The sequence below is a fragment of the Gorilla gorilla genome, chromosome 18 (genome assembly GCF_029281585.2).
Source record: "Gorilla gorilla gorilla isolate KB3781 chromosome 18, NHGRI_mGorGor1-v2.1_pri, whole genome shotgun sequence".
Lineage (NCBI taxonomy): Eukaryota > Metazoa > Chordata > Mammalia > Primates > Hominidae > Gorilla > Gorilla gorilla.
This window is the reverse complement of record NC_073242.2, coordinates 67,059,940-67,132,028: the sequence shown is the minus strand read 5'-3', so window position 1 is coordinate 67,132,028 and position 72,089 is coordinate 67,059,940. Positions and strand designations below refer to the sequence as shown.

Genomic DNA, 72,089 nt, shown 5'->3' with positions numbered 1-72,089 from the left:
TGGTGGTGCATGTCTGTAATCCCAGCATGAACCCAGGAGGCAGAGGTTGCAGTGAGCCAAGATCACGCCACTGCACTCCAGCCTGGGTGACAGAGCAAGTCTCCATCTCAAAACAAAAAAAACAAACAAAAAAACAAAACTATAGACCAATCTGACTTATACATGTGAATGAATATTCTAAATAAAAACCCAGCACTGTTATCAATAATTGCAACAACAAAAAAGAGTAATGCAGTATGCAAAGAGCATTGTATTTCAGGAATTCATGGGTATTTCAATATCAGTTAAGTATATTAACACAATTACATAATTGACATCAAAGAAGAGGAAAATGTGATTATATCAATAGATGCTGAGAAGGCTATTGTTAAGATTAAACATCCACTCCTAATGAAGATTCTTGAGTAAAATAGAAATTGAAAGAAAGTGTCTAAACATAGCCGTTATTTATGAAATGCCTACAAAACAAGTATTTTAAATCCTAAAGGAACATTTCAATTAAAACAAGGAACCAGTAGGAATAGCTGCTGTCATTATTTGTTATTAAAGATTATCTTGGAGGATCCATGAATGTAACAAGATTTTTAAATGAAATAATCAGTATAAATATATAGAAAACTTTTTGTGGATATGATTATATGCCTAGCAAATCATAGAGATTAGGAAAAACAGAACTTTCAAATATTTTAAAGAGGAATATTGGTAAGGTATTTGGAAATAAGATCGTAATACAAAACACATTAGCAATAAGCACCTTGAAATGCTAATGGTAAAAATATTCACAGTAACAAAAATAATAAAGGTAAAATAAATTTACCAAGAAAGAAGATCTATAAGAAAAAAACTATAAAAATGTTAACAAAAGCTATTAAATAAGAAACACATGGGGCTAGGTGCAGTGGCTCATACCCGTAATCCCAGCACTTTGGGAGGCTGAGGCAGAAGGACTGCTTGAGCCCAGGAGTTCAAGACCAGCTTCGGCAAATTGTGAAATGCTATATCTAAACAAAACAAAACAAAACAAAAAACTAGTTGGGCTTGGCACATGCTTATAGAACCAGGTACTTGGGAGGCTGAGGTGGGAGGTTGGGGCTTCAGTGAGCTGAGATACCACAACTGCACTCCTGCCTGGGTGACAAAGTGAGACCCTGTCTCAAAAAAACAAACAAAACTCTTGTAAAAACATAAATCTCCTAAAATTATATATAAATTCAATTAAATTCACATTAGAATCACAAAAGCATTCTAAAATTGGATTAAATTATCTTAAAGTTCATGTAGAAGAATAGTCAGAAAATTGTACCCAAAAAAAGACTATTGAGAGGAACTTTTCTCACCAGATATCAGCACCTACTATAGAACTATTGGAATTGATCAATTAAGAAAAACAATTGTATTAATTAAGAATAAGCAAGAGTAGTAAAAAATTGAGAATCTACATGTAGATGAAAAATTAATATATGAAAATAAACAATTCAAAGAAAACAAAATTGGACCCTCAATTTACACTGAAGGCTTTGACGTGATACATAAAATGGTTTTTAAAATGATTTAAATACGTACATAAATGGAGAGAGGAAGGGTGGGAGAGGAGCGGGAGAGAGAGAAAATAGAAGACTAAAGACAGGAACACCTATGTGGAAAAAGATAACACTTAATGACAAAATATGTTTTATGTGAATATCAGTTATACATAATAAATGTTGGGGACATTGCATTGTGGGTTACAGTAAAGCATTAAAAAGCAGAGTAAGTGAACAGAAAAAGGAAAGAAAACTACCAAATTCCATGTATGATGCCCCGTTTTGAAATTACATAAATTAAACATGTGTACACATGAGAAAATTTTAAACATTAAAATTTTGTTAACAAAATGGATTTGATAACACGAAGGCCATTGATGACCTTACCCACAGCAGCTTTGTTTAAATGGGGATTAAGGATGGAGCAAAATTTTTATTAGAACACTTTGAATAATGAATTAGAAAACTACAGTAAACTGAAATCTTACCTACCAAATAATCTCAGTAAAGGAAACAAATCTAAAAGAAATGAATAAAACAATTGTGAGCAAAAAAGGATAGAGTCACTGCATATAATGTAAATGAGACAAGGATGGCCTCTGTGTATTGGCGCCTAGGTTATTTCTTCACAGCAAGCTGAAACCCATTAGCTCAAAAACCAACTGGCACCAAACTCAAATTTTTAAACATCCAATTGTATTAAACATAGCCCAGACATGCAGATTTGTAGGCATTTAGAGCCTGCCTGATTTACATGCCCTGGGAAACTACATCCAAAATCTGCTTGCCACAGATAAACTCTAGGCTGTAAAGACCCCAAGCTGCTTCTGCTCTTTGGAACTCTGTGAACTACAGACTCCATGCCATGCTGCTGAGTGATATCACTGAGACATGAAAGCCTCCTCTCTGATACTTTCCTCCCTCAGGAGTTCCTTTGCCCTCCTCCCCTTCTGAGTGGTGGCCCCCTTGTCTCAATCCTCTGGTCCATCTCTTGCTGTGAAGGCCTTCCCCAGGATACAAACCTGACAAGAGATCATCCAGATAAAGCCCATGTGTGCTTCTGTCACATCATTTTCTATATTTTTCTAATTTTTTTCTAAACTTTTCTATTTTTTTCTTAATTTTTATAAAATTGTGGATACCTAATAATGCAGTCTCAAAATAAATAAAGCCAAAATTACAATTGGAAAGAGCAATAAAAAAGCTACACAGTGAGAGATTTTAACATTTCATTTTTAGTAATTGAATAAATAAACGTAAAATTAGTAAGGCTAATCAACAGTTAAAGAATTTCTATTCTTTTCAAGCACACTTGGAGTATTTACAAAAATTGACCAGATATTAGGCCTAAAGGTAGTATCAAATGTTTACATTGGTATCACAAATGTGTAATAGCACTATTAGAAATCAATAACAAAAACTTATCCAAAAGTAATCCATGAATTTTAGAAACTACAAACAGCTTCCAAATGATTCATGGAAGCAAGAAGAAATTATAATAAAAATTAGAACATGCTTAAAATTGAATTAAAATGAAAAGATTACCAATCATTATATATGTAAAATAACTGAAGCAGTACTTAGAGTGAAATTTACCAGAAGTAATTCACATTCATGGGAAGGACAACAGCATGCATTTAGAGACTTGTCCAAGATGTATATTAGTTCTTTGACTCTCTGTCCTAATGTAGTCCAGAGACGTGAGCTGCCTGGACATTCTGTAGCATGTTACATTTGTCCATTTTATTTACCAGTTAAAATAGACTGGGTAAGAAATAGCATGTTGGATGGCCTAGTGAGACACATGCATCCCTGAGAGAGAAAATCATCTGAAGATTTAAGGACCTGTGACATCAGTTGCAGAAGATTTTAGGGGGCCCATTGGTCCCCCTATACTAAGGAATACTGTTCTGACACATTTGCTGAGTGACACAGAAGGCTTCCACCTTTGACAAAAGCTTAGGGCAGAAAAGGCCTCTGCAGCAGGTCCAGGATACAGGGCAAGCAGCCCTACTGTTTGAGCCATACAATCTAGTAGGCTCTATGGTATTAGAAGTATATGCAGTTGGAAAAAGCACCATGTAGAGTTTATAGCAAACCCTAATAGACAATTCACACATAGTCTTGTGGGGTTCACTAGCATGGTCATGCTATCTGCAAGTAATTGTATATTGTATAAATATATAGCATAATTGTGTACTTTAATAGCTCCTAGCATGCTACTGCACCTAGGTAGAGATGGATTATCTGACAACAAATATTAAGTGACCATGTGAGTTCCCACCATGAGTTTGGTTTTGTTAGATCTACCAGATCATAAGGACAGGCTGGCCCAGCAACAAATCATAATAAAATAGAAGTAGCACATTGAATTAGTCCATTTTCACATTGCTATAAAGAACTACCCAAGACTGGGTAATTAATAAACAAAAGAGGTTTATTGACTCACAGTTCCATATGGCTGGAGAGGTCTCAGGAAATTTACACTTATGACTAAAGGCAAAGGTGAAGCAGGCACCTTCTTCAGAAGGCAGCAGGAGAGACAGAGAGCAAGAGGGGATGTGCCAAACACTTTTAAACTATCCACTCTCATGAGAACTCACTCAATATCATGAGAACAGCATGAGGGAAACTGTCCCCATGATCCAGTCACCTCCCACCAGGTCCCTCTCTCTACATGTGGGGATTATAATTTGAGATGAGATTTTGTAGGGACACAGAGCCAAACCATATCACATCAAGGATTGGGCATGAGAAAGACTAGAGGACACAAGTAAGCAGTATGATCAGGTGATCCAGGTCCCCACATTATCCAAATTGTGACAATAGATTCTCTCCCTCAGCTGGCAACTCTGCCTATGTGGGAGTTCCAATATTGCTAAAGGAGGAAAAAAGCTAAGCTTGTTCATTGGAAGATCAACTCAGGATGTGGATGTAAGTAAAAAATGATAGCAACCTACTTCAGCTATGGAAAGATAGCAGTAGATTAAATCCTCCCAAGGACGGTTCAACATATACAAATCAATAAATGTGATATGCACATTAACAGAATGAAGGACAAAAACTATATGAATATCTCCATGGATGCAGAGAAAGCATTTGACAAAATTCAACATCTTTCTGTAATAAAAACTTTCAACAAATTAGGTATCAATGTCCACATAACACAATAAAGGCATATATGATAGGCCCACAGCTGACATCATATTCAATGGTAAAAAGTTGAAAGCTTTTTCTCTAAGATCAGAAACAAGATGGATGCCCATTTTCACCACTTCTATTCAAGTTCTAGCAATTAGTCAAGAAGAAGAAATAAAGGCATTAAAGTCAGAAAGGAAGAAGTGAAATTGTCTCTGCAGACAACATGATCTTAAATGTAGAACACCCTAAAGAGTCCACCAAAAAAAAACTGTTGGAACTAGTAAATTAATTCAGCAAAGTTGCAGGATGCAAAATCAACATAAAAAAACGAGTAGCATCTGTATACACTAACAATGAACTATCTGAAAAAGAAATCAAGAAAGCAATTTCATTTATAATGGCTACACAAATACTTAGGAATTAATTTAACGAAGGAGGTGAAAGACCTGTACACTGAAAACTATAAAACGTTGGTGAAAGAAATTGAAGAAGACAAAAATAAATGGAAATATATCCCATCTTCATGGATTAGAAGAATTCATGCTGTTAAAATGTTCTTAGTACCCAAAGTGATCTACAGATTCAATGTAATCTCTATCAAAATTCCAATGATATTTTTTATGTAAACAGAAAAAAGTCCCCAAATTCATGTGAAACCACAAAAAACTCCAAATAGCAAATTGTGAGCAAAAAGAACAAAGTAGGAGGCATCACATTATCCAGTTTCAAAATATACTATGATTCTATAGTAATCAAAAATATAACATGTTACTGGCATACAAACAGACTGGTAGACCAATGGAATAGAATAGAGAGCCTCAAAATACATCCACGTTTAAGGCCAATTGATTTTCAGTAAATATGCCAAGAATACACAATGGGGAAAGGACAATCTTTTCAATAAATGGTGTTGGGAGAACTCCACATGCAGAGAAATGAAATTAGACCCTTATCTCATACCATATACAAAAAAAAAACACAAATGGACTAAAGACTTAAATATAAAACCTGAAACCATAAATCTACTAGAAGAAAACATTCAGGAAAAGCTCCATGAGACTGGTCTGGGCAATGATTTTCTGGATATGACCCCCAAAGCACAGACAACAAAAGCAAAAATAGACAAGCGGGATTATATCAAACTAAAAAGCTGTGCAAGCAAAGGGAGCAATCAATAGAGTAAAGAGATAGCCTACAAAAAGGGAGAAAATATTTGCAAGCCATACATCTGATAAAGGATTAATATCCAGAATATATAAAGTATTCATACAACTCAATAGCATGAAAACATATAACCTGATTAATGAAAGGGAGGCAAAGTACCTGAATAAACATTTTTCCAAAGAAGACATACAAACGGCCAACAGGAATATGAAAAAATAACCAACATCACCAGTCATCAGAGAAACGCAAATCAAAACCACAATGAGACATCCCTTTTAGAATGGCTACTATGAAAAAGACAAAAGATAACATGTGTTGGCAAGGATGTGGAGAAAAGGAAGCCTTTGTATACTGTTGGCAGGAATGTAAATTAGTACAGCCATTATGAAAAATAATATAGAGGTTTCTCAGAAAGTTAAAAATAAAACTACCGTATGATACAGCAATCCTAGTACTATTTATATACCCAAAGAAAATGATTCAATATGTCAAAGAAAAATCTGTACCTCATGTTCATTGCAACATTATTCACAATAGACAAGATATGAAATCAACCTAAGTATCCTTTAACAGATGAATGATTAAAGAAAATGTGGTGTATATATACATAATGAAATATTGTTCAGCCTTAAAGAAGGAAATTCTGTCTTTTGTAATAACATGGATGAAACTGGAGGACATTATTTTAAGTGAAATAAGCCAGGCACAGAGAGATAAATGCCATGTAATCTCACTTACATGTGGAATCTAAAAAAGTCAAACACCTAGAAGCAGAAAATACAATAATGGTTATTAGGGGAGGGGAAGGAGGGTAGAACTGGGGAGATGTTGGTCAAAGGATACAAAAATTAAGATAAGCAGGAAGAACAAGTTCAAGAGACCTATTGTACAACATGGTGACTACAGTTAATAACAATGTATTGCATACTTGAAGATTGCTAGGACAGTAGATTTTAAGTGTTTTCACCACAAAAGAAATGATAAGTATGTGAGGTAACACATGTATTAATTAGCTTGAGTTAGCCATTTCACAGTGTATCCATATTTCAAAACATCAGGTTGTACGCTACAAATATATACAATTTTTGTTTGTATATTTAAAATTTTTTAATATTTAAAAACTCAACTGAAAAATAAATTCTTGGCCAGGCACAGTGGCTCACACCTGTAATCTCAGCACTTTGGGAGGCCAAGGTGGTGGATCATGAGGTCAGGAGATCGAGACCATTCTGGCTAACATGGTGAAAACCCATCTCTACTAAAAAAGTACAAAAAAATTTAGCTGGGCATGGTGGCGGGCGCCTGTAGTCCCAGCTACTTGGGAGGCTGAGGCAGGAGAATGGCGTGAACCCAGGAGGCAGAGCTTATAGTGAGCTGAGATCACACCACTGTACTCCAGCCTGGTGACAGTGCAAGACTCTGTCTCAAAAAATAAAAAAATTAAAAAAAATTCAGTAGGCAGAACTTTGCACTACACACCTTGTCATTCACTTTGCATGGAAAGAGAAGAGACTCAAAGTAAGAATGTACTGACTCATGGTCAAATGGCTTGGCTACAGGTCAGGGGGATGGAAGGAGAAAATTTGGAAGACTGGAGAAAAAGACATCTGAGAAAAGGACATATGGGTGGACTTATGGGGATGTACAAAAAGTATGAAGATCTTTGTTTCACATGTTAACACCTACAAGAGGTATCTATCAACAACCAAGGAGAAAAGTGACTCAGCCAGATGATGTTAGCCAACCTCTTCCATTGGCCAGCTCAGTACTGGCACAATTGGTGAATAAATATAGTGACAAGGATGGAGGCTATGCAGAGGCCCAAAGAGCAGAAGTCTCCACTGACTAAGTCTTATCTAGCTACTGCTGCTTCTGAATGTCAAAGTTGTCATCAAGACAGAGCAACACCGAGGCCTCAAGATAGCATCATCCCTCAAGGACACCAAGTAGCCACATGGTGGCAAGCTGAATGCACTGGATTCTTTCCATCACAGGAAGGGTAATGATTCATCTTGGCTGGAACTGATACTTATTCTGAGTATGGATTTATCTTTCCTACTTACATGGCCTCAACCAGCACCACTATCCAAGGGTTGACAGAATGTTTAATCCTCCAATATGGAATCCTACACATCCTTGCATTGTACTTTATAGCACTGTATAAAGGGAATGTACTTTGTAGCACTGCAGTTGCAGTGGTGGACACATGAAAATGCATTTCAGTGATCCTAATACAAATCACGAAATCACAACAACTAGAAGCTGTCAAACTGATGGAGTGATGGAACAGCCTCCAGTAGCCCTTTGAAGCTGCAGGGATGGGATACAAGCATATATCCTAGATCAGTAACCATTATATGGTCCCATGTCGCTAATAGAAAGAGGACCATGGATTGAAGAAAGAGTAGCACTATTTACCGTCACCCCCAGGGATTCACTTGGGAAATTTCTGCTTCTTATCTCTGCAATTCAGTGCTGTTACACAACGGAAGTAGACAGGAATGTGTTTGGCAGCCAAGGGATGTTTAAGTAGTCCCTTACTAAATTTTGATTGCTCAATTTAAAAGGACAAGTCTAGTAGCCATTGCTACTACACCCCCCTCTCCTATCACCAGGTAAGTGACCTAGACCAGTGGAGGTGCTAGCTGAGGGTAAGAATGTAAACCTGATAGTACCTGTATAGTAGGAAAGGCAGATGATCAGTTTAGGGTGAAAGACCAGTTGAAGAGCCAAGGAGCTATTTTTCCCTCCATGAATGTTACTTCCACATTTCCCCAGCAAAAGAAACCAACCAAAATCCTGGAGGAGCTATTCCTAGATGGAGAGAAGTTATATGAAGTCATGGATCCAAATGACGCGAGGGATGGACAGAGTAGTGTCTTCTGTGGTGTGTAGTCCAGGCCTCCCTGCAGAATGGAGACCCTCATTCCCCAGCTTCCTTAGAGTGCTGTCTGTTGAGGGCACATGACTAAGTTCATGCCCTAGGAATTGCCCTCAGGCCAAAAGAAACTGTGTAGTAGAAGTCACATCCTTGGGGCAAGAACTTAATTTGAATTCATATTGATTGTTGTCAACAGAATTTTAAGTACTGTATGGTATGTGTGTGAAAGGAAAAGAACATTTGAAATGAGCTAATGTAGAGTGGATCTATTGGGGAACTATTGGTGAATAATGATGATGTGGTCAGTGAGGTTCACTGAAGTTCACAGGGTTATTTGAACAGAAAACAACTGGGAGAGGTGGATCTGACACTCAGATTGGGGGACTGTACAAATAATAAGGTATCTGGGCTTCAGTTTTCTCATCTAGAACATGAGGGACTAAATGACTGCCAAGTATCTTCCAGCTTCTATATTCTGTAATGCTTAGGTACTCTGCAGAATATTAAAATGAACAGCACTGGGAGATAGCCCATGGGCTTGAAAAGTGAGGAAAAACAGAAACTGCCAGAGAGAGTTTGTTAAAACCTTAAAAACCTGCACATGGCTGTTTATAACAGTTGTATTCATAACTGCCAAAACTTGGAAGCAACCAAGATATCCTTCAGTAGGTTAATGGCTACACAAACTGTGGTACATCCAGACAAGGGAATATTATACAGCACTAAAAATAAATCAGATATTAAGCTAAGAAAAGACATGGAGAAGACTTAAATATATATTGCTAAGTGAAAGAAGCCAGCATGAGAAGGCTATATATTGTATGGTTCTAAGTGTATGACTATCTGGAAAAGGCAATACTATAATGTAGAAACATCAGTGGTTTTCAGCAATTTGAGGAAAGTAAAAGAGGGATACATAGGTGGAACACAGAGGATTTTTATGGTGATGAAACTATTCTGTATGATACTGGTGGATATCTGTCATTATACAGTTGTCAAAATTCACAGAATTTTACAACACAAAGAGTGAACACTAATGTAAACTATGGACTTCAGTTATAATAATGTATCAATATGTATCAATTGTAACCAATATACCACATTAATACATGATGTTAATAATAGGGTAAATTGTGTACAGAGGTAGGGATTGGGTGGAGAGCGGGATAGGAAGGTAGTGTTACACGGGAACTCTGTGTACTTTCTGCTCATTGGTTTCTGTAAACCTAAAATTGCTCTAAAAAACAAAGTCTACTAATTTTGAGAAATTTGATGAAAAATGAATATTCATGTAGTACCAAGGTATAAACTCAGAGATCACTGGCTAATTACAGAGGAAAATATACCATTACAATATAGACATCTGGCAATCACCACCTTAATTTAGGAATGAAAATTAGCATCACTGGCAGTGGGACAACCAGACATAAACTTCATAATGTGCCACTATTGGAAGTATACGACATCACCTTTGAATGATTCTGGCCAAAAAATTTAACCTGAATGTAACCAAGTCCTTAAATTTAACTTCAAACTTCAGAAAATTGAGGGGATAGACAAACAAACTAAATGAAACCATGAACAGTCCCACAAATCCAGAATGTGAGATATTCTACGTGACAACTAGCATGGTTCCTTTAAAATGTCAATACCGGCTGGGCACGGTGGCTCGCACCTGTAATCCCAGCACTTTGGGAGGCTGAGGAGGGTGCATCATGAGGTCAGGAGATCGAGACCATCCTGGCTAACATGGTGAAACCCTGTCTCTAGTAAAAATACAAAAAATTATCCAGCCGTGGTGGCAGGCACCTGTAATCCCAGCTACTCAGGAGGGTGAGGCAAGAGTATCTCTTGAACCCAGGAGGCAGAGGTTGCAGTGAGCCAAGATCACGCCACTGCACTCCAGCCTGGTGACAAAGCACGACGCAGTCTCAAAAAAAAAAAAAAGTCTATGCCATTTAGCAAGGGATTAAGTATGGAGAAATCTACTGGATTACAAAATAAGAGACAAAAACAAAATGTAATGTCCAGTTCTCGATTGGATCCTGGCTTTTAAAAATTGCTATAATTGGGAAACAATTAAGAAAATGTGAATCATAGGGTGTAATTATGCAAACCTAGATGCTGTATATATGTATATTTTTGAGACAGAGTCTCACTGTGTCACCCAGGCTGGAGTGCTGGTGCGATCTCAGCTCACTGCAACCCCAGCCTCCCAGGTTCAAGCAATTCTCGTGCCTCAGCCTCCTGAGTAGCTGGGATTACAGGCACCTGCCACTGCACCAGGCTAATTATATTTTCAGTAGAGACGGGGTTTCACCATGTTGGCCAGGCTGGTCTCAAACTCCTGACCTCAGATGATCTGCCCACCTTGGCCTCCCAAAGCGCTGGGATTACAGGCATGAACCACTACATCCGGCCCTATATATTTTCACTTATTTATTTTTTACAAGGAAAATCAAATGTTCCAGCACCACTACTGAGCATCAGTCATTTCCTCTACTTGAGCTGCAATGCCAATATCAAGGGCCATATACTGTTTATCAAGTTTCTATACATGCTCCAGTTTAATCTTATGAGACCACCACAGTGTAGATGGTCGACTAGTTGACTGAAATGTGTTACATGGGGCATGACTGTTTATATTTGAAAATATTTGGGAGTTGAATAATTTTAAGGAATTACTGATAACTTGGTGTGAAAGGATAAGGGAATTGTGGTTATGCAAGAAAATGGCTTTAGTTTTTGAATATGCAGGCTTAAGTATACAGAGGCAAATTAGCATGATGCCTATAATTTACTTTTAATTCAAATTGAAAAATTACATAAAGAAAACTTGACAAAATATTAACAATTAATGGGATTTAGGTGGTGGTTATGTGGGTGCCCATTTTTTCTACCTTTCTGTAGGCTCCAATGTTTCATAATTAAAAGGGAAAAAATGGGGCCACAAGAGAAGGTACAATTAAACATTAATGGGTCCCTTCTCCCAAGCGGTTAGTGCTGAGAGTGTGGAGTGTGTTCTCCAGGATCAGCACATATTTATTATCTTGAAAAATCCATTCCCCCGAAAAAAATACCATGAAAAAAACTTAAAAAAAAAAAAAAGGTTTCTGTTTTAACACCGGTCACCCCTGCAAAACACTTTACAAAAAAATCCTTGTCTTCACTGCCACAGACATTTTCCTTTTCTTCTTGTATAAGATTACCCGGTGAGGCAGCCGAGAGCGACGCACCCGCCCCCTTGCAGCTCCGAAGCAGCTTCAAGAAGGAACAGGATCCCGAGGCCTGGACGCTGGACCCTACACCGCCACCCTCGTCCCAGCCCTCTGCAGGTCGCAGTTCCTCGGCCGTGGAGTAGTTTTGGATTCCAGGTGATTTTGTCTTTGTGCGCTGGCCCAGACTTCTGCCCCAGCCCTTACTCTCCTTTCACGGAAAGCTCGCAGCCTGTGGCCCTAACGGCAGACAGGTGCAGAGGTGAGCCCAGCGTCCCAGCCATCCCCTGTCCTCGCACCGCACATGACCAGGCCTGCTGGCCGGTCCTCTCTATCCTGGGCTACAGGAACCAGATCACCGGCGCTCCTTGGGAAATGCAGGATGTGGAATGTGGTTAAGACCCCATGAATTTTGATGTTATAAAGGACTAGCCAATACACACTAAGTGGTCTCGGTGTGATCCATCACTCCGCAAAAATGGAGTGGGCAACATGTTCATTAAAAAATTGGACAAATCTATTGACTATAAAGCATTGCATGATACATCTGCTTTTGGTAACATCTTTTTGTTGCAGAAAAAACCAGGTTCTTGTCATACCACCAGGAAAAGGCACGCAAACACTTGAAGGGTGAGGGGGAACGGAGTTTATTGGGTGGAAAGGAAAAAGCAAAAATAACTCTCAGCAAAGAGAGAAAGAATCCCGCTAGCAGGTTTCGCACCTCATAGATTAAATCCTAGGTCACTACATGGGAACAGGCCAGACTCCTCTCCACTGCACACCACACAAACTTCCCAAGGCTCCACCCCGTAATCCCAGTGCACAGGTGGGCATTATTCAGAATCAGTGAGGAAAGAGCGGCTTCAACCAGGACCTGCAGTCCAGTTTATCAGTCTTCAGGCTGTTTTAGTCTTGAAGGTGGTGTTTTACCAGAGGACCCTTGGCTGCCTCCTGTCTCTATCACTTTCACATTAGGTGCTTTGTGGTGAAAATGGTTTCAAGGGTGATGGCATTGTACATTTTGAGACACAGAAGCAGCTGAAAGATCTATTCAAAAATAAAATGGATGCTTCTAAATGATAGCAAAGTCTTTGTTGGATTAAGTCTTGTAAACAACGAGAAGCAGAACTCAGAGTTAAAAAGTTCACCAATGTTTACAGGAAGATTTTTGGAGAAGACATGGATGGTAGGTGCCTTAAAGATCTCTTTGGCAAGCTGGGATCTATCTTAAGTGTGATAGTAGTGGTTAATGAAAGTGGAAAACCCAAAGGTTTTGGATTTGTCAGCTTTGAAAGGCATAAAGATGAGCAGATGAGATGAACAGAAAGAAGCTCAATGGAAAACAAATTGATGTTGGTCAAGCTCAGAAAAAAGTAGAATGGCAGATGGAACTTGTGTGCAAGTTTGAAAAGATCAAGCAGCATAGGATCACCAGATAACAAAGTGTTAACATTTATGCAAAAAATCTTGATGGTATTGATGAATGTCTCTGGAAAGAACTTTCTCCACTTGGTACAATCACCAATGCAAAGGTTATGAAGGAAGGTTGTCACAACAAAGGGTTTGATTTGTGTATGTTTCTCCTCTCCAGAGGAAGCAACTAAAGGACTTTCAGAAATGAATGGTAGAATTGAGGGCACTGAGCCATTGTATATAGTGTTAACTCCATGGGAAGAAAAGCAATGAAGAGCACCAGGCTCAGTTCATTAACCAGTGCAGTATGTGCAAAGAATGGCAAGTGTAAAAACTATGCTCAACCTGGGAATCAGTCCCTATCAGCCAGCACCTTCTTCAGTTGACTTCATGGCAGTTATCCTACAGACTGAGAGCCATGCTGCAAAGTATTCTCCTAGCCAAACTGCTCAACTAAGTTCAAATCCTCCCTAAATTGCTCAGGGTGCCAGACCTCATCCATTGAAAAATATGCCTAAGCCACTCCTAGCTCACTACATTTAGTAGTAAGAGACCAGCTTCTTCACAGCTTCCACGAGTCATGTCAACACAGCTGTTGTAACACATCGAAACAGACAATAGGAGCACATCCTGCAGTTGCCACTACTGCTACTACAGATACTCCTGCTTTTTGTACCATTTCACAGTATAAATATGCTGTGGAAGCTCACAATCCTCAATGGCATTTTCATGCACAGCCCCAGGTTACCTTGAAGCAGCCTGCTGTTCATGTAGAAGGTCAAGAACCTTTGACTTCCATGATGGCATCTGCTCCTCCTCAAAAGCAAAAGGAAACGAGTGAATGGTTGTTTCCTCTTCTTCAAGCCATGCCCTAGTCATGCTGGTAAAATCATTGGTATGTTGTTGGAGATTGGTAATTTGGAACTCCTTTATATGCTTGAATCTCCAGAGCCTCTCTATACTAAGGTTGACAAAGGTATAGCTGTACTACAAGACCACCAAGCTAAAGAGGCTGCCCAGAAAGCAGTTAATGGTGCCACTGGTGTTCCAATTGTTTAAAACTGATCAGGGACCACAGAAAGAAACTTGAGCATCACTGAAGAAAAATATCTCAATATCAAAAACCTTAAATACTATGGAAAAAATTTGTAAAGTATAAAATAAATTTAAAAAGGAAACTTTGAACTTTACATACCAAGCAGATGTCAGATCTAACAAATGCAATGATAGTCCTAGATTACTTATTGATTTGAAAAGAAAAAATCCTCCCAAAATAATAAAATATAGAAACACTGTAATGCTTTTTAGACTCTGTGATAAGTAATTTTCAGCAAAGTATAAAAATTTAAAGCATTCCTTTAATTTTGTAATTCATTAGTGTGGAATAGCTAAGAATGTCACTTCTGTTTTAAGTAACAGAATTGATAACTGAGCAAGGAAAGGTAATTTGGATTATAAAATTTTGCTTTAATAAAAATTCCTTAAACAGTGAAAAAAATAGGCAAAGATACAAAAAAAGTTTATAAGAAACAACAATCTTGTATTTATTTGTTATTTTATTTTATTTTATTTTATTTTATTTTATTTTATTTTATTTTTTTGAGATGGAGTCTCGCTCTGTCACCCAGGCTGGAGTGCAGTGGTGTGATCTTGGCTCACTGCAACCTCTGCCTCCCAGGTTCAAGTGATTCTTCTGCCTCAGCCTCCCGAGTAGCCGGGACTACAGACACCTGCCACCATGCCTGGCTAGTTTTTTGTATTTTTAGTAGAGACAGAGTTTCACCATGTTAGCCAGGATGATCTCCTTCTCCTGACCTCCTGATCCACCCGCCTTGGCCTCCCAAAGTGCTGGGATGGTGTGAGCCACTGTGCCCAGCCTTATTTGTTTAAATACTATAAACACTAATATCATACACATGGTTAACTGGTTGTAATTTTAAAATTATATTAATAAATTTTTATAAAAACTTTTTATAAATAAAAAACTTAAAATTTCAAATAAATAACAACATCTGCCACACTACCTTAAAACGGCGACTATTTCAGTATTATAAACATATATCACAGACACTTAGAGAAAGTTCAATAAATAAAGAATAAAAAGAATAGGTACAACAATTTTCCTCCTAATCAAAAACACAATTCCTCATTTTGAAAATTATTTCTTATCTCTCTTTTATTAAAATAAACTTTCTACTTTGAAATCTAATCCTCTTGTGAATGTAAAATACTATCTTGTAAATATGTATATATACACATATATTTTATTATTATGTTTTTTGAGACAGAGTCTTGCTCTGTCTCCCAGGCTGGAGTGCAGTGGTGTGATCTCAGCTCACTGCAACCTCTGCCTCCTGGGTTCAAGCAATTCTCCTGCCTCAGCCTCTCCAGTAGCTGGGACTACAGGCACGCAGCACCACACCCGGCTAATTTTTTGTATTTTTAGGAGAGATGGGGTGTCACCATGTTGGCCAGGATTGTCTCGATCTCTTGACCTCATCGTCTGCCCGCATTGGCCTCCCAAAGTGCTGGGATTACAGGCATGAGCCACAACACCCTGCCTATATTTTTATTTTTTTTATAAGTGACAATAAGATGTCCTCATGATTTAAATAGTAGTCAAAACACTGGCACAGTTTAAATTTTTAGAATTTGAGTACTAGAATTACAATATTTGAAAATGGAGTCTGTACTTTGTTGTAAAACTATAAAGAGAAAATGTCACTAAAACAGTAGCTATTTTATCTTTTCCCAGAGTTATTCTCCCAGAGTGTATTTTCTAAGAGTTATTTCCCAGACGGTTTTAGAACTTTTGGCAGTTTCGGTGATATATTCTGTAAAAGCCCTTAGTCTTAATAAGAATAACACATAGTTTTGATTCCTTAAATTTTAATTGCTTCACTTGGCAAATTTATGTGTAAATTTCATATTCTGTGGTATTTTAATATCTTGCTTGTGAGAAGAGGAAAAAGAGGAATGAAAGTAATATTCAGTCCTTGCATTGAGCTTTTGCCAAAGAAGTCTAAAGAATTTCTAAAATGCCATTCAATAAGGCCATTTTAGAAGTGTTTATATGACTCTTATAACTTTAAAATAAAGAGTCTTGAAGTTAACTAAAACTCACTTTGCTTGTGATGGGTTCTACATTAACATGGCAGATTTAATCAGCCAGAATTAAAAGGTAATTCTATATTACTAAGGAGAAGAAACTGCCACATGACAGTAGTCTCCAAATCTTTCATTTTTGGAGGCTGCCTTTTATGTCTAGATTTTAAAATACTAATTGAAAAAATTATAGTTTACTTCCATTTGTGATTTAATTTTATTTCTATAAATAAAAATATAGATAATGTTTCATCTAAAAACCGCTAAACCAGACTTTCATTTTAAGGGCATGGCAGAAATAAGGAAAGACTAACTTGGTTCTATTACTTAACATATTATTTATTCAGGTAGTCACCAAAACCAGAATTTAAAATCTATTCGGTTAACCCATTTAAACTTGATGTGTTTTACTCCCTTTTTTTTCTTTTTGTAGTGATCTTTTTAATTGAATTACTGGACATCATAGGGAGTTCTACTCCTCCTATTTGGAAACTTAGGCTATCTTACCAAGTTCAATATTCAAAGTTTTTCTTTCTGCCGTTAAGTTTGTTTAATTTTATATTAAGCTCAGTTTGTATTATGATATCAAATTCAGCCTGAGGGATTACTTTAAACTTTCTTAGGGTATTTACAGATTTAATTTGTTCTTACAGTATGTAAATACCAAGACAGCATTCCATTTAATATTATTTTTATTAAATTAACTTTGGAGTAAAAAGTCCAAGAAAAGCCCTGTACTGAAATCACATGTTTACTAAATCCTGGATTTTCTGTACAGTCCCTACATATTTCTACTTTAGAATTCTTCTTTCATGTGAAATAATTTATTAAAAGAAGCAGGCAGATGATGACAGGTAAACTTTTTAATGATGTTCTAATGTTGGCAATTGCAGTTTTATTTTGCTTGGATCATAATGGCGTGTAAGCATTTTAGGCCCCAGAATGCCCATAAGTAGAGCTCCATTTGGAGCTGTGATCAAGATGGCTAAAAATGCTACTGTCATCACATCCTTTGCATATGGTTCCAAGTGGGGTGCGGAGACTGTTGCTGTTTCTAGAGCCAGAGGACCTAACACAGCCTACATTTAGGGGTAAAAATGGGGCATAAAGAAAAATATTAAACTGAGTTAATATATAATGTAAATGGCTCTGTTAAAATAAACAAAATCTAGTACTAGACTATTAGAAAAAAAAGTACTCAGTAATTTTCATAAGTTACTCATCAGTTCCATGTTCTTCCTAGCAAATATATGTGGAGGAAGAGTACAATAGTGACAAATCAGCATGCAAACATTTTTTGGCTGATTTTGCACTCTTGTCCTCTCAGTGTTCCTCTATTCAAATATCTCTTTTGAGTGTTGCCCTCATAACACCAGGAGTTCTAACGAAACCGGTTTTGCTTAGTTGCCTTTATCATGTTCCAGTGGTTTTTGACTACAAGAAGACAAAATAAAATATTAAGTTTTCTTATGGTTCTCTAGGATTTGTTGCCCTTCTTCTCATTGTTCTCCTTATTCAGGGGGCACTGGGTTATAGCAGAACTGACAGCAGGCTTGGAATCTAGCAAACTGGGTTTGAATTCTATTTTTGCTGCAACCAGGCTAGTGACCTTGTACAAATGACTCACACTCTCTAACCTTCTACTTACTTACGTGTAAAACGAAGAACAAAATACTTATCTTACTGGATGGTTGTGAAAATTAAATATTAGGATGTGAAGAATACCTGGCACAGAGTAGGTATTCAGATAGTAGTAAGTTTCTTTCTCCTTCACTCCTCATCCCCTGCCAGGTCAGAGATTGAGTTCTTTTGAAGTTTTTGTTTTAGAATGACTCTACCGGGTCACAGGTTTTTTTCCCTAGTTACTTTCTACCACATTATTTTTAATAACATAAAGCAAATTTCTTGCTAACTCTCTTTCCTTGTGTTTAATAACTAGGCATGAAATTGCCTTAAAATTTGGGGGAATTAAATACCAATATATAGCATATTTTCTATGGAGTTGCAAAGTAACAACATAATAGTAGAAACATTACCTCTGATATGGAACATTATGGCAAAAGAACCCCTCAATTTAAGATCAATTTCCATATCCTAAATCAATAATTTAAAATGGTATTATTTTTATATCATAACTTTTAATGTACTGAACATGATCCAGTATGCTGGAGGATGCTAGGGAGAAAAAAATAATCATGCAGAAAACCACCTTGAAAGAATCTTACAGTTTAGAAGAGGATTTGAACATAAAAGAACTGCCAACAGAAAAAACAAAAACAAAAACCAAACCCATTGACTTTTAAGAGATGATGACGATAATGGTGAAACTAGAAATAATATTTTTATAGTTATATGGCATTCATCATATGTCAGGTATCATTCTTAAAGCTTTCCATTTATCAATTCATTTAATTCTTATGACAACCTTATTATGTGAGGACTTTTATTAGATGATAAATGATTTCCTCCTAGTGACTGAGATTTAATATTATTCTTTAAAAAATCCAATTGCCAAGCTGATCTTACATTTGTAAATTAAATTATTTATTTACTCTCCTAATAGCTTCTATTTTTCCAGTCTAATTTTTATCAGTAACTCAAAACTAAGGAACAAGAGAAAGTTGATCCTTAGCCAATTTTATTTTAGCAGCAGAGAACGGCGGAAGAGGATAAAGGTGAAAATAATTTAAAATTGAAATTTAAATATTTGTTGATCGTATTTACTTGTGACATTATTGTTATCTATTATTGCTGTTGTGACTCTACTTGTATAAATAATTAATTTTTTATGTCTTGCCAGTTCCTGGAACCAGCTTGATATTCTTTTTGTAGAAGCTAGCCTGGAGCCAGCAGACAGGAATAGGCAGAAGCAGAATAATACTGCAGGACTCGAGTGAGTGGTCTCTTTCCTCATACCTGCTTTTCTTTTTTCCCTGCTTTATGAAAATTATGAAATAATGAAACAAAATTGCAAGAGTATTGTTGGAAGGAGAGAGAACAGATACTCCTTTTGCAGATTTATTATTCCCTAGAGTAGACATTAAAAATAAAAAGTTATTATTTATATTTCTTGAAGGTAAGATAAAATAACAGCATTGTTTTTTTAACTGAGCACCACCATATGCCAGAGAGAGTGCTAAGCACTTTACATGGATTATCTCATTGAATCCTGACAACACTGCTAAGAAACAGATACAGTCATAGACTTCATTGTAAGATGAGAACACTGAAGGACTGAGAGACTAGAAAATAATTTTCCTGAGGTTATAGGCAAGTAACATGGTATTCAAAACAGGTAGTCTGGCCCTATGAACCTGCTTTTCTAACATGATAATAGAGGATTTTTTGCATGAAAATTTAGGAGCTTCTGTTTTGGAATAACAACTAAGAAAAGAGTCACAGGAAATTAAGGTATATTATGCTGCCAAGTTAAACAGTCTAACAAGAAGTAGCAATATATTTTAGTAGGAGGAGAATATCCTTGAATAACAGGGCAAAATTACAAGGTTTCCCTTTCCATTCATTCATCCTTGCAGGCATGCAATACCTATTTGCCTCCTGCATGTCAGTCACTGTGTTAAGTGCCAGGGAGAAATAATGAAAAACAACGGCAACAACCAGACACTGTCCCTGTCCTTACGTAGTCTATCAAGGGGGCGGGGGCAGGGATTTAGCCATTAACCAAATAGTATACAAATAAATGTGTAATTAAAAAAATATATGTGCATTTGTGTGATGGAGTGAGTGGCAAGGTAGGAAAAGTATTTTTTAAAAAATCAATGTGTCTCTATTTTACTTTACTTTTTTTTGCGACAGGGTCTCACTTTGTCACCCAAGCTGGAGTGAAGTGGTATGACCTCAGCTCACTGCAGCCTCAACCTCCTGAGTTCAAGCAATCCTCCTTCCTCAGCCCCCAAGTAGCTGTGACTACAGGTGCGTGCCACCACACCTGACTAATTTTTTTGTATTTTTTGTAGAGACGGGGGTTTTACCATGTTGCCCAGGCTGGTCTTGAACTCCTGAGCTCAAGTGATCTGCCTGCCTCAGCCTCCCGAAGTGCTAGGATTACAGGCATGAGCCACCATGCCTGGCCTGTGTCTCTACTTTTTAAAATCATAACATTTAGCTTTGTTATATTCAGCAAAATATAAAAACTCCAATTTTCAGATATATTCTTATTATATATTTTAGGAAAATAAAAAACATATTTTCATAAACTTAGGAAGTACTTATTGAAAGAATACTTTTTGATTTCAAAATAATTGCTTTTAAAACTGAGATTTCAAAAGGTTACATTGGCTGGGCCCAGTGGGTTATGCTTGTAATGCCAGAACTTTAGGAGGCTGAGGCAGGAAGATCACTTGAACCTAGGAGTTCAAGATCAGCCTGGGCAACATAGCAAGACCTCCTCTTTACAAAAAAATCAGAAAGAAAAGGCCAGGTGCAGTGGCTCATGCCTGTAATCCCAGCACTTTGGGAGGCTGAGGTGGGCGGATCACTTGAGGTCAGGAGTTTGAGACTAGCCTGGCCAACATGGTGAGACCCCATATCTACTAAAAATACAAAAATTAGCTGGGTGTGGTGGTGTGCACCTGTAATCCCAGCTACTGAGGAGGCTGAGGCAGGAGAATCGCTTGAACCTGGGAGGTGGAGATTGCATTGAGCTGAGATCATGCCACTGCACTCCAGCCTGGGCAACAGAGTAAGACTGTCTCAAAAAAAAAAAACTGAAAAAAAGCAGTTGGGTGTGGTGGCAGGTGACTGTGATCCTAGCTACTCAGGAGGCTGATGTGAGAGGATTGTTTGAGCCCAGGAGGTTGAGGCTGCAGTGAGCCGTGATCATGCCACTGCACTCCAGTTTGGGTGACAGAGTGAGACCTGGTCTCAAAATGAAAATAAAAGTAAAAATAGAAAAAGGTTACATTGAGTTTCTTTGTTTGTTTTTGTTTATTTATTTATTTTTTTGAGATTGAATCTTGCTCTGTCACCCAGACTGGAGTACAGTGGTGCCATCTCAGCTTACTGCAACCTCCGCCTCCTGGGTTCAAGTGATTCTCCCATCTCAGCCTCCTGAGTAGCTGGGACCGGTTACGTTAATTTTAATGAATAGTTATGATCAATCAAACATTTAAAAAGTAAGGATAATAGCTCATATTTTGTGATTGGAGTAACATTTTTCATTTTAAATTTCAAAAGCATCAAAACAAAAGCATTAAGCAATAGGCTTAATATGTTCTTACCTGTACTGTAGCTTTGGGCATCCATGCTACAGCAATAAATATTTTCTCCTTAAAACTAAAACCAGCAAAGCACATCAATAGATATGTGGTTAAAATTTGAACACATAATGCCAAACTCAAGAGTGGCAACAGATATGCCTACAACAGATGAAAACAAACATAAATAACAAAATATTTGTGAAGAAGTGTTCTTTATGCCCAGGAATATGATTTCTAAAACTTTTGAAAGCATTTTAAGGCTATTGTCTCTTCATGTGTTTAATTTTTACATAAAACAATGATAATAAAAAATGAATATGATGGAGGATTCTCTGTAAAGTGCAAGACAGTATCTGATGGTGGGGGTTCCATGAAAAATAAGACAGATGACATTTATACAATTCTGAACTAATAGACTTTTTTTGAATACTTTTATTATTATTAATAATAATTTACTTTTTGAGAAGGATTCTTGCTCTGTCGCCCAGGCTGGAGTGCAGTGGTACAATCTCAGCTCACTGCAACTTCCGACTCCCAGGTTCACGTGATTCTCCTGCCTCAGCCTGCTGAGTAGCTGGGATTATAGGCGCGCACTACCACACCTGGCTAATTTTTGTATTTCTGGGAGAGATGGGGTTCCCCATGTTAGCCAGGCAGGTCTTGAACTCCTAACTTCAAGAAGTGTGCCCGCTTCAGCCTCCCAAAGTGCTAAGTTTACAGGCATGAGCCACAATACCCAGCCAATAGTTTTAAATGAAAGTACTCAAAAAGTGCTGATCGTATCAAATATGTTCCCTCAGGAAAGAAATCTTATATTTATTTCCTTAGATAACTCAGGGAAGATATTCAGGGCTGTCCTTGGTTTAAAAAAGAAAGAGCACACAGTGTAAAGGAAGAGCAATATGAAAATATGACACTGTATCAACATGTGTTTCTGAAGAAGGTCCTTGTAGCCATTCAAAGATATATTGTAAATAAAAATAAATGCATTTATAATTTTCTTAAATATTTTTGAATTTCATATTTTTTGTGCTCTATTTATTCTTACCAACAATATTTGATTCAAGCAATGAAACAGATACTTCTGCTCCAACTAAACCAAAAAGAAGTGGTTGAAAAATATCCCATACATTTGTAATAATCTTTTGGACTTTCATCTATAGAAAAGAGAAATATATTTATAATTATTTTGGCACATAAATATATTTCAGAAAGTTAAGTTTTCCCTCACCTTTTTTTTCACTTTTTAAGTATTTTAGAGATGGGGTCTTGCTCTGTTGCCCAGGCTGGAGTGTAGTGGCATAATCTTAGCTCACTGTAGCCTTGAACTCCTGGGCTCAAGTGATCCTCTCGCAGTCTCCCAAGTAGAACTACAGGTGTGTACCATCATGCTGGGCTAATTTTTAAATTGTTTATAGAGACGGGGTCTCGCTATATTGCCCAGGATGGTCTAGAACTCCTGTCTTCAAGTGGTCTCTGGCTGTGGCCTCCCAAAGCACTGGCATTATAGGCATGAGCCACCATGCCTGGCCTAAAGTCACTTAACATTTAATAAATTTAAGACACTTTATTTTAATAAAAATGTTAAACTTAATTAATAAAAACTGAGCACTTCAATAGTTTTACTTAAACACTTAGGTAGAATTTGATTAAAAGAAACTCACAAAGCAATAAAATAATACTATTTGGCCATTTTGTCACAGAATAAGTGATGTCCTTAGGGTTCTAGCCATGTTTCATATGAGTTCCAGATTTTGTCTCTAAGTTAACTGAACAGAGATAGAACTACATCATGCCTGATGAGAACATACCCAGTTCATGCAAACATTTGGGATCTCAGAAGGAGGTTGGGAAGCCTTCCACTAACAACCATCCTGGAACTCAATCCCATTAAAGTGAATCCTGATATATATAGCACATACTACTAGGAAAAACAATTTGGAAGTCTACTAGGCCTGCTTCCAAAGAACCCATGTTGAATACTTTTAAAGTTACTTTTTCCTTAAAACAAAACAAAACATACATTAGATTCTCATTTAGCTGCCTATCCAGCTTCCCTTTCTGGAAACGAATGCCTCCCAGTACTACTTCCCCAATTAAAAGGTTACAGGAAAGGCCCCCTATTGGCCTACATTACTCTGGCTCTTCTCCAGGAATTTGGATGAAGAGATTTCAGTCTCAGTCTGGGTTTAATTTTTTTTTAAACAGAAGATACATAAGAACTTTGATGTCTCTTCCTTGAGGCATAAACTATCTTCATAACTATTTCCCTTATGACTGTGTTTTCTGATCCCCACTTATTATAGTTTAAAAAAACAAAAACAAAGAAAAACGATGTTACTACTCTTTACAGCATAATTATCCTGTTTGTTACTTTTAACCTTTGTTTCAGTTCTGTGTCTTTTACCATTTAAAAAAATTCTAGCAGTTTTAATTTTATTTATTGATTTGCATTTCATTCATTTCATTTCTTTTATAATTATGATTATATAAGAATACTAAGCAAAATGCCACTATGATTTTTGATTAGGGAACTTCTCAAGCTGATTCTAAAATTTATCTAAGAAAGAATATGTGTAGGAACAGCCAAAAAATACTTTAAAAAGAAGTATAATCTATATTAGATTTTGACACATAAAAGTGCAGTGATTTAAAACAGTGGTGTTGGCATAGAAATAGAGAAGTAGGATTAAATAGACTTCAGAATTAATATATATGGGAGAATTTAGTTCATGTTAAAAAAGTGAATTATTAATGAATTGGTCAATAAATAAACAATTTGGCAAAAAATGACTGTCTAGTTTATGTGCATATATATGTATGTACATATTCATCACATGCAAGTATATATGTGTGTCTGAATATGTATGTATATTTATGTGTGTGTATATATATATATATACACACACACACACACACATCAGGCATGATGTAGTTCTATCTCTGTTCAGTTAACTTACAAACTGTATGTGTGTGTGTATATATATATATAGTTTGTAAGATACACATACATATATATGTATAACCTTACCTCACAGCATTCACAAAGATAAATTCCAGATAGATTAAAAGACTAAATGAAAAAACAAATTAAACAAACAAAAACTACCAAAATATTAAATGATAATACACAAAATAGTATATCTTTGTAATGTTTATATGTTATAATCTTCAGTGAGAAAGTCCTTCTTAAATGAGATGCAGAATCCAAAATCAAAAAAGGAAAACCCAATAGATTTGGTCATAGGAAATTTTACTTTCATACACCAGACACCATAAACAAAGTTGAAGATAAGCAAAAATTATATGCAATATATACATAACAAAGGATCAGTAGCCCTAACACTAAGAGAAACTATAAATTAGAAACAAAAAAATAAATAACCCAATAAAAATGGTCAAAGAAGATCATAGGTATTTTAAAAAGAATATATGAAGAGAAGCTTACTATACTACTAATCAGAGAAATGTAAATAAAGAATAACAACATCACATAATTGTAAGAAACTATAAGAATTGGATGGTGAGGTCATTTAATAGTAAAAAGAATAGAACTAGTGATAATATCAAGTGCTGTTGATGAGTTAAGGTATTAGATATTGTTGTGCACTGTTGGCAGAGTATAAATAACCAAAATTTTTGAAGGGATAATTTAGCAGTGTCCATCAAAATAAAACACAGATCATTTCCAGCCAGGTGTGGTAGCTCATGCTTGTAATCCTAGCACTTTGCAATGTCAAGTTGGGAGGATCCCTTGAGCTCAGGATTTTGAGACCAGCCTGGGCAACATAGATAGAGACTGTCTCAAAAAAAAAAAAAATCATTTCTAGGACTCTATTCCTACAGATGTACCTGTAATCCCAACACTTTGGGAGGCCGAGGCAGGAGTATCACCTGAGGTCAGGAGTTCAAGACCTGCCTGGCCAACATGGTGAAATCCCGTCTCTACTAAAAACACAAAAATTTGCTGGGCGTGGTGGTGCGCACCTGTAATCCCAGCTACTAGGGAGGCTGAAATAGAAGAATCACTTGAATCCAGGAGGTGGAGGTTGCAGTGAGCCAAGGTTATGCTACTGCACTCCAGCCTGGGTGACAAGAGTGAAACTGTGTCTCAAAAAAAAAAAAGACATGAACAACACTGTTTATGGCAGCACTGTTTGTAAATAACAAAAAGTGGAAACGATCTTAATGTCTATAAATAGAATACTGGTTACTTAAAAAAATGTAAAGGGGTTCGATATTTGACAGTGGTGGGGAATAAAGAAATCTTTTACATTTTTTTCTATATGTTTTATTCTTTTACAAGCATTTCTATTTTTATTATTTATTTGTTTGTTTATTATTATTTTGTGTGTGTGTGATGGAGTTTTGCACTTGTTGCCCAGGCTGGAGTGCAATGGCATGATCTCAGCTCACTGCAGCCTCCGCCTCCTGGGTTCAAGCAATGCTCCTGCCTCAGCCTCCTGAGTAGCTGGAATTACAGGTGCCCACCACCATGCCACCATGCCCAGCTAATTTTTGTATTTTTAGTAGAGATGGGGTTTCACCATGTTTTGGCCATGCTGGTCTCAAACTCCTGACCCCAGGTGATCTGTCCACCTCGACCTCCCAAAGTTCTGGGATTACAGGCATGAGCCACCGTGCCTGGCCTTTTACAAACATTCTTCATGGATTAATTGTATAATTAAAATTTCAATGAATAAAATAATTAGATTGATATAAGTAATATAATAATATTATATAAAACTTGGGAAAAAGAGAAGCCTGATGTGATTAACTCAACTTCTGATTCCATATTAGTATATATCCAGCTGCTTTTCCTAAATATTTTATTTCCTTGATTGATTGATACACTTTCTTGAGGATAGCAAATCTTTTGGAATATTTTCCAACCAGAATGAGGGGATTTCCTAAATATATGTAAAAAATTCAGTTGTCTTAGCTTTTAAAATATAGCATATTAAAAATATTCACCTTTTCTTGGGACCATTTTGTCCCTGCAATGAAACTCAACACTAGTGTGCATAATCCTCCAGATCCATGTAAACCAATATGTTGGCTGCCTAAGACAGCAGAAACACACGTAGTCAAAACAAGGAATCCTCTCTTCAATGTAAGTTTTTTCTAGAATTAGATAGATATTTAGAAATTAGTTTATATTAAATATATAATACAAGATTTGACATTATCTATTATATATGTTTGACCCTTTGATATTATGTCTTTAAATGTTATATTAAATGTCTAAAATTTTGATTTTCTTTCTCACCGTACATTTTAGTGGACTTACTACCAAGTAACAAAATTTCGAATTAGTAACGTTTCATCTTCTGCCACATCTCTGATACTAGTATCAGTAAAATGGTTTAAGTATTACTTTAAGTTAAGAAGAAAAGAGACCCATAAAATCTCCAGTTTCATATAACATATCCAATGAATTCTTAAAAAATATTTGAATTACCCTTTGGTCAATATGTTACAGCTAAATTTGGATGGAAATTACAGAAATACAAAAGTAATGGCATGTTTTCCTTTAAGGCAGGAAATGGCTAAGTTTGAGTGTTGCCTTTGTCAAAGGATAGCAGGAGTGAATTTCAGTCAGAAAATATGCAGAAATAAATGGGAACCTATCTCCCCCTAAAATGTTTAAGGGGAAATTATCAAACATCAATAGGCAATTTAGTAGAGAAAGGGAAAGTATAATTCAGAGGGATACTCTGCATTAAGTATATTTTTTGACATTCCTTATTTGCCAAATCAGAAAGCAGAGACTTTAATCAAAGCCATTGACCTGTATCAATCACTGCTGTGCTCAGTTTTAAATACAGAGTAGGCACTGGAGGCTAGTTTTAGAAAAATAGAGTTAAGTATTAAATTTCATGGATCTTACCAAAGTTTAATATTTTGAAAAAAATGTCTAATACTATACGTCTATAAAATAGATTTTGTATTTACCTGGTCTTCATTTGGAAAATATTGAACAAAAAAATCCCAAAACAATTCCTGCCAGCAGACTAATACATACGTTCCTTATAGAGGCTATGGCATTATTAAGCATACCACCCGTAGGGGCACACAATAAAAAAAAATTCACCAAGAAATATTTTCACATACACTACACATCAGAAAAGCAAATCTAGGTGGTTCATGAAGAAAAGTAAGCATTTTATAGAACAAATATATGCAAATGGTCTTTTTATAGTGACATGTATGAAAACACGTAGATCTATTTAGTACATTAACTATATACTCTCAAATAATTTAATATATACACACAACTCAGAAATGTCCATTATATAAATAGGCCAGAAAACAAAGACTTAAAAAGCACAAGATGCTCCCCTTACATAGCCAATTTAAAAGACAGATTGAGGTAGTCCAGGCGCAGTGGTTCATGTCTGTAATCCCAGCGCTTTGGGAGGCTGAGGAGGGTGGATTACATGAGGTCAGGAGTTCAAGACCAGCCTGGCCAACATAATGAAACCCCATCTCTATTAAAAATACAAAAATTAGGTCGGCATGGTGGCACACAACTGTGGTCCCAGGTACTCAGGAGGCTGAGGGAGGAGAATCACTTGAACCCGGGAGGCAGAGGTTGCAGTGAGCTGAGATCGTGCCACCACACTCCAGCCTGGGTGAAAGACGGAGGCTACACCTCCAAAAGAAAAAAAAAAGACTAAGTGAGGTACAAGAATGGAGAGAGATCAAAACACTTGTGGCACTTAGCATGTGGCTGCTAAGGGCTATATTAACAATTCTTCTTTGATGTACTATATGAAAAAAAAAACAAATGATTTTAACATGAAAAGAACAATGTAATAACAACATAAAAAATTTTGTTCCAGGGTCAGTCCTAGAAACATTCAAGGGTCATTTAAGATTTCAGCATATTTAAGTTTCTGCTTTTGGTGAAGAAAAAATAAAAAAAATAAAAAAGATTCCAGTATATTTTATATTAATTAATATTAATATATCCATACTTGTAGTTCATTGTAATAAGTAAAAAGCAAAAAATAAAAACACAGAATGAGTCACACAAATAGTTCAGTTAAGCTCTGGGTAGTGGATTCAATATAGTACATAAGTATATTTTTAGATATATTTTCTACTAAATATAACAGGCAGTACATGGTGGGCTCACACCTTTAATCCTAGCACTTTGGGAGGCCAAGGCAGAAGGATTGCTTGAGCCCAAGAGTTGAGACCAACTTGGGCAAAAGAGTGAAACCCCATCTTCACAAGAAAATAAGAAATTAGCCTGGTATGTGGTGTGTGCCTATAGTCCAAGTACTCAGTAGCCTGAGGGAGGAGGTCCCTTGAGCTCAGGAGTTCGAGGCTGCACTCTAGCCTGGCTGACAGAGCAAGATCCTGTCTCAAGAAAATAAAATATAATAAAAATAAAAAATAATATAAACAGAGTGATGTCAGCCAGATGGCGGAATGGGAAGCTCCAAACCTTGATTCTCCATAAAGATACCAACTGAAAAACAATATATGGTCTAAAAGCCTTTATGGAGTTCCATAAACCATTAAGAAGTTGTAGTAGTACAGACAAGTGCAAAGCCAAGAAGAGTGGCATTGAACAAATAAGAAAAGCTGTTGCATTATACTCATGATACCCCTTCCCCAAGCTCGAACAGGTTGGTTTGGCTGGGAAGCACTCAACTTGCAGCTTCTCCGTTAGCAGGGAAAGAGAAGACTGAAACGGAATAGTTTTATGAGGTTACCTGAAGCTCTCTCTCTCTCTCTAACTTGACGCCCAACTGGCATACTTTGGATGCATGGGAGCCACTGGGAATAAAGGAGAGGTCAGAGATGATGCAGCACCAGGGAACCTGCAGTACCACAGACAGATACCAGAAGGAGCAACAGCTCCAGAAAAAGAAACTGGCAAACCTCTACTTGGGATGTTGCAATATATAAACCCAAAGAAGATGCATTCCCAGAAAAAGTTTGAGAGGCTGCTGGAACCTATAGCCATGCTGATTCAGGTATGAAGGTCTTCCGTATGAAGCCAGCTGATAAAAACTGGGAGAAGTGACAGTTTTTTCAAACGCCCAAATATTGGCAAAAATCAATAAAAAATAAAAAATAACAAGACATAAGAAGAAACAGAGAAACCTGATGACTAAATTAAAGGAGCAAAATAAATCTCCAGAAACCAACCCTAAAGAAATAGGTAAGTGAGTTACCCGACAAAGAATCCAAATTAACTCTCTTAATGAAGCCCAGTGACAACAGAAATAGACAACTAAGTGAAAGCAGGAAACAATTCATGAACAAAATGAAAATATTAACAGAGATAGAAACTAAAAAAAAAAAAAAAAAAAAAAGGAACCATACAGAAACTCTGGAGCTAAGGAATACAATAGTTCAATTGAAAAATGCACTATCGGAAATCACCAATAGACTGTGTAACTGCCCAATGGGTTCACCTCGTGCTCTGCTTAGACAGAGCTGATTTATCAAGACAGGGGAATTGCAATGGAGAAAGAGTAATTCAGGCAGAGCTGGCTGTGCGGGAGATCAGAGTTTTATTATTACTCAAATCAGTCTCCCTGAGCATTCGGGGATCAGAACTTTTAAAGATAATTTGGCAGGTAGGGGCTTGGGAAGTGGGAACTGCTTATTCATCAGGTTGGAGATGAAATCATACGGGGTTGAAGTGATGATGTTTTCTTGCTGTCTTCTGTTTGTGGGTGGGGTGGCAGAACTAGTTGAGCCATATTACCAGTCTGGGTGGTGTCAGCTGATTCATCCAGTGCAGGGTCTGCAAAATATCTCAAGCACTGATTTTAGGTTTTACAATAGTGATGTTATCCCCAGGAGCAATTTGGGGAGGTTCAGACTCTTGGAGCCAGAGGCTGCATAACCCCTCAACTGTAATTTCTAATGTTATAGCTAATTTGTTTATTCTGAAAAGGCAGACTGGTTCCAGGCAAGAAGGGGATCTTTTTGGGAAATGGCTATTATCAACTTGGTTTCAGAGTCAAACCATGAACTGAATACCTTCCCAAAATTAGTTCATCCTACTGCCAGGAATGAACAAGGACAGTTTAAATGCTAGAAGCAAGATGGAGTTGATTAAGTCTGATATCTTTTGCTGTCATAATTTCTTCAGTTATAATTTTTGCAAAGGCAGTTTCAATAACATCAAGCAGAAGAAAGAATCAGTGAAACGGAAGACTAGTCATTTGAAATTATGGAGTCACAAGAGCAAAAGGGAAAAGGAGTGAAGAGTGAAGACAGCCTAAGAGACTTATAGGATGCCATCAAGCAGACCAATGTATGCATTATGAAAGTGCCAGAAGGAGAAGAGAAAAATAAAGGGGCAGAGAGCCAGTTAAAAAAATAATGACCAAAAACTTCTCAAACTTAAAGAAGGAAATGGACATACAAATCCAAGAGGCTCAAAGAACTCCAAGTTGGATAATTTGCAAAAGACCTACAATGAGACACATTACAATCAAACTGTCAAAAGTCAAAGACAAAGAGAGAATTTTGAAATGAACAGGATCAAAGCAACTTGTCACATACAAGGGAGATGCCATATGGTTATCAATGAAATTCTCAGCAAAAACTCTACAGGCCAGAAGAGAATGCGATGATATATTAAAAGGGCTGAAAGAAAAAAAAAACTGTCAACCAAGAACTGTATAGCCAGTAAAACTGTACTTCAAAAATGAAGGACAAACAAAGAGTTCCCCAGAGAAGTAAAAGGTGAGGGAGTTGATCACCACTAGACCTACCTTACAAAAAATGTTAAAGGGAGTCCTCCAAGTGGAAATGAAAAGGCATTGGATAGAAATACAAAAGCATACAAAATATAAATTTCTTTGGTAAAGGTAAATATATGAGTGAACATAGAATCCTTTAATACTCTAATGGTGGTAAGCAAAACACTTTTTTTCCTTTACTTTTTTTCTTTTCTTTTTTTTTTTTGAGACAAAGTCTTGCTCTGTTGCCCAGGCTGGAGTGCAGTGGTTTGATCATGGCTCACTGCAGCCTTGCAGTCCTAGGCTAAAGCAATCCTCCCACCTCAGCCTCCCTAGTGGCTGGGACTACAGACATGCACCACCACACTCAGATAATATTTTTAAATTTTTAGCAGAGATAACGCCTTGCTGGTCTCAAACTCCTAGGCTCAAGCGATCCTCACATTTTGGCCTCTCAAATTGCTGGGACTACAGATGTGAGACACCACACCCAGCCTGTAATTCACTTTTAATTGAAGCATAGAATTTAAAAGGTAAAAGCATAATATTACTGTATTAAATTATGTGAATAAACAATATAAAATATGTATTGTGTGACATTGATAACAAAGTGAGAAGGAGGTGTAAAGAAGTAGAGTTTTTGTATGTGATTAAAGTTAAGTTGTTGTCAATTTAAAATAGATTATTATAACTATAAGATGTTTTCATGTAATTCTACAGTAACCACAAAGAAAAGACCTACAGAAGATACACAAATAAAAATGAGAAAGGAACCAAAGCACGTCCCTACCAAAAAAAGAAATCAGTGAAACATAAAGGGAGGCAGAAAGAGAGGAAAAGTGGAAAAAAATACCTGCAAGACATGTATAAAACAGTGAACAAAATGACAATAGTAAGCCCCTCCCTATCAGTAACTACTTTAAATGCAAATAGGCTAATTTTCCAATCAAAAGACAAAGAATTGGCCGAATGGATTAAAAAAATCTAAATATATACTATATGCAAGAGACTTATGTTAGATCTAAACACACACAAAGGTTGAAAGTGAAAGGATGGAAAAAGATATTCAATGCATTTGGTAACCAAAAGAGAACAAGGATGGCCATACTTAGACAAAATAGAGTTTAAGTCAAATAATAGCACAAGAGACAAGGATATTACATAATAATAAAAGGGCCAATTGACCAAGAAGATATAGCAATTATAAATGTATATGCAACTAACAGTACAGCATCTAAATATATGAAGCTAACATAGACAGAATTGAGGGGTAACATAGATAACAACATCATAATAACAGAAAACTTCAATATTCCACTTTCAATTATGGATACAATAACCAGACAGAAGATCAACCAGAAAACACAGAACTTGAACAACATTGTAGACCAATTGGACCTGTCTGACACATACACAACACTTCACCCAATAATAGCAAAATATGCTTTCTTCTCAAGTACATACCAAGACTTTTCCAGGATAGATGGCATGCTAGTCCACAAACAAGTTTTCAAAAATTTAAGAAAACTGAACTCATACCAAATATCTTTTCTGACCACATTAAACGAAATTACAAATTCATAGCAGAAGGAAAAAGGAAAAGTAATAAATATGTGGAAATTACAAAAATATACTCTCAACCAATTGGCCTGTGTGGTTAATATGAATTGTCAATTTGATTGAGGGATGCTCAGATGCCTGATGAAGCACTGTGTGTGGGTATATCTGTGAGGGTGCTGCCACAGGAGAATGATGGATGAGTTAGTGGACTGAGAGAGAAAAACCCATCCTCACTGTGGGTAGGCATCATGCAATTGGTTGCAAGTGTGACTAGAACAAAAAGGCAGAAGAATGGGAACATTCAGCTTGCTTGGATTTCTTTTTCATGCACTTTCTCTCTCTTCCAGAGCAGTATGCCCTTTTCTCCTCTTGCCCTTGCACATCAAACTCTAGGTTCTTTGGCCTTTGGACCCTGGGACTTGCATCAGCAGCCTTTTGGGAGCTCTCAGGCCTTGGGCCTCAGACTAGTGGCTGCACTGTCAGCTTCCCTGGTTTTGAGACTTTCAGATTTGGACTGAGCCATGTCACTGGCTTCTTTGGGAGCCATGCTGTAAGCTTCTCTCATTTTCCAGCTTATAGATGGCCTACTGTGGGACTTTGCCTTTGTAATTATGTGAGCCAATTCTCCTTAATAAATTATATTTCATATATATGTAAATATATTCTCTTTTAGATGCATGTATATGTATCTATATCTATTATCTATTATCTATATCTATATCTATTTCTTATTGGATCTGACCCTCTGGAGAACTCTGATTAATACATAGTCAAAGAATAAGTCACAAGGAAAATTAGAAAATGTCTTGAGACAAATAAAAATGGAAACACAACATTCCAAAGCTTGTGGGATGCAGCAAAATGAATATGAAGAGGACAGTTTATATATCTAACTACCTACCTTAAAAAAGAAGAAAGATCTAAAATCAGCAACTTAACTTTACACCTCAAGAAACTGGAAAAAGAAGAACTCAACCCAATGTTAGCAAAAGGAAGGAAATAATAAAGTCTAGAGCAGAAGGCTGGGTGCAGTGGCTCACGACTCTAATCCCAGCACTTTGGGAAGCTGAGGCAGGAGGATCACCTGAGGTCGGGAGTTCGAGACCAGCCTCAGCAACATGGAGAAACCTGTTTCTACTAAAAAATACAAAATTAGCCAGGTATGGTGGTGCATGCCTGTAATCCCAGCTACTCTGGAGGCTGAGGCAGGAGAGTCACTTGAACTGGGAGGCAGAGGTTGCAGCGAGCAGAGATCACGCCATTGCACTACAGCCTGGGCAATAAGAGTGAAACTCCATCTCAAAAAAAAAAAAAAGGCTAGAGAATAGAAAAAACCCAATGAAACTAGTAGTCATTTCAAAGTTCAACAAAGTTGACAAATCATTAGCTAGAATATTTAAGAAAAAAAATAATGAAGACTCAACTTCTTTTAGGAACAAAAGAGAAGACACTGCAACAGATATTTACAGAAATAAAAAGGATTCTAAGAGTCTACTATGAATGATTATATACTGACAAGTTGGATAACCTAGGAGAAATGAACAGATTCCTAGTAACATGCAAGTTACCAAGACTAAGTCACAAAATAAAAAATTTTAATAAACCTATAACTAGTAACTGAATCAGGAATCAAAAACCTCCCAGCAAACCAAATACCTGATAAGGGGTTAATATCTAAAATATATACAGAACAACTCAATAACAAAACAACCTAAATGAGAAATGGTCAGTTGACTTTGCTATGGTACAAATGTTCTCCCAATATTCATATGCTGGAGCCTAATATTCAATGTGATAATGTTAAGAGGTGGGGCATTTTGGAGATGATTAGTTCATGAAGTCATAGCCCTCAGAAATGGGACTAGGGCCTTTATAAAAGAGGCTTAAGGGAGTTTGTTTTCCCTTTTGAACATGTGAGGACACAGAGAAGGTGCTATGTATAGTGAATATAGTGACCTCACCAGTCACTGAGTCTGTTGTAGCCTAAATCTTGGACTTTTCACACTCCAGAATGCAAGAAATAAATTTCTGTTGTTTATAAATTACCAGCCTAAGGTATTTTTTATAGCAGCAGGAATGGACTAAGATAGACTTGAATAGACATTTTTTCCAAAAAATATACAAATGGCCAACTAGCATATCAACCCAACACTACGTGGAAGCTGCCAAGCCTTGGGGATTGAACTCTGAAGCAATAGCCTGAGCTGTACGTTGGCTCCTTTTAGCCATGGCTGGGACACAGGGCACCAAGTCCCAAGACTACACAGAGCAGCAAAGTTCTGGGCCTGGCCCACAAAACCATTTTTTCCCTCCTAGGCCTCCAACCCTGTGACAGGAGGGGCTGTCGTGAAGAACTCTGACATGCCCTGGAGAAAATTTCCCCATTGTCTTGTCAATTAACATTTGGCTCCTTGTTACTTCTGCAAATTTCTGCAGTAAGCTTGAATTTCTCCCCAGAAAATGGGTTTTCTTTTCTATCACATCATCAGGCTGCAAATCTTCCAAACTTTTATGCTCTGCTCCCTTTTATACATAAGTTCTAATTCCAAACCATATTTTTGTGAATGCATAAAACTGAACACTTTTAAGAGCACTCAGGTCATAAATTGAACACTTTGCTGCTTACAAATTTCTTCTACCAGATGTCCTGGATGGGTTCCAAGATGGCCAAATAGGAAGAGTTCCGGTCTGCAGCTCCCAGCATGATCAACACAGAAGACGGGTGATTTCTGCACTTCCAACTGAGGTATCTGATTCATCTCATTGGGACTGGTTGGAGAGTGGGTGCAGGCCCACAGAGGGTGAGCTGAAGCAGGGTGGGGCGTTGCCTCACCCGGGAAGCACAAGGGGTTGAGGGATTTCCCTTTCCCAGCCAAGGGAAGCTGTGACAGAGTACCTGGAAAAACAGGGCACTCCCGCCCAAATACTGCACTTTTCCCAAGGTCTTAGCAACTAGCAGACAAGGTGATTCTCTCCTGTGCCTCGCTCAGTAGGTCCTACACCCATGGAGCCTTGCTCACTGCTAGCGAAACAGTCTGAAATCCATCTGCGAGGTGGCAGCCTGGCTGGGGGAGGGGCGTCCACCATTGCTGAGGCTTAAGTAGGTAAACAAAGCGGCCAGGGAAGCTTGAACTGGGTGGAGCCCACCACAGCTCAACAAGGCCCATTGCCTCTAGACTCCACGTCTGTGGGCAGGGATAGCTGAACAAAAGGCAGCAACTTCTGCAGACTTAAACGGCCCTGTCTGACAGCTCTGAAGAGAGCAGTGGTTTTCCCAGCATGGCGTTTGAGTTCTGAGAATGGACAGACTGCCTCCTCAAGTGGGTCCCTGACCCCTGTGTAGCCTAACTGGGACACACCTCCCAGTAGAGGCTGACAGACACCTCATATAGGCAGCTGCCCCTCTTGGACGAAGCCTCCAGAGGAAGGATCAGGCAGCAATATTTGCTGTTCTGCAATATTTGCAGTTCTGCAGCCTCCACTGGTGATACCCAGGCAAACAGTGTCTGGAGTGGAACTCCAGCAAACTCCAACAGATCTGCAGCTGAGGGTCCTGACTGTTAGAAGGAAAACTAAAAAACAGAAAGGAATAGTGTCAACATTAACAAAAGATCATCTACACCAAAACCCCATCTGTAGGTCAACAATATCAAAGACCAAAGGTAGATAAAACCAAAAGGATGGGGATAAACCAGAGCAGAAAAGCTGAAAATTCTAAAAATCAGAGCACCTCTTCTCCTCCAAAGGATCACCACTCCTTGTCAGCAATGGAACAAAGCAGGACAGAGAATGACTTTGACAAGTTGACAGAAGTAGGCTTCAGAAGGTTGGTAATAACAAACTTCTCCGAGCTAAAGGAGGATGTTGGAACCCATTGCAAGGAAGTTAAAAACCTTGAAAAAAGATTAGACGAATGGCTTACAAGAATAAACAGTGTAGAGAAGACCTTAAGTGACCCAATGGAGCTGAAAACCATGGCAAGAGAACTTTATGACTCACGCACAAGCTTCAATAGCCTATTCAATCAAGTGGAAGAAAGGGTATCAGTGATTGAAGATCAAATAAATGAAATAAAGTGAGAAGACAAGGTTAGAGAGACAAGAGTAAAAAGAAATGAACAAAGCCTCCAAGAAATATGGGACTATGTGAAAAGACCAAATCTATATTTGATTGGTGTACCGGAAAGTGATGAGGAGAATGGAACCAAGTTGGAAAACACTCTTCAGGATATTATCCAGGAGAACTTCCCCAACCTAGCAAGGCAGGCCAACATTCAACTTCAGGAAATACAGAGAACAACACAAAGATACTCTTTGAGAAGAGCGATTCCAAGACACATAATTGTCAGATTCACCAAGGTTGAAGTGTAGGAAAAAGTGTTAAGGGCAGCCAGAGAGAAAGGTCAGGTTAGCCACAAAGGGAAGCCCATCAGACTAACAGCTGATCTCTTGGCAGAAACCCTACAATCCAGAAGAGAGTGGGGGCCAATATTCAACATTCTTAAAGAAAATAATTTTCAATCCAGAGTTTCATATCCAGCCAAACTAAGCTTCATAAGTGAAGGAGAAAATAAAATTCTTTACTGACAAGCAAATGCTGAGAGATTTTGTCACCACCAGGCCTGCCTTACAAGAGCTCCTGAAGGAAGCACTAAACATGGAAAGAAACACCCGGTACCAGCCAGTGCAAAAACATGCCGAGTTGTAAAGACCATCAATGCTAGGAAGAAACTGCATCAATTAATGGGCAAATAACCAGCGAATATCATAATGACAGGATCAAATTCACACATAACAATATTAACTGTAAACGTAAATGGGCTAAATGCCCCAATTAAAGGACACAGACTGGCAAATTGGATAAAGGGTCAAGACCCATCAGTGTGCTGTATTCAGGAGACTCATCTCATGCACAAATTCACACATAGGCTCAAAATAAAGGGATGGAGGAAGATCTACCAAGAAAATGGAAAACAAAAAAAGTCAGGGGTTGCAATCCTTGTCTCTGATAAAACAGACTTTAAACCAACAAAGATCTAAAGAGACAAGGCCATTACATAATGGTAAAGGGATCAATGCAACAAGAAGAGCTAACTATCCTAAATATATATGCACCCAATACAAGAGCACCCAGACTCATAAAGCAAGTCCTTAGAGACCTACAAAGAGACTTAGACTGCCACACAATAATAATGGGAGACTTTAACACCCAACAGTCAATATTAGAAAGATCAACAAGACAGAAGGTTAACAAAGATATCCAGGACCTGAACTCAGCTCTGCAACAAACAGACCCAATAGACATCCACAGAACTCTCCACCCCAAATCAACAGAGTATACATTCTTCTCAGCACCACATCTCACTTATTCTAAATTTGACCACATAATTGGAAGTAAAGCACTCCTCACCAAATGTAAAAGAACAGAAATCACAACAAACTGTCTCTCAGACCACAGTGCAATGAAATTCGAACTTAGGATTAAGAAGCTCACTCAAAACTGAACAATTGCATGGAAACTGAACAATTTGCTCCTGAATGACTACTGGGTAAATAACAAAATGAAGGCAGAAATAAAGACGTTCTTTGAAACCAATGAGAACAAAGACACAATGTACCAGAATCTCTGGGACACATTTAAAGCAGTGTGTAGGGGGAAATTTATAGCACTAAATGCCCAGAAGAGAAAGCAGGAAAGATCTAAAATTGACCCCCTAACATCAAAATTAAAAGAACTAGAGAAGCAAGAGCAAACACATTCAAAAGCTAGCAGAAGGCAAAAAATAAGATCAGAGCAGAGCTGAAGGAGACAGAGACACAAAAAACCCTTCAAAAAAGCAATGAATCCAGGAGCTGGTTTTTTGAAAAGATCAACAAAATTGATAGACTGCTAGCAAGACTAATAAAGAAGAAAAGAGAGAGGAATCAAATAGATGCAATAAAAATGACAAACGGGATATCACCACTGAGCCCAGGGAAATAAAAACTAACATCAGAGAATACTATAAACACCTCTACACAAATAAACTTGAACATCTAGAAGAAATGGATAAATTCTTGGACACATACACCCTTTCAAGACTAAACCAGGAAGAAGTTGAATCTCTGAATAGACCAATAACAGGCTCTGAAATTGAGGCAATAATTAATAGCCCACCAACCAAAAAAAAGTCCAGGACCAGATGGATTCACAGCTGAGTTCTACCAGAGGTACAAAGAGGAGCTGGTACCATTCTTTCTGAAACTTTTCCAATCAATAGGAAAAGACAGAATCCTCCCTAATTCATTTTATGAGGCCAACATCATCCTGATACCAAAGCATAACAGAGACACAACAACAAAAAAAGAGAATTTTAGACCTATATCCCTGATGAACATTGATGCAAATATCCTCAATAAGATACTAACAAACTGAATCCAGCAACACATCAAAAAGCTTATCCACCATGATCAAGTTGGCATCCCTAGGATGCAAGACTGGTTCAACATATGCAAATCAATAAACGTAATCCATCATATAAACAGAACCAAAGACAAAAACCACATGATTATCTTAATAGATGCAGAAAAGGCCTCTGACAAAATTCAACAGCCTTTCATGCTAAGAACTCTCAATAAACTAGGTATTGATGGGACGTATCTCAAAATAATAAGAGCTATTTATGACAAACCCACAGCCAATATCATACTGAATGGACAATAACTGGAAGCATTCCCTTTGAAATCTGGCACAAGACAAGGATTCCCTCTCTCACCACTCCTATTCAACATAGTCTTGGAAGTTCTGGCCAGGGCAATCAGGCAAGAGAATGAAATAAACTGTATTCAATTAGGAATAGAGGAAGTCAAATTGTCCCTGTCTGCAGATGACATGATTGTATATTTACAAAACCCCATCATCTCAGCCCAAAATCTCCTTAAGCTGATAAGCAACTTCAGCAAAGTCTCAGGATACAAAATGGATACAAAATCAATGTGCAAAATCACAAGCATTCTTATACACCAATAACAGACAAACAGAGAGCCAAATCATGAGTGAACTCCCATCCACAATTGCTTCAAAGAGAATAAAATACCTAGGAATCCAACTTACAGGGGACGTGAAGGGCCTCTTCAAGGAGAACTACAAACCACTGCTCAACAAAATAAGAGGACACAAACAAATGGAAGAACATTCCATGCTCATGGATAGGAAGAATCAATATCGTGAAAATGGCTATACAGCCAAAGGTAATTTATAGATTCAATGCCGTCGCCATCAAGCTACCAATAACTTTCTTCACAGAATTGGAAAAAAACAACTTTAAAGTTCATATGGAACCAAAAAAGAAACTGCATTGCCAAGTCAATCCTAAGCAAAAAGAACAAAGCTGAAGGCATCACATTACCTGACTTCAAACTACACTACAAGGCTACAGTAACCAAAACAGCATGGTACTGGTGCCAAAACAGAGATACAGACCAATGGAACAGAATAGAGCCCTCGGAAATACCACACATCTACAACCATCTGATCTTTGACAAACCTGACATAAACAAGAAATTGGGAAAGGATTCCCTATTTAATAAATGGCGCTGGGAAAACTGGCTAGCCATATGTGGAAAGCTGAAACTGGATCCCTTCCTTACACCTTATATAAAAATTAATTCAAGATGGATTAAAGACTTAAATGTTAGACCTAAAACCATAAAAACCCTAGAAGAATACCTAGGCAATACCATTCAGGACATAGGCATGGGCAAGGAATTCATGACTAAAACACCAATAGCAATGGCAACAAAAGCCAAAATTGACAAATGAGATCTAATTAAATTCAAGAGCTTCTGCACAGCAAAAGAAACTACCATCAGAGTGAACAGACAACCTACAGAATGGGAGAAAATTTTTACAATCTACCCATCTGACAAAGGGCTAATATCCAGAATCTACAAAGAACTTAAACAAATTTATATGAAAAAATCAAACTACCCCATCAAAAATTGGGCAAAGGATATGAACAGACACTTCTCAAAAGAAGACATCTATGCAGCCAACAGACACATGAAAAAATGTTCATCATCACTGGCCATCAGAGAAATGCAAATCAAAACCACAGTGAGGTACCATCTCACACCAATTAGAATGGCGATCATTAAAAAGTCAGGAAACAACAGGTGCTGGAGAGGCTATGGAGAAATAGGAACGCTTTTACACTGTTGGTGGGAGTGTAAACTAGTTCAATCATTGTAGAAGACAGTGTGGCAATTCCTCAAGGATCTAGAACAAGAAATACCATTTCAACCAGCCATCCCATTACTGGGCATATACCCAAAGGATTGTGAATCATGCTGCTATAAAGACACATGCACACGTATGTTTATTGCTGCACTATTCACAATAGCAAAGACTTGGAACCAACCTAAATGTCCATCAATGATAGACTGGATTAAGAAAATGTGGCACATATACACCAAGGAATACTATGCAGCCATAAAAAGGATGAGTTCATGTCCTTTGTAAGGACATGGATGAAGCTAGAAACCATCATTCTGAGAAAACTATCGCAAAGACAGAAAACTAAACACCACGTGTTCTTACTCATAGGTGGGAATTGAACAATGAGAACACTTGGACACAGGATGGGGAACATCACACACTGGGGCCAGTCATGGAGTGGGGGGGGGGATAGCATTAGGAGATCTATCTAATGTAAATGACGAGTTAATGGGTGCAGCACACCAACATGACACATGTATACATACATAACAAACCGGCACATTGTGCATATGTACCCTAGAACTTAAAGTATAATAATAGAAAAACTATGACACTCTCCTACATACCATCTGTACAAAAATTATAAATTTTAGATAACCATCCAGAGATATTTCTCTAATTCTTGGAAAAAATATCAACATTGAAAACATCAAAAAAATTAACCAGTTCTTTTTTCGTCCAAAAAAAAAAAAAAAAGAACGATAGTGAATCCTCCCTAACTCATTTCATGAGGCCAGCATCATCCTGGTACCAAAGCCCGGCAGAGACACAACCAAAAAAGAGAATTTTAGACCAATATCCCTGATGAACATCGATGCGAAAATCCTCAATAAAATACTGGCAAACTGAATCCAGCAGCACATCAAAAAGCTTATCCACCACGATCAAGTGGGCTTCATCCCTGGGATGCAAGGCTGGTTCAACATATGCAAATCAATAGATGTAATCCATTACATAAACAGAACCAAAGACAAAAACCACATGATTATCTCAATAGATGCAGAAAAGGCCTTTGACAAAATTCAACACTCCTTCATGCTAAAAACTCTCAATAAACTAGGTATTGATGGGATGTATCTCAAAATAATAAGAGCTATTTATGACAAACCCACAGCCAATATCATACTCAATGAGCGAAAACTGGAAGCATTCCTTTTGAAAACCGGCACAAGACAAGGATGCCCTCTCTCACCACTCCTATTCAACATGGTGTTGGAAGTTCTGAAAAGTGGAATCAGGCAGGAGAAAGAAATAAATGGTATTCAGTTAGGAAAAGATGAAGTCAAATTGTCCCTGTTTGCAGATGACATGATTGTATATTTAGAAAACCTTATCATCTCAGCCCAAAATCTCCTTAAGCTGATAAGCAACTTCAGCAAAGTCTCAGGATACAAAATCAACGTGCAAAAATCACAAGCATTCCTATACACCATTAATAGAGAAACAGAGAGCCAAATCATGAGTGAACTCCCATTCACAATTGCTACAAAGAGAATAAAATACCTAGGAAGCCAACTCACAAGGGTTGTGAAGGACCTCTTCAAGGAGAACTACAAACCACTGCTCAATGAATTAAAAGAGGACACAAACAAATGGAAGAATATTCCACGCTCATGGGGAGGAAGAATCAATATCATGAAAAAGGCCATACTGCACAAAGTAATTTATAGATTCAATACCATCCCCATCAAGCTACTAATGACTTTCTTCACAGAATTGGAAAAAAAAACTACTTTAAAGTTCATATGGAACCAAAAAAGAGCCTGCATTGCCAAGACAATCCTAAGCAAAAAGAACAAAGCTGGAGGCATCACACTACCTGACTTCAAACTATACTACAAGGCTACAGTAACCAAAACAGCATGGTACTGGTGCCAAAACAGATATATAGACCAATGGAACAGAACAGAGGCCTCAGAAATAAGACCACACATCTACAGCCATCTGATCTTTGACAAACCTGACAAAAACAAGAAATGGGGAAAGGATTGCCTATTTAATAAATGATGCTGGGAAAACTGGCTAGCCATATGTAGAAAGCTGAAACTGGATCCTTCCTTACATCTTATACAAAAATTAATTCAAGATGGATAAAAGACTTAAATGTTAGACCTAAAACCATAAAAACCCTAGAAGAAAACCTAGGCAATACCATTCAGGCCATAGGCATGAGCAAGGACTTCATGACTAAAACACCAAAAGCAATGGCAACAAAAGCCAAAATTGACAAATGGGATCTAATTAAACTAAAGAGCTTCTGTACTGCAAAAGAAACTGCCATCAGAGTGAACCAGGCAACATACAGAATGGGAGATAAATTGCAATCTACCCATTTGACAAAGAAAGAATTCAAACAAATTTACAAGAAAAAAACAACCCCATCAAAAAGTGGGCAAACATATGAATAGATGCTTCTCGAAAGAAGACATCTATGCAGCTAACAGACACAAGAAAAAAAGCTCATCATCACTGGTCATCAAAGAAATGCAAATCAAAACCACAATGAGATACCATCCCACCCCAGTTAGAATGTCAATCATTAAAAAGTCAGGAAACAACAGATGCTGGAGAGGATATGGAGAAATAGGAATGCTTTTACACTGTTGGTGGGAGTGTAAACTAGTTCAACCATTGTGAAAGACACTGTGGCAATTCCTCGAGGATCTAGAAGTAGAATTACCATTTGACCCAGCAATCTCATTACTGGGTATATATCCAAAGGATTATAAATCATGCTACTATAAAGACACATGCACATGTATGTTTATTGTGGCACTATTAACAATAGCAAAGACTTGGAGCCAACCCAAATGTCCATTAATGATGGACTGGATTAAGACATGTGACACATATACACCATGGAATATATGCAGCCATAAAAAAGGATGAGTTCATGTCCTTTGCAGGGAGATAGATGAAGCTGGAAACCATCATTCTCAGCAAAACTATCACAAGGACAGAAAACCAAACACCGCATGTTCTCACTCATAGATGGGAATTGAACAATGAGGTCACTTAGACACAGGGCTGGGAACATCACACACTGGGGCCTGTTGGGGGGTGGAGGGCTGGGGGAGGGAGAGCATTAGGAGAAATACTTAATGTAAATGATGAGTTGATGGGTGCAGCAAACCAACATGGCACTTGTGTACCTATGTATCAAACCTGCACGTTGTGCACATGTACCCTAGAACTTAAGGTATAACAACAACAACAACAAACGTTTCTTCTACCAGATGTCCTCAGTCATCTCTCTCAATTTCAAAGTTCCATAAATCTGTAGGGCAGGGGCAAAATGCCACCAGTCTCTTTGCTAAAGCATAGCAGGAGTGACCTTTACTTCAGTTCCCAACAAGTTGCTCATCTCAATCTCGGACCTCCTCAGCCTGGACTTCACTGTCCAAGTCACTATCAGCAGTTTGGTCAAAGCCATTCAACAAGTCTCTAGGCAGTTCCAAACTTTCCCACATCTTCTGGTCTTCTTCTGAGTCCTCCCAACTGTTCCAAACTCTGCACATTACACAGTTCCAAAGTCACTTCCACATTCTCAGGTATCTTATAGCAATACTCCATTACCTCAGTATCAAAATCTGTATTAGTCATGGTTCTCTAGAGGGATAGAACTAATAGGATATATATATATATATATATGAAAGGGAGTTTATTAAGGAGAATTGAATCACACCATCACAAAGTGAAGTCCTACAACAGGCCGTCTGCAAGTTGAGGAGCAAGGAATCTAGTATTGGCTCAGTCCGAGTCCCAACACCTCAAAAGTAGGGAAACCGACAGGCCAGCTTTGAGTCTCTGGATGAAGGCCTGAGAGCCCCTGGAAAACAACTGGAGTAAGTCCAAGAGTCCAAAAGCCAAAGAACCTGGAGTCTGATATTTGAGTGCAGGAAGCATCCAGCATGGGAGAAAGATGAGGGCCAGAAGGCTCAGCAAGTCAGCTTCTCCTAACCTTCTTCTGCCTGCTTTATTCGAGCCATGCTGGCAGCTGATTTTATGGTGCCCACCCACATTGAGGGTGGATCTGCCTTTCCCAGTCCACTAAATAAATGTTAATCTCCTTTGGCAACACCCTCACAGACACAACCGGGAACAATACTTTGGATCCTTCAATCCAATCAAGTTGACACTTACTTAATATTAACCTTCACAATGTAATATTCATCCCATTTGTAATTTTTCTTTAATATACAAGCTCCTTGAGAACATGCACCATTTGATCTTGTCTCTCTGTTGTGTTGGGAGGCAGTGGAGAAGAGAAGAGTTAAATGTGTGGGTGTGGAGTGAGACTGTCAGATTTGCATCTTGGCTCCCCTACTTATTGGATCTCTGTCATTGAGTAAATTACTTAACATCTTTCTCAGTTTCCTTACCTGTAAATGAGTGGTGACATATATGGAACTTAGAACAAGAGCCAAGCAAGTATTCAATAAAAGCTAATGTTGTTGCCTACTGTTTATTCTCAGTGTTTGGCATAGTAGCCAGCAAAAGGAAGAGGAATTTTGTTTTTCTTTTTTTCAGACAGTCTCCCTCTGTCACCCAGGCTGGAGTGCCATGGTGTGATCTTGGCTCACTGCAACCTCTGCCCCTTGGATTCAAGTGATTCTTGTGCCTCAGCCTCCTGAGTAGCTGGGATTACAGGCCTGTGCCACCACACCCAGCTAACTTTCTGTATTTTTAGTGGAGATGGGGTTTCCCCATACTGGTTGGCCAGGCTGGTCTTGAACTCCTGACCTCAAGTGATCCACCCTTCTTGGCCTCCCAAAATGCTGGGATTATAGGTGTGAGCCACCATGCCCGGCCAATTTTTTAATTTAAAAAAATATTTTTATAGCAGCACAACTAAGCATTATTTTAATAGCAAATATTGGAGTTAACTTTAATTTTGAACAGGATGAGTAATCATGATGCAGCACATTGAATACCCTTTCATTAAGCTAAACAACTATTTAAAATGATATACAAACACATTTACTGAAAAGAAACATGTTTGTGATATACAGTTAAGTGTAAAACAATTCAGGTTATAAGAACATATTAGGCCGGGTGGGATGGCTCACGCCTGTAATCCCAGCACTTTGGGAGGCCAAGGCAGGTGGATCACGAGGTCAGGAGATCAAGACCATCCTGGCTAACACGGTGAAGCCCTGGATCTACTAAAAACACACAAAAAATTAGCCGGGCATGGTGGCGGGCGCCTGTAGTCCCAACTACTTGGGAAGTTGAGGCAGGAGAACGGCATGAACCCGGGAGGCAGAGCATGCAGTGAGCTGAGATTGTGCCACTGCACTCCAACCTGGGTGACAGAGCAAGACTCTGCCTCAAAAAAAAAAAAAATAAAAGAACATACTGGTCAATATTCACTGATTTTTATAAGAATATTTGACAGAGAGAGAGGGGTAAGGGAAGGGAAGGGGGAGGAGAGGGGAAGGGAAGGGAAGGGAAGAAGGGAAGAAGGGAAGGGAAGGGAATATGGGTGGGTTTATATCAAAAGGTTCAGAAGGAAATGATTCTTTTCTTCTGGATGTGACTATTGCAGATTTTATTTTTAACTTTTCCTCTTTTTCTTATTTATTTATATTTTCTTATTTTAAGAGAAACTATAAAACTATATATATTACTTTTCAACTTAAAAATAGTTTAGTGCTTCAATAATACAGAAGACTCAAACATTGCAGATAATTAAATCATTACTTAATGTGGAAATATTTAGTTTCACAATTTCTGTAGTGATATTCAAGACCAGATATCACCTTGGGAATCAGAACTGGTGCAGGAGCTTGTCCTAACACTACCAAAAAGGCATATGGCTGTCCCAGCTCTGTATGTTTATGTCGTCTTATAATAGAGCAACCATCTGTTTATTAGGATGGCCAAAAAGGCACATTTCAAAAGTGCCTATTAAAATATTAGTAGTACAAATAATACTGCTGCTTAATTTTTTCTAATGAGAACTGATAAAATTCAAAAGCAACATAAGCAGATAAATAGTAATAATATGGTTTATCAAATTAATTGTCATATGATTATTAAAGTGAGATCATGTGTGTTAAGTAGTGGTATCTTAAGCCACTGAAATATCTTCCTTGGTCTGGAATGAGCTTTCTATGGAGATTAAAAAGATGTTAAATTGAACAGTCTTAGTTAATAAATGAAGAAGCAAAGCCGGAAACCCTGTTTAAAGAACTAACAAAAAAGGTCATGAATGATCTGGTGCTTGTCATATTTTCTTGTTTACCCGAGGAGAAGACTATGCTCAAGCATGTATTGAATCCAGTGATAGCCAGAATGTCATCCATACTGCTAGCAGCCATTAGTAAGGTTGGAATGTCTTCCTCAACACCATATCCATTTTCTTGCAACAGCATCGTGTAAAGGACAACAACAGCAAGAGAGACAGCACCTAGAACAGAACTGAAAGAAAGAATGAAAATTAATTTAAAAGCATCTTTTTAATCAAGTGGTGTTTTATAAGTACAAGTAGTTTATAATAAATGTATAACAAACATTGTTTAGAAGAATTTCAAATTTGAGTGAATGCAATTTAATGGTGATAAAACTTTTCATGCATTGTTTAGTGCTGGCTAAAATTTTATACAGACGTGGTTTAAAATGTTGGGCTGAGCACAGGTTGCAGCCTCTCCCTCTATTCCTAAATCCTTTGAAGTGAAGATGTAAAGGTCATAGAAAAATTCATAACCTAACTAGAAAGCAAAAGGTGAATCATCAATGGACAAGAAACTAAGTATATGCCAGAAAGATAAGAGACAGACAATTTAGCATTGAAAAAAGGAAACCATAAACCAAAATGTGTGTAAATAAGATTGCCTCAAAAGATACATATGCTTCTAAAAGTGGTCCAAGCCCTGAAATGACAGATGCTGAGAGCAGGAGAGACCTCTGGGGAAACCAAATAGTTGATTATTTGGAGTAGCACTGTAAGAATGGTCAGACAAATCTACCTTCCACACATTTCCTACCTCTTGAGTAAATAAGTAAGGAAGGAAGGAAGGAACAGAGTTGTCTGCCCAAAAAAACAAGTGTGGCCACCTAAGTTACAAAGGCAAATGAGAACATTTCTGGAGTGGTTGATGACACCCATGAGGAATGGGGAGGCTCCTGCTCAGAATACCTTCTATTGGCATATCTTATCCAGAATTTCACCTCATCTCTTCTACATTTGCTTTATAAAGTGTGAAGTATATCCTGTGTAAAAATGCTTTTGGTGCTCCTGCCAGAATCCATTTACCAGGTCAATGAACACATCTCCCAGTGCTTCTTGTTGGCTGCTAATATCTGCAGGTTTCTAGAACCCTTGTCCTGCTGACAAGCACCTACCTGGGAATACTAGAGAGGTTGTGCACCCCTCTACTTTCCCTCCAGACAGCATCTGCCAATGACGGACTGATGTGAGACTTGCTTCCGGCTGTACAACTCTATGGCACAGTTTATGCTACAGATTTCCCTGTGGGCTCAAGAAGAGACTAGAATTCGCTAAGACAACATACTGGTCTAGTTCAGTGGTTCCTGAACTCTGCTGCACATTGTAATCACCTGTTGTATTATTTTTCTCATTTTGCTTAACAAGTCATCCCCAAACATAGCAGCTTAAAACAACAAATATTTATTGTCTTATGCTTCTGTGGGTCAGGAATCTGGGCATGGCTTAGCTGTATGCCTTGACTTAAGATTTCCCATGAGGTAGGGTGGGGTGGAGAAGATCTGCTTCCAAGTTTACTCATGTAGCCATTGCAGGCTTCAGTTTTTTCCAATGAGGTTTTCTCCACAGGGCTGCCTCAGGACATGGCAGCTGGCTTCCCCAGGAATAAGTGATCAAAGAGAATTTAATCCACAACATCAATTAAAAACACAAAGTATCTAAGAACAAAACTGTGAAGACAGTCTATACTTTTATAAAAATTGTGAATATAATAATATAATAATTAAGATAATACCTGAATACTTAGAGAGACATTTCACAAGTGTGAACTAAAAAGCCCCAATTTGACCATTGCTCAACACCACGCCTGGCTAGTTTTTGTGTTTTTAGTAGATACAGTGTTTCTCACCATTTTGGCCAGGCTGGTCTTGAACTCCTGACCTCAAGTGATATGCCTGCCTTGGCCTCCCAAAGTGCTGGGATTATAGGTGTGAGCCACCATGCCCAGCTAAAGCCTCAATAATATAAAGAGGTAATCTCTCCCCCAAATGAATTAATCAGAGATACACCAATCAAAATCTTTGCAGGGACTTTTACTGAGCTTGACAAGCTGATTATAAAATTCATTTGGAAGAATAAGATCTTAGAATGAAAGATCAAGTAAACTTAAGAAAACCAGACACTGTTTTTGTAAAGGTGAAATAGTTAAAACTGAATAATAGTGACATATAAATAGACAAAATAAATTGGAAGAAAAGAGAATACAAAGTGTGGAAGCAAATCTATGGGATTTGTTACATCATAAATTGGTATTTTAAATCAGTGGGAGAAAGAAAGAAATCTTTCACAAATGGTGCTGAGATAACTATTTATGTGGAAAGGAATATAGATAGATCCTTACACATAATAAATGTTAAAAGCTCAAAAGGAAAAGTAGTAATAAGAAAATGTAGTGGGCTAGGCGTGATAGCTCACACCTGTAATCCCAGCACTTTGGGAGGCTGAGGCGGACAGATCAGGAATCTGAGACCAGCCTGGCCAACATGGCAAAACCAATAGCTGGGTGCAGTGGTGCATGCGTGTAGTCCCAGCTACTTGGGAGGTTGAGGCAGGAGAATCACTTGAACCTGGGAGGTGGAGGTTGCAGTGAGCTGAGATCATGTCACTGCACTACAGCCTGGGTGACAGCAAGACTCTGAACAACAACAACAAAAAGATGTAGAATAATATATTTGTGATCATGAGGTAAAAAGGAACTTTTGAATGATACATACAAAGGCATTAGACATAAAAAGAGATTTTGATACATACAAAGGCATTAGACATAAAAAGAGATTTTGATACATTCAATTATATTAAAGTAGTACTTCAAAAGCAACTTCAAAAGTACTATAATAAAGTACTACTTCAAAAGCAATTCTGCTCTTTCTCCCCCTTTTTCTCTTTTTCATTTTCAAAGTCAAGTGAACGGTGTTGTGTATTGGCAATTCTGTCTGTTGAAAATAACAAAATACACTTCTTAGAGTGAAAAAAATCATCACAAACAAAATTAAATATCTACTGATATTTGCAGTACATATAATTTACAAATGCATATAACAGATATAATTAATAAAGAAGACCAACTCAACAAAAAAATGGACAAAGATATGAACAGGCTAGTTACAGATAAGGAAAAGCTGAAGGACAACACATATATAAAAGATATTCAAGCTTGTGAATAATCACATAAATGCAAATTAAAATAACAAAAATATGCCATTTTTTCAATTATCAGACTGGAAAACATTATAAAATTTAATAACATCAAGGATTTGCAAGGATTTTCAAGAACAACAGGTATGCTCATAAGCTACTGGTATTAGGGCAAATTAAAGTGGCCATACCAAAAGGATTTTGGCTGTATATATCAAACTAAAAATGCATGTAACCCAGGTAACTATTCTAGACAAACTTATATTTATGTAAAATGAGACAAATAAAATGCTATTTTTGTTATAACATTGTAAATAAAATCTGCTGTTGACATACAATGTAATCTTATACAATTAAAAGGAATAAACTACATGTGTATCCATCTTGAGATGGATAAACCTCGAGACTATTGTTGAGTGAAAAGAACAAATTGTAAAGTAAAATTTTCTTGGGTATGATTACATAAAAATGCACAAAATAATACTCTTTTTTTCTCTGGGTTCACAAATACATTTGTTAGAAGTCCAGAACATTATTTTTAAAGCTCTAGAATGATAACATAAAACTCATGAAGATGCTGCCACTCTGTCTCCAGCGGCACATGAGTGCACCCCACAGCACCATTGCCCCGGCTGGCACGTGCAAGTATGCAGAACACCCCCATCCCACTCCTGCCGGCACTGCACCCCGCCAACACATGCATAACTGCTGTGTGCTGCTGCTGCTGGCACATATGTGTGAGTGGGGACCTTGCTACAATCACTACAGTGAAGCACTTTGGCTGGCACACCCCATCAGAGTGTTGTTGCCAGTGGACTGGGAACACCTTAGTGCTTAACATTGAAGGGCCAGACAACAAATCTGTGGGTATGGTACCAGCCTTGCAAAGTTAGAGCATGCAGTTCAGGAGTGCTGAGCTGAGCCTTTGCCCCCTGAAATCTTCCAGAAATGAAGCCATTTAACTGAAACTACCTTGTGCCACAGTCAAACCCTCAAGGGCATTAAAGAATATAAAAAAGGAAAAAACTCCATCCAAAGGACAGTGAGTCAAAACATTAAAGGAACCTTAGCCCACACAGATGTGAAAGAACCAGTGCAAGAACTCTGGCAATGTAAAAAGCCAGAATGTCTTCCTGTCTTCAAGCAATCATACTAACTCTCCAACAATGGTTGTTAACCAGGACTAAACGACAGACATAGATTTCAGAATCTGGATAGAAACAAAGATCATTGAGATTCAGAAGAAAGTCAAAATCCAATCCAAATAATCTAAGGAATCCAATAAGATGACAGAAAAGCTGAAAGATGAAATAGGCATTTTAAGAAAGAACCAAACTAAACTGATAGAGCTGAAAAATGCACCTCAAGAATTTCATAATGCAATAACAAGTACTAACAGTAGAACGGACCAAGCTGAGGAAAGAATCCCAGATCTCAAAGACCACTTCTTTGAATCAACTCAGTCACATGAAAATAAACAACAAAAAAGAATGAACAAAACCTCTGAGAAATCTGAGATTATGTAAAGAGACCAAACATATGACTCAAGGCATCACTCAAAGAAAGGGAGAAAGAACAAGCAAGCTGGAAAACATATTTGAGGATACTGCCCACAAAAATTTCCCAAATCTTGCTAGAGAAGTCACCATTTAAATCCAGGAAATGCAGAGAATCCTGTGAGATACTATACAAGATGACCATCCCCAAGACAGAGAGTCATCAGATTCCCCAAGGTCAACATGAAATAAAAAAATATGAAAGGCAGCTAAAGTGAAGGGGCAGGTCACATACAAAGGGAATCCCATCAGGCTAACAGTGGAACTATAAGAACTATAAGATACTCTACAATCCAAAAGAAATTGGGGGCCTATATTCATCATTCTTTTTTTTTTTTTTTGAGACAGAGTCTCACTCTGTTGCCCAGGCTGGAGTGCACTGGTGCTATCTCGGCTCACTGCAACCTCCACTTCCCGGGTTCAAGCAATTCTTCTCCCTCAGCCTCCCAAGTACCTGGGACTACAGGTGCACACCACAACACCTGGCAATTTTTTGTAATTTTAGTAGAGACAGGATTTCACCATATTGGCCAAGGTGGTCTCAAATTCCTGACCTCGTGATCTGCCCACCTCGGCCTCTCAAAGTGCTGGGATTACAGGTGTGAGCCACCACACCCGGCCTTCAGCATTCTTAAAAAAATAATAATAATACTTGGCCGGGTATGGTGGCTCATGCCTGTAATCCCAGCACTTTGGGAGGCTGAGGGGGGCAGAACACAAGGTCAAGAGATCAAGACCATCCTGGCCAACATGGTGAAACCTCATCTCTAATAAAAATACAAAAATTAGCTGGGCATGGTGGTGCGTGTCTGTAGTCCCAGCTACTCGGGAGGCTGAGGCAAGAGAATCACTTAACCCAGGAGGTGGAGGTTGCAGTGAGCCGAGATAGCACCACTGCACTCCAGCCTGGGGACAGAGCAAGACTCTGTTGCAAAAAAAAAAAAAAAAAAAAAAAAAAAAATTCAACCAAGAACTTAATATCCAGCCAAACTAAACTTCATATGTGAAGGAGAAGTAAGATCCTTTTCAGACAAACAAATGCTAATGGAATCTGCTACCACCAGACATGCCTTACAAGAGGTCCTTAAGGGAGTGCTACATGTGGAAGTGAAAGACTGTTAATGGCCACCACAAAAATACATTTAAGTACATAGACCATTGACGTTGTAAAGTAACTACACAATCAAGTCTGCATAATAACCAGATAACAACATAATGGCAGGACCAAAGCTATAAATACCAATATTAACTGTGAATGTAAACAGTATAAATGCCCTGCTTAAAACTCACAGAATGGCAAGTTGGATAAAGAAGCAAAGCCCAACTGTATCTGTTGTCAAGAGACCCAGCTCATATGCAACAATACCCATTGGCTTGAAGTAAAAGGATGGAAAAAAATCTACCAAGCAAATGCAAAACAAAAAAGGGTAAGCATTGTTATTCTAATTCAGACAAAATGGACTTTAAACCAACAACAATCAAAAAGACAAAGAAGGGCACTACGTAACGATAAAGGGTTCAATTCAACAAGAAGACTTAACTGTCTGAAAGATAAATGTGCTCAAAACTGGAGCATTCACATTTGTAAAACAAGTTCATAGAGACCTATAGAGAGACTTAGATAACCACAGAATAATAGTGGGAGACTTCAACATCTCACTGATGGTACTAGACAGATCATAGAGACAGAAAATGCACAAAGATATTCAGGACTTGAAGTCAACATTTGGCTAAATGGACCTAACAGCCATCTACAGAACACTCCACCCAACAACAACAGAATATATCTTCCTCTCATCTGTACATGGCATATATTGTAAAATTGATCACACTATCAGTCTAAAATTATTTTCAATAAATTAAAAGAAGCCCCTGAAATCATGCCAACCACACTCTTGGACCGCTCAGTGTAGCAAAAATAGAAGTCAACACTAAGAAGAACTCTCAAAACCATACAATTACATGGAAATTAAACAACCTGTGCCTGAATGACTTTTGGGTAAACAATGAAATTAAGGCAGAAACCAATATATTTTTTGAAACTAATTAAAACAAAGATACAATATTCTAGGCTCTCTAAGACACAGGCAAAGCAGTGTTAAGGGAAAAGTTTATCGTGCTAAATGCCCATATTGAAAAGTTAGAAGGATCTTAAATTAACAACCTAATATCGTACCTAAAGGAAACAGAAAAACAAGAGGAAAGCAACCCAAAGCTAGCAGAAGAAAATAAATAACCAAAATCAGAGCAGAACGGAATGAAATTGAGTCATGAAAAGCCATACAAAAGATAAATGAAACTAAAAGCTGGTTCTTCGAAAGAATAAATAAATTTGATAGGTCACTAGCTAGACCAATAAGGAAAAAAAAAGAGAAGATACAAAAAACACAATCAGAAATGGTAAAGTGGACATTACCACCAACCACACAGAAATACAAAAAACTCTCAGAGACTAAGATGAACATGTTTATGAAAACAAAGTAGAACACCTACAAGAAATGGGTAAATTTCTGGAAACATCCAATCTCCCAAGATTGAACTAGGAAGAAATTGAAATCCTAAACAAACCAAAAATGAGTTCTGAAACTGAATGAGTAATAAAAAGTCTTTGAGCCAAAAAAAAAAAAAAAAGCAAGCCCAGGACCCAACAGATTCACAGACAAGTTCTACCAGAAGTGTAAAGAAGAGCTGGTACCAATGCTACTGAAATTATTCTGAAAAAAGGAGGAGGAAGGATCCCTCCCTAATTCATTTTATGAGGTCAGCATCATTCAGATATGAAAACCTGGCAGAGACACAACAAAAAAGAAAACTTCAGGACAGTTATCACTGATGATCATAGATGCAAAAATCCTCAACAAAATACAAGCCAACTGAATCCAGCAGCATATCAAAAAGCTAGTCCACTATGATCAAGTAAGCTTTATTGCTGGGATGCAAGTTTGGTTCAAGATATACAAACCAATAAATGTGATTCATCATAAAATAGAACTAAAAATAAAAACATCCCTTCTTGATATAAACCCTCAACAAATGAGTTACTGAAGGAGCATACCTCAAAATAATTGAAGCCATTTATGACAAACCCACAGCCAACTTCATACTGAATGGGAAAAAGCTGGAATATTCCCTCTGAGAACCGGAACAAGACAAGGATGCCCACTCTCACTACTCCTATTCAACATAGTGCTGGATGTCCTAGCCAGTGCAATTAGGCAAGAGAAAGAAACACAGACATCTAAATAGGAAGAATGGAAGTCAAACTACGCCTCTTCATAGGTGAAACACTTTTATACCAAGAAAACCCCATAGTAGCCTCTCGAGAGCTCCCAGATCTGACAAATGACTTCAGCAAAGTTTCAGGATACAAAAATCAATGTACAAAAATCTGTAGCATTTCTATACACCAACAATATCCAAGCTGACAGCCAAATCAAGAATGCAATCCCATTCACAGTAGCCACAAAAATATTACAAAATACCTTGGAATACAGCTAAGCGGGGAGATGAAAGTCTCTAAAATGAAAATTACAAACGAGTGCTCAAAGAATCAGAGACAACAGAAACAAAAGGAAAACATTCCATGATCACAGATAGGAAGAAGCAATATTGTTAAAATGGCCATACTGTCTAAGGCTATTTACAGAGTCAATGCTATTCCTATCATATCACCAATGACATTTTTCACAGGATTAAAAAAAAGCATTCTAAAATTCATTTGGAGCCAAAAAAAAAAAAAAAGCACAAATAGCCAAAGCAATCCTAAGCAAAAAGAACAAAGTCAAAAGCGTCACACTACCTGACTTCGAACTGTACTACAATGCTACAGTAAGCAAAACAGCATGGTTATGCTCAGCAAAATAAATAATCAGCACAGTAAAAAGACAACCTATACAGTGGGAGAAAATCTTTACAAACTATGCATCCAGCAAAGTACTAATATCCAGAATCTATAAGGAACTCAAAAACAGACATAGACCAGTGGAACAGGTTACAGAACGCAGAAATAAAGCCACACACCTATAGCCATCTACTCTTCAACAAACTTGACAAAAACAAGCAATGGGGAAGGGAATCCCTACTTGGAAATTGTGCTGGGATAACTGGCTAGCCGTATGCAGAAAATTGAAACTGGACTCCATACGTTTCACCGTTTACAAAAATCAACTCAAGGTAGATTAAAGACTTAAGTGTAAAACCCAAAACTATAAAAACCCTGGAAGACAGCCTAAGAAATACCATTCTGGATACAGGCCATTCTGGACATATCCTAGGAAATTTCATTTCTGGAAAACACTTTATGACAAAGATGCCAAAAGCAATTGCAACAAAAACAAAAATTGACAAATGGGACCTAATTAAACTAAAGGGCTTCTGCACAGCAAAAGAAATCATCAACAAACAACCTATGGAATGGGAGAAAATATTTGCAAACCATGCATTCGACAAAAGTCTAATATCCAGAATCCAAAAAGAACTTAGAAAAATCATCAAGCAAAAATCTAACAACCCCATTAAATGCGCAAAGGACAGGACAAGACACTTCTCAAAAGAAGACAAACACGTAGTCAACAAGTATACGAAAAAATATTCAACATCACTAATCATTGGAGAAATGCAAAACAAAAGTGCAGTGAGACACAACCTCACAGAAGGCAGAATGCCTGTTATTAAAAAGTCAAAAAGTAATAGATGCTGGCGAGTTTGGGGAGCTACTCCCAGGTCTTTGGAAGGCTGAGGCATGAGAATTGCTTGAACCTGGGAGGCAGAGGTTGTAGTGAGCTGAGATTGGGCCATTGCACTCTAGCCTGGGCAACAGAGCAAGACTCCATCTCAAAAAAAAAATACAGAAAGAGAAAGAAAGAAAAACCCACAGCCAACATTATACTGAATGGGGAAAAGTTGAAAGCATTCCCCTGAGAACTGGAACAAGACAAGGATGCCCACTTTCACCACTTCTATTCAACATAGTACTGGAAGTCCTAGCCAGAGCAATCAGACAAGACAAAGAAATAAAGGGCATCTAAATCAGTAAAGAGGAAGTCAAAGTGTTGCTGTTCCTGATGATATGATCATATAATGAGAAAACCCTAAAGACTCATCCAAAAAGCTCCTAGATCTGATAAATGAGTTCAGTAACATTTCAGGATACAACATCAATGTACACAAATCAGTAGCACTGGTATACACCGACGGTGACTGAGCTGAGAATTAAATCAAGATCTCAACCCCTTTTAAAACAGCTACAAAAAAAAACAAAACAAACAAACAAAACCAAAGAAAAAAACCCCAAGCAAACCAACTTAGGAATATACCTAACCAAGGAGGTGAAAGACCTCTACAGTGAAAACTACAAAGCACTGCAGAAAGAAATCATAGATGACACAACAAATAAAAACACATCACATGCTCATGGATAGGTAGAATCAATATTGTGAAAATGACCATACTGCCAAAAGCAATCTACATCATCATTCTTCCCCGAGCTAGAAAAAGCAATCCTAAAATTCATGTGGAAGCCAAAAATAGTCTGCATAATGAAAGCAAGACTAAGAAAAAAGAACAAATGTGGATGCATCACATTGCTTGACTTCAAGCTATATTATAAGGCTATAGTCACCAAAGCAGCATAATACTGGTGTAAAAATAGGCATGTAGACTAATGGAACTGAATAGAGAACAGAGAAATAAAGCCAAATACTTAAGCCAACTGATCTTTAATAAAGGAAACAAAAACATAAAGTTGGGAAAGGACACCATATTCAACAAATGGTGCTGGGATAATTGGCAAGCCATATGTAGAAGAATGAAACTGCATCCTCATCTCTCACCTTATACAAAAATCAACTCAAGATGGATCAAAGACTTAAATCTAACACCTAAAAGTATAAAAATTCTAGAAGGTAACATTGGAAATACCCTTCTAGACATTTGCTTAGGCAAAGACTTCATGACCAAGAACCCAAAAGCAAAGGCAACAAAAACAAAGATAAATAGATGGGACTTAATTAAACTAAGAAGCTTCTACACAGCAAAGGAAATAATCAGCAGAGTAAAAAGACAACCTACAGAGTGGGAGAAAATCTTTACAAACTATGCATCCAACAAAGTACTAATATCAAAAATCTATAAGGAACTCAAATCAGCAAGAAAAAAACAAATTATCCTATCAAAAAGTGTGCTAAGGACATGAATAGACACTTCCCAAAAGAAGATATAAATGGCCAAGAAACATGAAAAAATCCTCAATATCACTAATTATCAGGGAAATGCAAACAAAACCAAAATGCGATACCATCTCACTCCTCCAAGAAGAGCCATAATAAAAAAATTAAAAAAAAATTGATGTTGCCATGGGTGTGGTAAAAAGGGAACACTTTTACACTGCTGGGGGGAATGTAAACTAGTACAACCACTATGGAAAAGAGTATGAAGATTTCTTAAATAATTAAAAGTAGATCTACCATTTGATCTAGCAATCCCACTACTGGGTATCTACCCAGAGGAAAAGAAGTCATTATATGAAAAAAACACTTGCACACACGTTTTTTGCAGCACAATTTGCAATTGTGAAAGATATGGAACTAGCTCAAATGCCCATCAATCAATGAATGCATAGAGAAAATGTGGTGTATATATATGTGTATATACACACATATATGTGTATATGTGTATATATGTGTATATACACACATATATGTGTATATGTGTATATATGTGTATATACACATATATATGTGTATATACACATATATATGTGTGTATATATGTGTATGTGTGTATATATATACACACGCAGACCATGGACGGAATACTACTCAGCTATAAAAAGGAATGAAATAATGGCATTCACAGCAGCCTGGAAGGAGTCGGACACCATTATTCTAAGTGGAGTAATTCAGGAATGAAAAATCCAGACATTGTATGTTCTGACTTATAAGTGGGAGTTATGCTATGAGGATGCAAAAGCATAAGAATGATACAATGGACTTTGGGGACTTAGGGGGAAGAGTAGGAGGAGGGTGAGGGATAAAAGACTACACCTTGGGTGCAGTGTACACTGCTCTGGTGATGGGTGCACCAAAATCTCAGAAATTACCTCTAAAAATATTTTCCATGTAAACAAACACCACCTGTTCCTTAAAAACTAATGAAAAAAATAAAAAAGACATGAGATCAACCTAAATGCCCATCAATGGTGAACTAGATAAAGAAAATGTGGCACATATACACCATAGAATAATACACAGCCATAAGAAAGAACGAGATCATGTCCTTTGGAGCAACGTGGATGGAGTTGAGGCCATTATGCAAAGTGAATTAACACAGGAACAGGAAACCAAATATCCCATATTCTCACTTTTAAGTGGGAGCTAAACACTGAGTACACATGGACAGAAAGAAGGGAACAATCGTCACTAGGTGAATTTGAGGGTGGAAGGTGGAAGGAGGGGGAGAAGAGAAAAACTACCTATTGGGTATTATACTTACAACCTGGGTGACAAAATAATCTGCATACCAAACCCCTGTGACATGCAATTTATCCATATAACAAGCCTGCTCATGTAACCCTTGAGCCAAAATAAAAATTGGAGAAGAAAAAAACTCCTAAGAGTTGTCACTTTGGGTAGAGTTATGGGCATTATGATTTGAAGGCATAGTTTAAGGTCATTCCTCCTTTATTTATAAAGTTCTAATTTTTAAAATAAAAGTGCATTTGAGTATTTAATCATAAACATTAATTTAAAAATTCACTGGATTTTGTAGTAACTATGTAATGGATGAACTTTGCTATGAGTGTCATTGGAATGGATAAGCAGAGACAAAAGTTGATGAATTAAGAAATGAAAAGGAGTTAGGATCTAGAGATAGTAGTTATAGACTTATTTTGAGGAATTCAAACATAAGATAAATGGATGGTAGATAAAGATGGATGAGGCATTGGATATACGGCAAGAGTTTTTGTTTGCTTGCTTTCTTTAAAATGGGAGAGTTTATATTTATACACCTATGTCTATATAAAATGTTTCTCAAATATATATATACACACACATACATATATATGAAATGTGCAACTGTATTTACACATAGCTATGAGGAAGAGGCCATTAGATAGACTAAAACATACAGATATGTTATAATACAGATGAAAAGGAATAAATTGATCACGTGAATTTTCTTTATGATAAACATTTAGGGGCTATGAATGTTTGTTAAAAAAATTTCATGCAATTTGGGACATTCTCTGCTTTTAATCAACTGCTTTCCAAGGATTTTAACACTGTGAAATGAATTTTAATAGAGATTTTCTATACAATATTCTGAATGTTTTAACAGTTTTAAACAAGCATCCTTAATTGAATATTTTCATAAGAAAAAATGAGAAAGAAATTACCCTAATAGAATTGCCCATTGCCAGGAAAATTTCATAATGAAGTGGGAAAAAACAGCAGCTGCACTTGCCTCCATGAGGCATGGACCTACAGCCAATCTGAAACAAACCACCTTCAAATGTCTCAAAGCCTGAAGCACAAAACAGTCACATTTGATGCATTTACAATGGCCAACAAGAAAATTATTTTAACAAATGTTGGACTATAAAGTCTTTTCTCATAAGAAGCTTTCACTAAACAAAATCTCATTTCAACAGATTGTCCCACTGGACTTTGAACTCTATTATATTTTATATGTCATCATAGGTTGGATTATAAACAATTTCATCTTTTATAAAATATTATTGTATTTTAATTATTAAAATATCAATTTTACTGTGATTAAATAGCTAATGCTACCTTCCTGAACTTTCCTAATCATAGTATAATAATAGTGTCCTAGTAGTGTTTTCCCATTAACTTTTTGATATGAACTCTTTGATTAACTTAATAAGTATAAATACAATACTAACATGCCAAAGAAAATAACTTAAAAACTGCATAATTCATTTTAAAAGGGAGAACTTTTCAATTTTCTCCTTGGTTCATAGTTTCTGCTGGAGAATATAATCTCATTGGCTATAATTATTTATGCTCTTGAGCTATTTCTATTAAACCACATTTGCCACATTTATTTGAGTGGCTGTCATATTCATGAATAGTCATCTTCTTATAGATGGGATTTATGATCCCTAGAATGTAATATTTTAAGAAATGCTTTAAAAGATTAGATTTTACAATAATGCAAAGATAATCAGGAACATAATCCTGTAGAGAAAACGTCATAAAAAATTACTGAAATCCTCAATCTCCCTAAAAAAGAAAAAGAATTGTATAAGGTTTTTCTTATAAAACGTTTGTTTGTTTTGTTTTGTTTTTTGAGACGGAGTCTCGCTCTGTCCCCAGGCTGGATTGCAGTGGCACTATCTCAGCTCACTGCAACCTCTGTCACTCAGGTTCAAGCGATTCTCTTGCCTCAGCCTCCGGAGTAGCTGGGATTACCAGGTAAATGCCACCATGCACGGCTAATTTTTGTAGATTACAGGCATGAGCCATCATGCCCGGCCTTTTTTTCTTTATCTTAGGTTTGTTTACAGACTCCACTTGGAACAGGTAAATAAAATTTTTGCTTCTTTTTCTTTCTCACCATCCTCTAATATTTGAAATAACCTTACTCGATTTGTAATTGTAAATCTACCTGTGGATCGAGTCCAAGCCCAGCTTGTATTAGAATAATGTTAAGGGCAATGCTTCTTAAAATTGAAGACCATGCGTTAGGAACATGGACGTGTTCACTGATGAATGGAACATTCCTAATTGTAAATCCAGCCAGTAACATCCCTTAAAAGAAAGAAAATAAACATGCATGACAGTTCATTTTTCTGAGAAAGAAAACAGAAATGTTTACTTTATTTTCTAATGCACTATGTCTCTCATTATTTTGGTAAAGGGCAGGTTACAAGCAAGTAGAGAAGGCAGCATGAATAAAGGAATGGCGATAAGAAACAATACACCTAAATGGGGTTCAACAAATAATTTAGTGTTGCTGGAACATACAGGGCAAGGAAAGGAGGGAGGAGAATGAGCTTGGTGGACCAGATCATAGAAAGGTCTCCCCCCACTTTGGCAAAGTAAGGCATCATGGGAAGGTTTTAGGCAGGAAGTAATATAATGAGTCTTGCGATTTTTATATGAGGGTCTTGGTGAATTAGTTAGGGATAAAACTGGAGACAGAGACCAAATTGAAGGCTCTGTCACAGTCCATGCAAAAGTTGGAAACAAATAGCCTAAGCTAGAGCAAAAGAGAAAGTTTGGAGAGGAGGAAAATGAATCAATAAATACTTAGAAGGTGCTGTAAGAAAACTGTGGATACAGAAGAGACAGCAGAGATAAGATGTAGAGATTATCTCTACTGACAGTGTACTGAATATATATTTATTTTTGGGGACAGGGTCTCATTCTGTTGCCCAAGGTGAGTGCAGTGATGCAAACATGGCTCACTGTAGGCTTAACCTCCTGAGCTCAAGTGATCCTCTTGCCTTAGCCTCCTGAGTAGCTGAGACCCAGAAAAAATTTTTAATATTTTGTAAAGACAAGGTCTGCTATGTTGCCCAGGCTGGTTTTGAACTCCTGGGCTCAGGTGATCCTCCTGCCTTGGCCTCCCAAAGTGCTGGGATTATGGGCATGAGCCACCATGCCTGGCCCACTGTACTGAATATTTAGATATATTTGAATACAGTAAGTTCTCACTTAACATCGTCGATAGGTGATTGGACATGGCAACTTTGAGTAAAATGGTATATAATAAAACCAATTTTAGCATAGGCTAAATGATATAAACAAGAGTCAATTTCCTACAGCATATTTCTGGTCACAAAACATCATCAAACTTCTCAATAAAGATCCAAAACACTTCTAGTATTAAACAATGAAATAAATGTGAGCTCTACATACATTTTACAAAGTTTTATAAAATAAATAAGATAATTCTTTACTTAATTTTTGATGAATTCACGACTGATGGTGGTTATAGCAGTGATGGTTAAAATCAAAGAATAAATGTTTACAAAGTGAAAATTGTAAGGAGCACCTCCTCCCACTATACAGTTCAAAAACAAACACAAATATGGTAGGCTGGCTGAGAGTTTTCACATCACATTGTTTATTGTCTTGCATTTGTATGGTTATTATATACTTAACAAAATTTTATTTTGCAATAATTTATATTCATTCATTTATTCATTATACAATCCACTAGTTCAGGGTCATTGTACAATCCACTAGAATACTAGTTCAGGGTCAAAGGTGACTGAAACTTAATCCAAAAAAATCAAGGAGGGACTCCCTCCCTAACACATTCTATGAATCTAGTATCACAATTATACCCAAATCAGGCAAAGACATACACACACACACACACACACACACACACACACACACACACACTACTGGTCAATATCCCTGATGAACATAGATGCAAAAATTCTCAACTAGCAAAATGAATTCAATAGTACATCAAAAAGATAATATAGTTAAGTGGGTTTTACTCCAGAAATACAAGGATGGTTCAACATGTGAATCATTCTTCCATAAAGACATATACACACATATGTTCATTGTGGCACTATTCACAATAAAAAGACATGGAATCAACCTAAATGACTAAATAAAGAAAATGTGTTACATATACACCATGGAATACTATGCAGTCATAAAAAAGAATGGCATCATGTCCTTTGTAGCAACACGGATAGAGCTGAACACCATTATCCTAAATGAAATAACTCAGAAACAGAAAACTCAAATACCACATGTTCTCACTTATATGTGGTAGCTAAACAATGGGTACATATGGACATAAAGATGGAAATAATAGACACTGGGGAGTCCAAAAGGAGAGAGGGTTGGAGGGTTAAGGTTGAAAAATTTCCTATAGGGTATAGTATTCACTGTTTGGTGATGGGTTCACTAGAGCCCAAATCTCACCATTATACAATATATCCATGTACCAAACCTGCACATGTACTCTGTGAATCTAAAATTTTTAAAGATTCTATTAAACAATAAAGCAACAGGAATAATATACTAAGGATATTAAATTTATTTTAAAAATAAATTTTGGATAAAACTTGTGTGTGTATATATGTAGACAGAGAGAGAAATAAATGCCCCTATAAAAGAGCTATACACACACACACACACATACAGCAAATACACACATGAAGAAACTATATAAAACATACTACATTGAAATATTTCTGAATTATGACTAATTCGACAAGAAAATGTTCAAAATTTGCATATAGTCAATAACAAAGAAAAGAGAGCTAATTATATACTTACCAAGAAGAGGTGGAAGTGGAGGCACTAAAGGTATTCTAATGAGTTGTAAAATTTTTCCCCCAATAATGGCACTATAAAAAATAATTAACAATCCAAATAAATTTCCACCAGGGAGAGCTTCAGAGCCTAAGATTGACCAGGTCATACACCATATCACAAACAGTGTAACTCCTGAAATACAAAAAAGTGTACAGCTATATATCTACATACACATAGATGTATACAAACAAAGGATCAATTCTCTTTTATCATATATACTAATAGCCAGTTCTATAAAATGATACATGGTATAGATCAACATTGCTTACTAGTTTGGTGAAAGAGATATCTGCTTAACATATATTCCAAATAACCTGTCAATTTATGAAGTAGATTTTAAACAAAGTGTTTTCACTTTAAAAATATTTAAAAACTATATGTGGGCCAGGTGCAGTGGCTCACGCCTTAATCCCAGCACTTTGGGAGGCTGAGGTGGGCTGGATCACATGAGGTCAGGAGTTTGAGACCAGCCTGGCCAACACAGTGAAATCCCGTCTCTACTAAAAACGCAAAAATTAGCCACGCGTGGTGGTGCGTGCCTGTAATCCCAGCTACATGGGAGGCTGAGTCAGGAGAATTGCTTAACCCAGGAGGTGGAGGTTGCAGTGAGCCAAGATTGTGCCACTGCACTCCAGCCTGGGTGACAGAGTGAGACTCAGTCTCAATAAAAAAATTAAAAAAATAAAAAAAACCTATATGTGAACTCTTGAAAATGCTAACTTATAATATATGATATTTAAAAACATCATGGCAATATGATGAGATTTACTTCATTTTATATTTTAAAATAGCTTTTTCATCAGGATGGAAAATAAGAGGATGATTGGCTGTGATAAGAATTCACAACCTTATTGAAGATCACAGTGTCAAGGTGCCAAATCTTTTAACAGGAATCTGCTAAATCTTTTTATTGAAAGGATAATTCAACTGATATTTGGCATAAATGTATTATAGGAAGAAATGGCTGGAAGAAATTAACCTAGATTTTGTGGGAATAAATATAAAGTATCTTACATTATGTGTAGGAGGTAGAGGTAGATTAAGATGAGTAGATATAAGTTACTAGACATCTTGTTTCTGACAACTAGGTGCTACTCACTGAGGAATCCACAGGTTTCTGTAAAGGACAGACAATAACATGGTAAATTTCCATTTGCTAATTAAATGGCTACCTTTATTTGCTATGAATCATAATTGCTAATGCTTTTAATATTCTTAAAACAGCTTACATGAATTTTTTAGCTATGACCCCTTTCTGGCTGTATAGAATTTGCCAGGGTAGAAGAGGAGGATTTTGACTCCAGGCAGAAAGTTGGAACAAAGTTTTTTTCCTCCTCCCCTCTGATTATTGTCATCCTGCAAAACTGGAAGCCTTGGAGGGCTAAACTCTTACTAAAATAATGGACCAGGCTGGGCATGGTGGCTCGCGCCTGTAATCCTGGGACTTTGGGAGGCCGAGGTGGGTGGATCACCTGAGGTCAGGAATTCAAGATGAGCCTGACCAACACGGTGAAACGCCGTCTCTATTAAAAATACGGACAATTAGCCTGGCCTGTTGGTGCATGCCTGTAATCCCAGCTACTTGGGAGGCTGAGGTGGGAGAATTGCTTGAACCCAGGAGGCGGACATTGCAGTGAGCTGAGATGGTGCCACTTCACTCCAGCCTGGGTAACAAGAGCAAAACTCCATCTCAAGAAAACAAAACAAAACAAAAAACAAAAATAAAAAACACGGACCAGAAAATGTCATCCTACTGACAAATTGAGAAGACAAGGCAGTTTGTCTTAGCTGGTCTCTGGGTGGCAAAGTCTTTTTTGAGAATTCATATGTAAAACTGGCCTCATCCAACTTATGCGTAGGGCTCGAATTACATTATGTGCACAGGTTAGGGATCCCAAAGTTCTAAACCTACCATAAAAGTGTCCCTGCACTGAAGTATCCCTAGAACACTTAGTAGATGCTAATTCAAAAAATCTCTAATAGACACTCCTGATCCCAGACTGCATAAAGTCTCAAAGGTAAAGCCAAGTGAATCTGAACTTAAAATAAGAAATATCCCATGAGCAAAAGTTAACAGATACAATAAAGAATGGGATTAGATGTCTAAAAACCTCAGCTAATAGAACCACTAGATAGACACTATAAAATATGTATTTTCAAAGGGACTAGAGACAATTTTTAAAAATTGGAGACATGAGAAGAAGAAATTACTTGAAAGTATTGTAAAATAATTAAATAGAACATCTAGAAAAAACTTTAAAATTTACTCAACTGAAAAAAACCCACTAAGTACCCAAATAGCAATCTAGACAAAGCTGAAGAGAGAGCACAGCAAAGTAATAGATATGAGGAAGTTATTTAAGAGCATAGCACACACACAAAAAAACAAGGTGGAAAATGAGAGATTTAGATTATGGAAAAGATCTAAAACACAACTAATGGTAGTTTCAGAAACATCCATTGAAAGAATGAAGAAGATATAATATTTGAGAAGAAAACTGGCTTCAAATTTTACAGAATTGATTAGGGTTTTTATTGATTTGGACACAGGAAGTCAAATGAGTTCTAACCATGATTAAGTAAAAATAGATACTTAGATAAAATGTTGAGAAACTATAGACTACCAAAGGCAAAAATAAAATCTTAAATAATCTAGACAGAGAAAGAGAGATTAATCATAATTGAATAAACAATAGAGCAGATTCTCAATTCTTATCAGCAACAATAGAAGATGGAAGATAATTAAATAAAGTCTTCAAAGTACAGAGATAAATAAAACATTCAATGTTGAATTCTGTAGCCAGTTAACTGTCACTCGAACAAAAGACAAATGAAAGATACTGTCAAACCAATACATTTAAGAACATATGCCATTTTTTACCAGGGAAAAATCTACTGAAAGATATGCTTTAGAAATATGACATAGAACCAAAAAAGACAGAACAATGTGCAAAGAAATTGGTAAAATGTAGGTTAGTCTAAACAAGTATTTGTTGTGTAACACATTACTAATGAAAACTGTTAATCAGAGGATATAAAGATAAGTTTGGGAGGTGACATGAAAAAGTTAGCAATTTATTTCCACACCAAAACTCCCCCCAAAAATTGCAGAAATACCAAAAACAATCATTTCAGGACCCTGAAAACTCATCAAAGGCAGTTATCAAATTTAAGAAGCATTTATTCTTGAAAAAAGTGTTAGGGTTTTGGGTAGGATTGGTAAAAGTCTGAGCCCTTCCTGACTGGGGTTTCTCCCGGATATAGTTTGGCTTTGTGTCCCCATCCAAATCTCATCTTGAATTGTACTCCCATAATTCCTATGTGTTGTGGGAGGGACCTCGTGGGAGATAATTGAATCATGGGGGTGGTTCCCCCCCATACTGTTCTCGTGGTAGTGAATAAGTCTCACAAGATCTGATGGCTTTATCAGGGGTTTCCGCTTTTGCATCTTCCTCATTTTCTCTTGCTGCCACCATGTAAGAAGTGCCTTTCACCTCCTGCCATGATTCTGAGGTCTCCTCAGCCACCTGGAAATATAAGTCCAATTAAACCTCTTTTTCTTCCCAGTCTTGGGTATGTCTTTATTAGCAGAATGAAAACGGACTAGTACACTCCCATCTCTCTTCTCACCCCCAAGCTCAGTTGGAAAAAACTGTAGTTTTACCAGTTTGAAGCTGGATGTAAAACCCAGCAGCTTTCCTGTTAGGGCTGGGGGCACGGGTGGATTTGGTATGGAGCAGAGGGAAGAAATCAATGGTTTTGCCAGTTAAATATAGCAGAGTGGTTTGGGAATGAACAGAGAGAATTGCAGATTTGCTAGACTGAGGTTGCAGTTTCAACTGGGGAAGTGGAAGACAAGACAAAAATTTAAATGAGACATCCTGAGGTCAATAGGTGCAGCAAACCACCATGGCACATGTATACCTGTGTAACAAACCTGAATGTTCTGCACATGTATCCTGGAACTCAAAGTAAAAGAAAGAAAGAAAGAAAGAAAGAAAGAAAGAAAGAAAGAAAGAAAGAAAGAGAAACAAAGAGAGAAAGAAACAAATAAAGAGGAAGAAAGAAAGAAAGAGAGAGAGAAAGAGAGAAAGAAAGAAAGAAAGAAAGAAAGAAAGAAAGAAAGAAAGAAAGAAAGAAAGAAAAGAAAGACCCACATGCTAGGCTAGAGTTTTCCAGTTCCAAGTTCCAATTCTCTCACTGAGAAGAGTGGCTCACTGTGCCTAAACTGTTTATACAAACAATGTGGTTTACTCTGAACAGCTGCTTTTCCTCTGAGAGTCTGGAATTCTGGTACATGTGAAGGAGAGTAACCTCCATAAAATCCTGAGAACTGAGTCTCTAATGAGACTCTGGTCCTGGTAGATAACATTGCACATGTGCTGTCAAAATTTCATGCTGGGAAAGAGAAATACATCCTTGTAACTCCACAGGAGATGATTCCAGGAAGCTCGTGCCTGGTATCCTCCAGACTTTACCACATACAACTTTTTCCCTTTGCTAATTTTGCTTTGTATCCATTCACTATAATAAATTAAAAACCTGAGTATTACTGAAAAAAAAGAGAGAGAGAGAAAAATCCTGGAAAGGAGAGAATCATAAAAAGTTTGAGAAAAGTTCTCCACACATATTGCCGATTGGAAAAGTATGGAAGTGCAGGAAGGACTCAAGATAGTATGACAAAAAGTAAAAATGAAGTAAGACTTGAGTATTAATTGCAACTTTGAATGCATTCACCCACCCACCCACAGATTATTTGGCAGAGAGTGGAAGCCTTACTAGCTTTAATATAATGTCTCTCAAAAATCAAGCTATGCAACAGACACAAAGGAAATCCCTAGAAAGACAGGCTAAAACAACAATAACAACAACAACACAATATAAAAGACATCAATGCTGAAAACCACTGGGCAGAAGGATTACACAGCACAAGTATAGGCCAGTTACCAAAACATAACAACAACATAGACAATAACAAATAAAAACCAAATCCAGATTTGCTATAATGTGTAATTAAAGTGTTTAGTTTTCAATTAAAAATTATCAGACATGTAACGAAACAGGAAAATATGGCTCATACTCTGGAAAAAAAGCAGTGAATAGAAACTGTCTCAATTCAGATATTGGATTTAGAAAGAAAGTTTTCAAAGTATACATTATAAATATGTTCAAATTAAAAATATGATAGTGTGCTGTCTAATAGAGAATATGAATAAGGAGACAGAATATGTTTAAAAATAGAATCTAGAATTGAAAAGTACAACAGTTAAAGTGAAAAAATCACTAGCAAGGTTCAATAGCATATTTGACCTTGTGAAAGAAAGTATCAGTGAACTTGAAGATAGAACAATAGAGGTTAATCAATCTGAAGAACCAAAAGAAAAAAGAATGAAGGATAATAAACAGATCCTCAGAAACTTATGGGATACCATCAAGAGCACTACCATATGCATAATGGGAATTCCAGGAGAAGAGAGAGATAAGAGGACAGAAAAATATTTGAAAACATAATGTCTGAAAACTTCAAAAATGCTATGAAAAATATTAATCTTCAGATATAAGAAGTCCAACAAATCTCAAGTAGGATAAACACAAAGAGATTCACACCTAGAGCCATCCTTGTCAAATTGGTGAAAACCAAGGATAAGAAAATCATGAAAGTAGCAAGGGATGACTTATCACATACAGAGGAACAACAATATTATCAATACTGGCATTTTTATCTGAAAAAAATGGAGGCCTTATGAAGCGACATTTCAAAAGTGGAGGGAAAAATAACTGTCAATTAAAAATTCTGTATCCATTTAAATGATCCTTCAAAAATGGAGCTGAAATAAAGACATTTCCAGATAAATAAAAATAAAGAGAACTTATCCTTGCTAAAGAAACACTAAAGAAAATGCTTTTAAGATAAAAGGATATGACACCAGATGGCAACTTGAACCTATAAGGAATAAATGGCACGGGAAATGGTAAATAAATTTGTAAGTATAAAAGATTGTATGTGTGTATGTGTGTGTGTGTGTATTCTGATTTCATCTCTTTTTTTAAAAAATCATCTGATTATTATAGGCAATAACTATAACAATACTGCTGAGTTCATAGCATATAAGAGATACATTGATCAAAGTTGCTATATAACACTGGAATTAAGTAAAAATTATTAAACCAAAGTAGATTGTAAAAAGTGAAGATGATTGATTATTATAATCCCCAAAGGTACTTGGGAGGCTGAGATAGAAGTATTGCTTGAGGCTAGGAGTTTGAGACTAGCCCGAGCAACACAATGAAACTCTGTTGATATAGTTTGGATATGTGTCCCTGCCCAAATCTCATGTTGAATTGTAATCCCCAAAGTTGGAGATAGGTCCTGCTGGGAGGTGAATGGATCATGGGGGCAGATTTCTCATGAATCGTTAGTACCGGCTAATTTGGTATTTTTAGTAGAGACAGGGTTTCTCCATGTTGTTCAGGCTGGTCTTGAACTCCTGACCTCAGGTGATCCACCCGCCTCAACCTCCCAAAGTGCTGGGATTACAGGCAGGAGCCATCGTGACTGGCCTAAGCTTTACTTTCTAAAAATTATATTAAAATTTATATTTCTCTATTATCTAATCATAAATTATATCAAATATGCTGTTTTGAATTTTATTTTTCCCTTTAAACATAAAGACACACATTCAGTTCATTGTGCTAGATAAATTACCAGTGTGATCACAAATTAAGAAATGCAATTCAAAGAGTTTTGCATACAAGGAGTCCTGAAACTGTTAATAATTTTTGATGCAAAGATAATTTTATGAAAGTAATAGAAGACTAAAAAAAGGTACAAAACAATTATTATGTAAGTATCTTCCTTTTTCTGAATCACCCATGATTACTTTTTCCACTAAGCAAAAACTGACTACATACTTCAGACCTGTCTCAAATCTCCCCAGCCTCTTTTCCTAAACATCCCCAGCCTCTCAGGACAGACAGGATGCTCCTGTACTTTGTGCATTCTGCTGTTTTTAGCAAGAGGCCTATTTTGTCGGTGTTGTCTGAATAGTATTTGCCAACTCTCAGACTTTCAGTCACTTATTTGTTTATTTATTTATTTATTTGTCTCCTTTTCTTGTATTTCCCTTTTCCTTTTCTTTCCTTTCTTTTTCCCTTTCCTCCTCCCTTCCTTTGCTTACTTACTTTTTTTCCCTTTAATTCCCATTCACTATTTCCATGACTGTCAAATAGTAGGTTGATCCTTTAAAATATTGCTTTTTTAAAATTTATCGTACTTTAAGTTCTGGGATACATGTGAAGAACGTGCAAGTTTGTTACATAGGTATACACGTGCCATGTGGTTTGCTGCACCCATCTACAATATATCTTAAAATGAATAAAAGTGGAAACACTCAGGAGACAGGGTGTATGGGGTGAGTGGGTTGCCAAGTGGATGGTGGCAGGGTGCTCCAGGGTGGCCAGTGGGGCTAAGTGTTGTGTATTCCAAGCATGGCGGGGTTCCTGCCTTCCTGTGTGGCAGACTGTGGCATCAGGTAAGAGCCACTCAGTGCCCACCCTGGCTCCTCCATTGCCTTGCTCTCAGCCCCTGACATCCAGCCCACACCTGGAGATTGAGTTGTACCCACTGCTCTGGGTCTCAGCCCTGTGATCACCTCAGTAGAT

General features: G+C 37.2%; 1 protein-coding gene and 2 pseudogenes across 1 annotated transcript; 2 read left to right on the top strand and 1 right to left on the bottom strand.

Annotated features, from left to right (window-relative positions):
* The first annotated feature begins 8,579 nt into the window (after positions 1-8,579).
* Positions 8,580-14,396, top strand: LOC129527350 (polyadenylate-binding protein 3-like; annotated as a pseudogene).
* A 2,909-nt stretch (positions 14,397-17,305) lies between these two features.
* Positions 17,306-64,557, bottom strand: LOC129527454 (sodium/hydrogen exchanger 9B1-like). The gene is given in 11 exon segments (XM_055364698.1): positions 17,306-17,521; positions 21,683-21,802; positions 21,804-21,820; positions 22,710-22,818; positions 26,636-26,785; positions 27,617-27,649; positions 27,651-27,727; positions 47,444-47,616; positions 60,509-60,636; positions 61,744-61,886; positions 64,389-64,557. Coding segments are annotated over 11 exon segments (1,311 nt in total). The 5' UTR covers positions 64,534-64,557.
* Positions 64,558-71,915: 7,358 nt separating this feature from the next.
* LOC129527456 (actin-related protein 3B-like) overlaps positions 71,916-72,089 on the top strand; it is a 1,377-nt pseudogene continuing 1,203 nt past the window's right edge.